This window comes from Haliotis cracherodii, unplaced genomic scaffold (genome assembly GCF_022045235.1).
Source record: "Haliotis cracherodii isolate W230 unplaced genomic scaffold, xgHalCrac1.p SCAF_3, whole genome shotgun sequence".
Classification (NCBI taxonomy): domain Eukaryota; kingdom Metazoa; phylum Mollusca; class Gastropoda; order Lepetellida; family Haliotidae; genus Haliotis; species Haliotis cracherodii.
Window position 1 is genome coordinate 54,867,882 of NW_027266286.1, and position 72,089 is coordinate 54,939,970.

At 39.4% G+C, this 72,089-nt stretch overlaps 2 protein-coding genes across 2 annotated transcripts in view; one reads left to right on the forward strand and one right to left on the reverse strand.

Annotated features, from left to right (window-relative positions):
* The first annotated feature begins 17,954 nt into the window (after positions 1-17,954).
* On the forward strand, positions 17,955-48,073 carry LOC139475532 (dentin sialophosphoprotein-like). The gene is made up of 2 exons (XM_071258722.1): positions 17,955-18,060; positions 44,091-48,073. Exons 1-2 carry the CDS (start codon positions 17,955-17,957, stop codon positions 48,071-48,073), a joined length of 4,089 nt encoding a protein of 1,362 aa, XP_071114823.1.
* Positions 48,074-57,837: 9,764 nt separating this feature from the next.
* The window catches only part of LOC139475533 (cysteine and histidine-rich domain-containing protein 1-like), a 16,119-nt gene continuing 1,867 nt past the window's right edge, over positions 57,838-72,089 (reverse strand). Inside the window, exons 2-9 of the mRNA XM_071258723.1 lie at positions 71,656-71,762; positions 66,895-66,972; positions 64,239-64,410; positions 63,049-63,101; positions 62,443-62,513; positions 60,597-60,699; positions 59,033-59,224; positions 57,838-58,317 (exon numbers count right to left, since the gene is read on the reverse strand). Of these exons, the coding sequence (XP_071114824.1) occupies positions 58,177-58,317; positions 59,033-59,224; positions 60,597-60,699; positions 62,443-62,513; positions 63,049-63,101; positions 64,239-64,410; positions 66,895-66,972; positions 71,656-71,762 (917 nt within the window). The 3' untranslated portion in view covers positions 57,838-58,176. The remainder of the gene's footprint in view (positions 58,318-59,032; positions 59,225-60,596; positions 60,700-62,442; positions 62,514-63,048; positions 63,102-64,238; positions 64,411-66,894; positions 66,973-71,655; positions 71,763-72,089) is intronic.

Sequence of the window (72,089 nt, forward strand, 5' to 3'; positions counted from 1 at the left end):
CGTAAAACCGTACTCACTCACTCAATTCTGTCCAAAACATTGTAACTGATAGCAGAAGAATAATTTAATTTAATTTTGTCACATCCAGCCCACTTCACAGAAAAATAGGTACTGATGGAAACGAATAAGAGTACAATGAAAAATGTTGGAATATAAACTTTCCAAACTTTGAAATAGTGCGCATACAAATTCAACACATGTCAGAATCAAATGTTGAGATGTGTTTGGTAGAGAAGCCTTGGAACCATGATACCATATCATTTTACTGTGTCTAAAACGAAGTGTCCCCTTATTCATAGACTAACATTTAGTCTCTAAAATCTTATACAGTAAACTACGGATATAACGAACTCAAAGGGACCACTAATTTTAGTTCGTTATAACCGTTGTTCGTTATAAGCATATATACAACATAACTACAGCAAATAGTCTGGGTAAAAAAGTTAGTTCGCTATATCCGTCAGTTCGTTATAAGCGTGTTCGTTATAAACGTAGTTTACAGTATTACAAAATATCCTTCTTGACTCAAAAAATAAAAAAAATTCGCTATGCTGATTGTGGAATAGAGCTAGCTTGAGCTGGCTAGACTTGCTTTTGTATGGATTTCTAGATTATTTTTTTTCATAAAATAAATATATTCCACGGTCATGGTGCAGGACTACCTTATTCATTTCCATCAGTGTATATAAGGATATATGATTGATGTGCTTCTGAATCCCAGTGTGACACATACGAACACATGCACAGTTACTTTTTACGCCAGCAAATAATGGCGTGCAATGATATATACTGATGTATGACGAAAGGTATGTGACATGACGATCCGTCAAATATGTCAGCTTCAGACACATGACACATGATTAATGTGTTATTAAGACATTCATGTATACACAAGAAACAAGACCATCTAAAAAAATAAAATGACTTCATGAAATAGTTGTACGAAAAGTCTTTGCATGAACACCTTACAAAAAAAGCAATTTGCCCAAAAAATCATAATTATAAAACAGACATCAATTTAACTTGACAAGGGGTTATGTGGGTCGGTGACGTTTACTCGGAGTCATTGGATCCGGAAACGGAAACAGAATTACAAGATGAAAGATTGAAGTTACCCAATCTAAAGCAATATATCAAATATATAACGGTAAAAAATAACATCTTGGGTGAGCTGTGTACCGCGTGGCTATTACAGTTATATAACGGTGAGCACAAAAGGGATCCACAAATTAGACTGCATCGATTATGGTTACAGACGTCCACGATAATTTTCCAACAAATCAAGGATTAAAAAGAAGACAGACCCGGAATTCGAACTCACGAGCAGCGGATAATAGCATCCAAGGGCCGCAACTCTGCAAACAGAGTTACAGCCCGTTAGATGACGGGGCCACCCGAAGTGATGTCGGATGTGTTTGTTTGTTTGTTTCTGTTGTTTAAACACCGCACTCAGCAATATTTCAGCTATATGACGGCGGTCTGGAAATAATCGAGTCTGGACCAGACAATACAGTGATTAATATCATGAGCATCGAGCGAGCCTGACCACCCGATCCCGTTAGTCGCCTCTTACGACAAGCAAAGTCGCATTTTACGGCAAGCATGTGTTACTGAAGACCTAATCTACCCCGGATCTTCACGGGCCCCACGCAAATGGGGAGCGACACTTACAGTATCCTTTACACTGTACTCGCATGGCCTATGTACTCGCATGGCCTATGTACTCGCATGGTCTATGTACTCGCATGGCCTATGTACTCGCATGGTCTATGTACTCGCATGGCCTATGTACTCGCATGGTCTATGTACTCGCATGGCCTATGTACTCGCATGGCCTATGTACTCGCATGGTCTATGTACTCGCATGGCCTATGTACTCGCATGGCCTATGTACTCGCATGGCCTATGTACTCGCATGGTCTATGTACTCGCATGGCCTATGTACTCGCATGGCCTATGTACTCGCATGGTCTATGTACTCGCATGGCCTATGTACTCGCATGGTCTATGTACTCGCATGGCCTATGTACTCGCATGGCCTATGTACTCGCATGGCCTATGTACTCGCATGGCCTATGTATACATAACGTGAGTTTTATACACTGTCTGCAACGGAAATCTACTCCGTAATGTTAAACAACCTTGGGACTTAATAAGCATGAATAAAAATATCCCATTATATCTTTGCCAGAAAACATGACATCCAAATTCATTCGGAAAAGATTATGAAAGATACATGTGCAAAGAGGAAGGAACCGGTAATAAAAGTGTTACAAACATCAAAGCGAGCATCTACTAATATCAAAATAAATACCACACAGTAAATGCTTGCGGGTTTTATATACACCTAATTCCTAATGCAATTCCAGCTTTCTGCCCAAATGAAAAGATCAGGTTTTGCCATGGAATACACCATTTTCATAAAACATACATCTCTCCTTCCAAAACACATCCCGTTATGTGGAACGTGCATGTCAATATTGCCAGCGATTCCACACAATTTGACTTGGGTGGTTCTGCAAATCATATTGTGATGTCCCAGAATTCATCATCATACAGCTGGTTACGCTACAATTCGCATTGCGTTACAAATGTAGGCTGTTTTTTTAACAAGGATCGTATTTGACACTGACAACTCCCATCTTGCTTCTCCAGATGAGGGCAGCGGACCGGACAAATGGCTGGGGAATTTACCGATGGGGGAGACGTTGAAAGGGGAGGGGATAGTGTTCTTATGTGACTGATCTGATATCAGTTTACTGTGATAGATAGTCGTGAATCCCGGGAATCTGGGTTGGATGCTTTTTTGCAATTCTTTCCAGACAACGATGAGTGCGTTGGATGAGACGCCGTCTCAAAGAGCGCGTTGGGAAGTTTACATCGACGTGTGGTCATTATCTTATATGTAAATACTGAATTTACAACCTTTGTGTATTTACTTCTGCATTTGCTCGTAAACTGTCGACCAAAAGAAAATATACAACCATTTTTAACGATGGAAAGAAAAAAGAAAATGTGAGAAGAGAACAAGACATGGTTATTCAATGGTGATGTATTTCATTTGGGTATCATATTAGTGTGTTGGGCCCGACATTTGCAGTGTTTCGGCGACTGTTTACGGCCAAGTAACGTCTGTAAATCTTATATCAAATGTATACAACCAGGTAACATTTTCAAATCGTTTGACATATTTTGGTCAAATCCAATTTTCATGTCTGTGCATTCTTTTGCCTGGTAGTTTATGTGGAGTCGTCTAATGGAATAAGACTGAGTGGGTCGAGTTTGTCGTTACTGTTGGCAGAACAACAACTGTATATCACGGCTTGACATGTCATAAGTGAGGACTGCCTGAAGTGACCAAAGATTATCCCTGCTGGAAAATCCAAAGGCACGACTATGATGCTGACAACATTTTATTATGTTTCACAACGTCTATGTACACATACATCATATCACAATACTGAATACCCAGATGTTCTCCAACCATCTTCACTCCTCTGGGCTGTAATAATGATAGGAGATTATCGTGATTATTTTTTTGTATATCCCCCCCCCCCCCCCCCCCCCCCGCCCCCCTCCCTGTAGCGTATAGTGTGGAAGGAACATTATCTGATGATGTGTTGTGATTTAAAACATTTTAGTTTAAATTATCTTAATTTTTGGGTGTGTGTGTTTCAACTGGACATTCGAGTTATTCCCGTTGATGACACAATACAGCTACTAAGGCGGGGTAGAATAGGTCTTCAGCAACCCATAATTGCCGTAAACGGCGGCTATGCTTGTCGTAAGAAGCAACTAACGGGATCGGGTGGTCAGGCTCGCTGACTTGGTTGATGCATGTCATCGTGTCCCAATTGCGTGGATCGATTCTCATGATATCAATCACTGGATTATCTGGTTCAGACTCAATTATTTACAGACCGCCGTCATATAGCTATAAATAGTGCAGCGTTAAACAACAAACCAAGCAACCAACCAACTGCATTACGTCCGTACCATTGCTGTTCGAGAGATTCAAGATGTCAGCGAAAAGAGTCTTCACGTTATTTGAAAGATTTGGCTGTTCATTGTCAATCTTGCTGAACAGAATCTGCTGTCATTTCTTTGACACCACGTTTTATCATGTGATGAACTCATACATAGGACCTTCCCTGCAAACAAACAAACAAACAAACAAACACGACATTTTGAAGGACCAAAGCTGCTAAAATATTGAATACACTGAAAAGTAAGGAAGAGAATTTATGGATCTCAACTTCTTTAATATGAGGAACACAACGTTTCGGAGCATAACTTCTAAATGCCTTTCAAAGACTTGACTCAAAAGTAAGATAATAAAAAACATGCTTTGATTCAAGTCTTAAAAGTATCGAGTTGTTAATATTCAACCGAATGAAATATAAAGCTCCCGTTTTAAACTAAATTAACATCATAGCCGGTTTATGTTCATGGTCGTGTTCACTTTACCATATGCGTTCAAACTTTGTGATCGCCTTTTTTAGCAGTTATCTCCTTCCTAATGCTCAGGTTGAATTAATCTTTCCACACTATTGCTGTCAACGGAGTCGGTGTCTAAGTTTTACAATGACAATTTACGTGCGCTCCCCGTGGTGGGAGCGGGACCGCAACGCTCAGGTACATGCTGGCTCAGTTGGAACCTTGTTCGCGTTATTCTCGGGAAGTCTCGCAAAGTCTCGCTTGGGCAACAGGAAGACGGGAGCTGATAGAGACTGCACGTGATAAAATCAGACGCTTGCTCATGCGTGAGACCCCGTGCTGGCTTTGACAAATTTATTTCGCTAATTTATAGGGAAACATGAAGAGAGGCTCCTGCGAAGGAGCACTTATTTCTCGCTGAAGAAGCCAACTTTCTTTGTTGCGATTTGTTGATTTCTTGCATATTGCGATAAATTGTTTCTCCCGTACCAAAACGAGGCTAGCAGGTTTATTGTTGGGTTTGTAGCCACCCATTAATGTCTTGTGCTTTTGATAAATTGTTGTCTTTTTTGTATATATGTTTAGAAAAAAACAAGTATCCATGAATCACAAAGAAGATATTCTTATATTAAAACACCATGTAACATTTGTAATGTCATTTCCATACAACAATACCGCTCTCTTCTTGCCAAGGGGCCGTACACCATACGCTTTGCTTCCGTTTTGTCAAAGGATATGGTCAATTGTAAACCTTTAAGTATATATATTTACAAATAGGACCACTGTGACAGCACTGATTGCACCAAATGTTTGAATCAAAAAGTATGTGATTACATACATCATAACAAATATTAGCTGGGAGACACGAATGCTTTAAAAGTGCATTTTGTGATGTGGAAGTTCGCATTCAGTAATTGTGTGATGTTGAAAATCCATAACCAAACATTTGGAGGTCATAGTACTGTTTTACGTTCACGTTGACTGTACCCGATCACCTACCTAATTGACTAATGTGTAAATGTTTGATACAGTAAACTACGGTTATAACGAACACGCTTATAACGAACTAAAGGATATAACGAACTAACTTTTTAATCCCGACTACTTGCTGTAGTTATACTGTATATATGCTTATAACAAATTACGATTATAACGAACTAAAATTAGTAGTCCCTTTGAGTTCGTTATAACCGTAGTTTACTGTATGTGTAAAAAAGGGATGATTGTGTGTGTGTGTGGGGGGGGGGGGGGGGGGGGGGGGGGTTGCGGTGTGTGTGAGGTGGGAGAGGGGTGCGAACTCTTGCAAACCCTTCTGTATCAATAACCGACGCATGAGTGACCAAAATTATGTCCAATGCAATTCCCTATTTAGACAACCATGTTTTGTACCGTATGTTCCCATGTTTGTTCAGGGAAACACTTGACTTGACATTTTTAGGCAGGATACACTCACCTCTTCACACCTGGTATAATCACTATTTGATAGTGATTCATAAACAAAAAAAAGTACAATGGATTCTACTTTTAGCAGAAATCTGCTTAAGATTTTGGAAAGGGTTTTTCGTTTTTATTGAGGCGTGATTAACTTAAGTCTCGTCATTCCGAAGTTCTGGGTTCGAGTCTGTAATTACATTGTACTACAAATACTATAATAACTCATACTAGCTACTAATTGTGGTACACTATGTAAGTGGGGGTGCGGGTGGCCCAGTCGTCTAAGGCGCCGCGATTAGCTGTGCGTCCCTTGGGCACGCCAGAAACCTATGATTGTGGGTTCAAATCCCGGTTATCCCCGATTATGTTTCTAGGTTTGTCAGCACCATACTCGTATTCGTGGGTTTCACCAAAGTGGTAAACGTCGGAGACCTGTATCACTTCGGGCTTTCCTCCCACATTAAGCTGACACGCCGCGATGTCACTAATGGTATTAAAAGCGGCGTTAAACCCAACTCACTCACTCTCTCACTCACACAACTTAAGTCTTATAAAAGGAAACGTACGGAGAGTAGATGACAAGAAGTGTTATGGATGTCAATTCTCCGTTGTCCATACACAACTTTTCAGGGCTATCTGATGAAGACGCAAGAAGTAGGGCCGAAAGGTGTGTATTAGTAAAGAGATTGTTATCCATAATAACATTGCCATGGTTACATCCGACTTCCTGAGTCCCATAGAGACTCTCGTACAGAGAAAAGCCCAACACACTCAGATTAGACCACTGCTAGTGATTCCTTAGCCTTGCTCCAAGACTGTAATGAAAGAAAGGTCCATGGGCGTGTAGTAATCTTCCAAATAGGCAAGTCTAGATATGTGGAGAGTACAAGGACTCCAGTCTCTGATAGGGACCACTTGTTCTTGTTATTTACATAATTAGGATTTATGATTTAAACTAATAATCATTGCCTTAGACTAGTGCAAGTCTAATGATTTCTTAAAGGGTGACTAAGCTTGGACTAACTGCCAGTCCTTGTACGTTTGATGCCAGTCATTCAAACACTAGTGTGTTTTTTCGGTTTATTATTAGCTTAATGGCTTCATTATTGACAATAAGCTAACAGTCATTGATTACCCAATCGCAAATCAATCAAAGACATGATTTACGCAGTTACAATCCCGAGACCAGTCAGGAAATGGGGAGCAAACCGAAAGCGTAGTCTCCCTTTAATAAAGGTCACGTGTAGCAGTGCCTTTTGTTCTCTTTGTACATTCCGAAAATGGATGTACTCAGCACACTTGTGAACAATCGTTTGTGGGAAGTGTCTGACACTATACTCTTGCCCCGAGCCAGAGAGATACGGTCATGATTCAAATTATGCTGAATATTGTCACTCATCTCCGTTTTATTGATCATACGGTACTTATCGTCATCTGGTGTGCTCTGATTGTCACAGCGTCGGTTATCGTTAGCCGACACACCACATAAAGATCCCACGTGCATCCTCCAAATACAAAAAAAACCCCAATGTTTACAGATCTTGGGTGTTGATAAGATCGGACATGAAGCAATGGCTCTCTTAAATAAAATATTTTGAAATATCATCGTCTCAAATCTTTTTACAAATATATTTCAGATTTTACAGACGTTTCAAATTTGGATGGCGTCCCATGTGTTGATGTTAAAGGCTGAGCTTGGAATCTGTAAATATATTGCCGCTTAGACCTCGCAGGCCAAATAAAGTGTGTCGCGTCCATGCCTGTTTGTGTAGTATAAGGGCTTGTTTAGTTAATTGTGAAGTAAAACCTAATCTCCGCTCATATTCGATTCAAAATAATCTTAAACGGTCAAATAAATACAATGGTGTGGGCAGTAAAGTCAACAGCTGAACCTTTCTAACATCAAAGTCACATGAGTTTCTTAAGTGTACAGATGAAGACTGTCTTTCTTTAAAAACAAATAACAACCGTATTGCATGAAGCCGGGCGATTTCTTACGTTACAATCTCGAAATAGAAATGTCTCTGATGAACAATAAAATATATAATGGGAATATGGCCATATATTATTAGACATTTCGTTACATTAGAAGTGAAATGAATTATTTGATGAATGTTAGAGTCGCATTTTGTTTGTTGTTGTTTCTTTGATGACAAAACTCAACATGAGCAATAAAACACAGATGATATATAATAACGTTAGCTGCAGTGAATGAAAGAGACATCACAGAGAGACCTGTCAGCATCTCGTTTCAACTGATGAAGACACAACTACTTAAATCAACCAGACAATATTCTTCTCGGTGTCTGGTTACAAGCAGACCTTGCATAAATCCCACATAAAGCTGACCACTTTTCAATTTTCAATGACCCGTTTAATGTTTCAATTTTCTCCTAAAACGGCGACCCTAACCCGTTATAACTTCCACCTGCTCCACGTAGGCTGTAAATGAAAGTTAACGACTGACCCTTCACCCTTCTAAGACAACATCCAGAAATATAACAGCTCACTTAGTTAGAGATCAGAGACAGAAGTGAAATACGTCTTTGACAGCACAGAGAAATAAATCGGAACATTTGCATCGCTTTTACAGCATCAGGCCGCGGCAGCAGTCGTAGAATTTGTACTTGGGACTTACCGCGGTGCGAGAATTCAAAATGGCCGCTCGGTCTGATTAGTAACCCGGCTGTTGGGTTTGCGCATGGTCAGTGTGGGTGCTCCGAGATCGAGTCGGGCTATCGTCATGCAGACGAAATATGTTGAAAATTCTTTTAAGGTACATTTGTGCGTTGTAAAAGTGTTACAATTCATTTGCGACATTATGTTAACGGTATTCATTGTAATCTCTTGCTCTCGTGAAGACAATGTGGAAAACGCGTTATCATATTTACTCTTTGTGGAAATATGCGATACATTTCAACTGGGTATTAAGGGTTAGAAAGGTATTTAAAGATCTAACTGTATATCGAGATATAGGGCTCTTTCAAAGAGATTTTAGGAAGTTTATTACGCTTAAAATTTTTCTAATGGCTCGAGTAGGCTAATTTCGAACGGAAACATTTAACCACAGCTAAACTTTGTGTGCATCTTTGGGGGGCTGAAAAGGTTGTTTATGTGATAAACATACTGTGTTTTCAATGTAGAGCTTGGTAACCTGTCGATTTAACCTCGCTAAATTGAATGTGGAACCTAACGCGCAGGTTTCAAATGTTACATTTAGAGCTGTCAAATCTGTAACATAGCTCTACATTTAAAACACAATATGTTTATATATTAAGTGAGGCCGCATTGGTAGAGTCTATTGTTTTGAGTGGGCTGTCGATCAGTATTTACGGGACCCGTGAAGATACGGGGTAGAATAGGTCTTCAGCAACCCATACTTGCCGTAAATGGCGACTATGTTTGTCGTAAAAGGCGAAGGATCGGGTGGTCGGACTCGCTGACTTGGTTGATACATGTTGTCGATGCTCATGATGTCAATCACTGGATTGTCTGGTCCAGACTCGATTGTTTTTACAAGACCGCTGTCATATAGCATGAATATTGCTGGGTGCGGCGTTAAACAACAGACAGAATTTACGGAATGACTTACAACAGCCTTAAAAACCACATGGCGCTCTATTTGCCAACATCATAAGCTAACATGAGGGTGGTACCCTTAACGAAAACTAAGCAAAGGGTTTCGTTCTACACCGAAAGTCACTTTTATAACGTCATATCTCTCATTCTCTTTTGTCGTAAGTCATATCGCGGCGTGTCAAATTTATTTGGGAGGAAACCCATAGTGATACAGTTCAAAGACATTTATCACTTTGGTGCAACCACGACCACGGGTATGGTTCTAACAATTCACGAAAAATATTTAGGAGGAATCGGGGATTCGAACCCACGTTCACAGCTTCCTGACACGTCTAAGGCAGGAGTCTATATAACAACTCTGTTGTTGTTTATATACGGTCTTACTTTGGTAACCTATCACAACGTCCACCTCACCAATAACCAATTTACGATCCTTTATTTACTGTACCTGCACGTACATGAAACAAATAAATTTATGGTATTCGATTTGTATTGATTCACAAGCATTTGAAACCAATGTATCAACTTCTCAGTTGTTTTTTTAATATTTCGATTACTTGCAAGAAGTTTGTCTAAATTTAACATTTGACATTTTTAATTCAAATTCAGTTAAAACCAAAAGTAGTTTTCACTACCTACTCATAACCATGTTCACATTCCCGCTTTAGCTTCTTCCGGTTTCACGGCCCTGAGACCGGAAGTGTATATCGTGTTGAACAGATGATGGAGTTACGACAGATGACGATGAGAAATCACTAAGTTATGGGGAGAAGGTCGTGTTTATTGCACCTGGGTCTCGTGACTCTACACTCGCAGCGCTACCCTTTCACCTCTATGGTTGGTTTGCGTGTATGATGGCCTCTCAGCAGGCAATATTATGTTTTTAGAAAGAAACATTTTGCAATATAACCATTTTTTCACTGCTCGTAAATTTCCCAATGGTCGTTAAGAGTTAATTTTATGTTTAAACATTTAGTTATTACCGCGGGACCTAAGTTCTTGAGGACTGCAAGTATCCATAAAGCTGCCACTTTGATCCCTACCAATATCTGTGGATATCAGTTATCAATATCTCTTCAGACAGAGCTAGATAAGAAATGTAGAGCGAGCTTAAAATTGACTGTTGGTTGGTTGGTTGGTTTGTTGTTGTTAAACGCCGCACTCAGCAATATTCCAGCTATATGACGGCGGTTTGTAAATAATCGAGTCTGGACCTAACAGTCCAGTGATTGATATCATGAGCATTGATCCACGCAATTGGGATCGATGACCTTGCATCAACCAAGTCAGCGAGCCTGACCACCAGATCCCGTTAGTCGCCTTTCACGACAAGCATAGTCGGCTTTTACGGCAAGCATGGTTTGCTTAAGACCTATTCTACCCCGGATCTTCACGGGTTTAAAATTGACTGTGAATACCGTATCATATGATTAACCTACTTTCAGAACTAGCATAATTAGTTTGGTCATAGCAGCATGCTGCTCCGAATCTCTTATTAAATTTATATATTTTCAGTTAATGTCACATTTCCGTCAGAAAGTGCTCTATTTTTAACTAAATAAATGTTTTGATAGCTACTCATGTCCTGATCTATGGTGAGGTTTAATCTGCACGTGAATATATATGCTCATGATATCGTCGGAATCGTATAATCGACTCTGTCATTAAGTACATTATACCTTCTATATGACATTGGACACTGGACAGTGTGTTTAAATTGTTCATGAGGTCCCAGGTCCGGGTTCGAATCCCCACATGACGGCAGTGTGTGAAACCCACCCATGGTGCCTATACCGGGTGTTCCATTAAAGGTGGGGGCACGGGTGGCCCAGTCGTCTAAGGCGCCGCGATTCGCTGTGCAGAGTTGCGTCCCTTAGGCACGCCAGAAACCTATGATTGTGGGTTCGAATCCCGGTTCGCCCCAATTATGTTTCTAGGTTTGTCAGCACCATACCCGTGCTCGTGGGTTTCACCGAAGTGGTAAACGTCTGAGACCTGCATCACTTCGGGCTTTCCTCCCACATTAAGCTGACACGCCGCGATATAACTGGAATACTGTTAAAAGCGGCGTTAAACCCAACTCACTCACTCACTCCATTAAAGGTGAGAGAGTGATTTTGGTTATATCACGGCATGTCAACTTGGTGTGGTAGAAATTCCAAAATGATGGTTGTGGCACGTGGTCCTGTGCACAGCGCACAGATCACAAATCAGGCGAAACGTCGGTCTCTGAGAGTAGTTGGATGGGTGACCACGTCCAGCAGCTTGACTCCTGTGAGATTCTAGGACTTCGGTCCTGTCCCACACTGAAGCACATGTACCACATGTGGTGTCTCCTTAGGCAAGTGACTTTGTTCGAAATGTGCCTCTGTTCACACAGCAGTGAGTGGGTACCCGGTAGGATGAGATGGTAATGTGGCTGTTAACCTTCTAGCGCCTCACAAGCAGCTTGGATTGTATACTCCCCAGGGAGCTGAAAATCGAGTGGTCACTGACCGGGGGAATAATAGTTTAGCGCTATGAGCATCCACTTGGTGAATGGAATCTGGCGCATTATAATTGCACTTCCTCATATTATTATGATTATGATTATTATTATTACTATTATAATGATGCAGGTCTTTGACGTTTATCACTTTGTTGAAACTCACAACGGGTAATAAGGTCATCCTGATCGATGTTTCAGGTTTTGCGAAAACTAGCGGAGTGCCCACTCCCTCTTATAAACTGCCAGGCAGAAGAAAATATACACCCATGTTTGATGCTGGCCAAAGATGAAACAAACAAGAAATAGTTATCCTGTGGCAGTGTATTTGATACGGGTACCATAGTGGTGTTTGTGGGACTGTATTTCAGCCTGGTGACGTTTTCAAAACGTTTGTAATGTTTTGGTCAAATCAATTTTTGCATACTTTTTTTAAACGGCTGTGTATATGCTCCCTAGTCTATGATATGTCTACATTAAACGACTAGGCTACCTTCAACTAACATACACAACTATGTAGCATCTACTAGCAATTACTACAGCAACATGGACTAGTATTATACCCAGCTTCGTAAACCCTACCAGTGAAAACTTAAATTACAGCTACTCTATAAAGCAATATACGCAGCTAGGTAATGACATACAGTCACTGAGTTGATATCAAACACTGCATCAGGATTATTTCAGTAACCTAGCGACCCACATCCAATAGTCACATACACAGCTTACATCCCCCTGTAATGACTATCATACACGTGATTGTTATTACTTCATTTACTATTAATAACAGCTTCAAGGTACTAATAACAAATACTGAGAAAAGTTGAGAATTTTAAATTCAAACATCATAAATAAAATTAATTACTGGTGTACAAAAGAAGACAATTAAAAAAATGATTACCATATATAATTTTTTTATCATCAACAATATAGTTGAAAAAAATTGAAACATATTTTCCCACGGACACCTTGGCTCAAGTCCCAGGTGCTACTGCTCCGGTTCTTGATTACAGTATAAAATATAATGGCTTGCTAATATTGAATATTTCACTCACAAAGATATGAATATTTCATAAAATAACCTGTTAAATTGCATTTTTCGAGACAAATGTCGGTTATCGGCTCAACTTGAATACGTGTTTTATTCGTCCGTGACTGAAAATCAAAGAAGGTCGTAAAAACACAACACGATATGATGAAAACCCTAACACGCGTTATGTGATAATGGACATAATATCTTAAAGATGATTAAGAACTATTAAAATCTAATTAAGCAGTTGTTGATGGCTATCCCAAATCTGAATTAAAACGGTCTTTATGTTTTCCTTACAATGATAAGATTGTGTTTAATTTTCTGATCGTTAGGAGCCCATTGCGCGACCGTCTCAGGTTCTATATGTACCAAGCAGTTGTCGGAGAGTATTATCTCGTGCACTGCGTGTCCCCACTCTCGCGAGAACACGGCGAGATTTAGAAAGATATAAGTCATAAAATACAAATCTCGCCGCCATTACTCCAGTTGAAGTGACAATTGATTGAACAGAAATATCACTAATAATAACGTACATATGATTATAATTTGTCAAAAAAATATAACTGGTATGTTAATTTATATCCAAGATTCCTCTGAACTCAAGTTCACTGCTGAAATTTGAATTAACACTTAGGATCGTTTTTTTATAAATTAACCATTCGAAGGAGTGTTTTGATAATGTTAATAACATCAACACTTTCACAGAGTTCACAGAGGTGGAACATGAAAAGTAACAGTAAAAGGCTGGATATATATTAAAAACATAAATTGGACTGTTTAGTAAAAAATGTACTTACATGTATACATAATTGATTCTACCATCATGGATAAGGGCATTCTACAGATGTATTAACGAATATTCAAAGTGTTTGGTCGTTTTTAACAGCGACAAAAACGTTCCATTATCAACAGACATCTCTGTTGAACATGGTCGATTGCACTTTTCCGACAATTTCATAAGCATGCATTAAATCCCCTTACCGTCGGTATTTAGCATGCAATGCTGCATCCCAGAATACTAAATTCCATTTGTTTTTTATAATTATTCTTTTTGTTTATTGGAACTACAGTACAACGTATATGTTAATGTTTCCTACAAAACGTTCACATTAACCAGTGTATGAATTGGTGTAACGTAAAGATTAGTTGATACAGATTACCGGGCAAAAGAAAATATACACTCATGTTTGATGGTGGCTAAAATGAAACAAATAGGCAATGGTTATTCGATGGTGATGTATTTGATACTGGCATCGACCTAAGGTTTTCGACTGTTTTCAGTCTAGTAACGTTTTGAAACGTTTGTATTTTTTGGTCAAACCCAATTTTCAAGTGTCGTTTTTTGTCCGTAGAATATAATGTCCGTAGGGTTAGAGATCCAGTACAAATATGCCCGACTACAAATGTTCTTTTGAGCGAAGCATCAGCATCTAAACTGATGCCAACAAGACGTTTTTTAAACAACTTATTTAAACAACATCCGCGCGATGCAACACAGCATGGTCTTATGTTTAAGGATATGCTCGACCACTCCACGTGACTGAAACACCTTTACTGTTCTTATTAAGGCCATGTAAGACAGGAAAATATCGTTGGAAAATACAAAATATCGATACCAGCAAATACTGGTCATAGTGAGACTTCCCACATTGGCAAACATGCAGTGATTATGCAGAAGGGTAATGCATACTTTTGTCTTTCGGCAACCTTCTTCAGCAATAGCGTACACAACCACACCAATCATGTGCACCTTATCTTTTGTCTTATACACTGTGTATACACTGACTGTGACCCGCATTCGTATCTCCTGGAATAAAATATTATGGAAAAAATTTAATATAAATTTATATTTCACACTTACAGTTGTCCTATCCACAAAGCCCCGCGCACCGAATGTCAAGATATTTCTTATCTAACGTTCTTATTTCCGACATTAGCGTGTGTCTAATGGATAAAAAAAACTACCCTTCATTCATTCCGAAACATATATATTTACAAAGCCACCGAAGTGGAATGGTCTATATTTCCTCAAATGCCTCTAAACCGAATAAATATGCCCTCGCCATCCCATACACAATAGAGATATCAGCCTCTGCAACCAGTCTCAAGTCTAATCGGGTAATCAGTATGCATTATACACAACGCTTAGTCGCACGGCGTCACGCGTCAAGGAGTTGTACCTAAACATCGCCAGCTTTTTCATCCTGGAGATTAAGTTGAAGGAGTTTTTTGCACAATAAAGATCCACATTGGGCAAATATTGTATTGCTAACGGTTGTGTTTGTTCCTTTACCTCTGGGAGGAAACAATAGCGGAGAGGGGAGCGTCATAAATCACGATGAGAACAGACGTTGGAGCGCGTGATGGCGCCGCTTAAGATTGAAGGGAGAAGAAAGGGATAATAAATGGTATTGAGGAACTCCAAGCTTTCCTTGAGGAATCTGGTTGCCGATTTCTCTAATTGTTCGGGTCAGGGGAGTGAGTGTTTCTGGGATGTTTCGGCGTTAAATGTTAGTCACGTGATATCTCGTGAACGCGAGATTAGGGAATGGGACGAAGAGGCGTTCTTTTCACATACCTGGAGGTCCAAACGAGGAATTATGGAGTTCCAAAAATGGCAAAATCTTTGTTTAAGTGAGAAACGACGCTTTTTACACCCGACAAATATATATGGGGGACATTGTGGTTCATGGGGAGTATTTATACCTTTGTGTTGGCTAGATTAGTTGCCGTCAAACATAGACGTAATGTTTTAACGAGCTGAAAATATTTCTTGATATGATCATGTTGGCGTGTTGAAGATTCATATTGCTACATGGCCCATTGGACACTAGTGTACGGGAGAGCACTGTTATGGACGATACAGTTTCAGTCATGTGAACAAATATGAATAATCTAATCTTTCATTTCAACTAAGGCATTTTTGGATTGCATGGTTAGGTTCCCGTCTTCCCAAAAGAGGTATTTGAAAACGTTTTTATCTTGATATATGGTAATTTGAAATTCGGTAATTTGTCACACGTCGGCGTGTGTTTTTCAAGTTACGTTAAATTGCTTTTGTGTTATTTTAGGTCAATCGTTTTAACGTTTTGTAATGAAACCAGTCTTTTCGGATTGAAAAGTTTAGAATCAGATGGAATTGTCAATTCGTGTCGTGGTCTTTGTGTCATTATTTCACTGAATGATTATACATGAACAGGTTGTTTGTTTGTTTGTTGTTTAACGCCACACACACACACGGGCTGTAAATAATCGGGTCTCGACCAGACAATCCAATGACTGATGTCATGAGTATCGATCTACTATGATATGAAACAATGGCGTGCATCAACCAAGACAGTGAGCCTGACCAACCGATCCTTAAAGTCGCACTGTACGACAAGCATGGGTTGCTGAAAACCAATTCTAACCAGGATCTTCACGGGCCCTGTGTAGTTAAAACTATAATGTTGTGACATAAATGTGACATTCAGTTATAGGTTTGAGTGGTAGGTTAAAATTCCTTTTGAGACATAGGTAAAAACATGTCCATACATCAGCTAGTTTTGTTTTATATATTCCGACACGATTTATTGGAACGCTATTATTTACAATATATGAAAAGGTGTTGATATTTTTAAGAAAGTGCTGATATTAATATTGCGTGCGAGTTTGCATATGAGGTTTTCTATATTATGTACATAAATGCAGATGATGCACATACAAGTATTGCACACAATGGCACTGTATAGTTGACATCTGAGACCAAGTTAAATACATGTATACCACCTTACATGTGTGTTTATGTGTGTGTGCGTGTGTATGTGTACGTGCGCCCGTGTGTATGCGTGTGAGTGTGTGTGTGTATGTGTATATGTGCGTGTGCGCGCGTGTGTGTATGTATGCGTGCGCGCGCGTGTATGTGTATGTGCGCCCGTGTGTATGTGTGAGTGTGTATGTATGTGTATGTGTGTATGTATGTGTATGTGTGAATATGTGCGTGTGCGCGCGTGTGTATGTGTGTGCGCGTATATGTGTATGTGCGTGTGTGAGTGTGTGTGTATATGGGCGTGTGCGCGCGTTTTTTTGTGTTTATTGTGTGTGTATGTATGTGTGTGTGCATGGTGTTTGTTTGTTGTTTAACGTAGCAATATTACAGCTATGTGACGGCGGTCTGCAAAAAATCGCGTCTGGACCAGACAATCCAGTGATTAACATCATGAGCATCTACCCCGTGCATGTGTGTATGTGTGTGCATGTGTGTGTTGTGTGTGTGTATGTGTGTGCACGCGCTCGTGCGTGTGTGTGAGTGTACTTGTGTATGTTAGTGTGTGCGTGTGTTAGTGTGTTAGTGTGTGTGTGTTTGTGCGTGGAGGTGGTGGTGATGGTGGTGCTGGGATTTTTTATGGAAACAGGATATTTTTTCTGCCACTTCTTGAAAACACACACATTTTGTAAAATGATGATCCGAGCAATTTAATTATTTCTTATCAATTATCAATAACATAGGTAAAACCTGAAATCACATAGTTTTCCAGGTTAATATGAATCGATTATTTCTTATTTTATTCAAATAATCAAAGAGTTCCCCTTTAATTAAAAAGCACCCCAGAATTACCAAATGGTCAGTTGATAAACGGCGTGTCCAATACCTACAAATAAGACCCAAAAAGCCACTTTATATGACACCAAATACACGTAATTGGTGCCAGCATTGGCGCTCCTGGTTGTACGGTGGAGGTGGAGCATGAGTGATGGTTGGAGAAAGTGGTTTGTGGGTGAGATACCGGAATGGCTGTAGAAACTGGAGCTCACAATTACCACACATAGAGCGCGACTATCACAATATTTACCTTGCCATATTCTAAACTAATAGACCTCATTGGCACAAAACCTCGCGTGCGAACTAACCCGAAGTATTTGTGCTTTTCTTTTTCTAGCTCATCAACAATTTAAAGCAGAATAGCAATGAACCCAGAGTGACGTTTCTTTATGATTAATGTCATCATGGCTGATGCTTTGGACCTCCGCGAGCGGGCATCCTTCGAGAGGGATGAGGATGAGGATGAGGATATTTGTGAAGTTTCGTCCCCTTCCACCACTTGCGTGAGATGTTTGTCAGTAAAATGCTCAAATGACACAAACAAAAAGCGTTCCTTTAAGCTCGTGTTGAAACAACACGCTCAAACAGAGTACATGTGGAACGGGTAACGCTTCTGCTACTTATTTAAACGAGAGCGTTGAAATATGTTAACTACTTGTAGAAAGAGGACAGGCCTTGGGTCTCATTAAATCACATTCCCCTACTTCTGGTCGGCTTTCCTTCCAAACATGATGACGGACATGGAAGCCGAAAACTACAATGAGATGTCTCGTTTACACTTAAACATCATTATCATCAAAAACCTTTAGGCGCTAAACTTCTTAAATATTGTGACGTGTTTACGTTCTTTATGGTGTGATTATTGCGCGCTGTGTTATGCATTATACTCAAATAAACGAATAAAGATCAAAAAGATATTTTCTTATTTACAGCAGCTAACCGGGAATACAGGAAGTGATACTTCTTTATGCAGGTGATGGGACTCCTGGCTGGGAGATGAATTATACCCCAGTGAACATGACCGAAATATGAAAAACGTTTCAAGGGATTATGACACGCGCGTGAAGAAAAATATAACTTAGTGCTACTCAAGTTTCCTTCCTTTTTCAAAGTAGTATTATTCTGAATTATTTTTTTACGAAAAGGATGGATTTGAACTTGCACAATAGTGGCTACCAAACTTATGATATATGAATTAAAACATTTTATGAATTCGACAATAAGAACAACAGATTGTAAATAAAAACGTGAAAAAACCCACATAATTGGATTTTATGGATTTACCAACTCTTTTCAAACGCACTATAAACATGTTTCAATAGTTTAAATGGGTAAGTGTTTTTGCGTGATGTACTCTTTTTCGAGAATAAATATTTAAAAACATTTAACGTTAAGGGTGAACGTTCACTTAGGGGTTATACTGCAGTTGAAAAAAGGCATGTTACTTTTGTAACGTAAATATAAGACAGGCAAGAACAGGCTAGAAAATCATATTATATTGTAGTTTAAAACATATTCCCATCGTTGTAATTTAATATATGTTTGTAAAAGGGTTTCATCTCACGTGTGGTGGAAATATTTCTTTTATGAAATGCCATTATCTAAAAAAACATGTTTTCTCCCCAAAATGACCGAGTTAAATAACACAAAGCAATATCACTACAGACTCAAATGGACAAACTAAACATCTTTGTTGAAAGACATTATTATCTAATAGATGTGAGTGATTGCTTGTGCCAAAGAAAAAACTTAAACGTGTCGATTATGATTTTATTCCACATATTTCTTTAGTAAATACAATTATGATATCGGAGATGGTCTTAGATAGGAGAATGATGGACTATTTTTCTCCCAATATCTGTCATAAGTATGGTTTATATGCGCGGAGAAAAAAAAATGTACTCTCAAACAGAAGATGGGAATTATTAATGCATTGACTTGGACGTGCCAGTAACGCCAGCATGTGACACGGGAGGACCCAGTGCACTCATTGGCTCTGCCCGCGCGGGACAACGTGTGCACATTAATCATACAATTTCCGTTTTGTGATGCCATGCTGTATATTTGTGTTATTCCGCCTGAAAAAAGTCCACACGACAATAGTGTACCGCTGACTGGGTTCCTATGAAGCAGAGTGTATAAATTCATCATGCAAATGCGGCCGCGCCTTTCATCAGGAAGACACGTTTAGATTTGGCGTACCGATACTATTTACACGTTTTTCAGGTTTTACGACATATGACGTATGCGATATCATCGGTATATTTACGACACTCCATGTTCGGGATAACATCTGTACTTTATTACATGTCTAGTTTTTACCTGTAGTCGCGTTCTACATGAAGAACTATTTGGCAGCACACGAATGTATTTTTTAATTCCCTCGCGACTCTCTTGACGAAACACGATCACGTTAACTTGAAATTATCTGCTAAAATGAAGCTTCAACTTATTTCTTGTTGTTTTCGGAGTGATAATAAAATAAAAAGACCAGTCAATCAAGCATTTGCTGAAAATGTTATCATTGATCTTATTTAGCCTTTTTTGTAATTTCTTTTTCGTATGTTTACTTTCGTAGACAAGACAAAGCAACAGTTTATGTCGTATTAAAGGCGTGGCAACCAAAGGTTCCCAAAGTTATGTTAAAATTGAAAATTTGACTAATATTTTCAGGATGCTATTATCAATGAATATAAGCCATAAAAAACCTTTCATAATAATCAGAACTTTTGCAAAAAGTCCGATTGTACGATTGAAGAACATGTATTTATGAATCACTATCAAATAGTGATGACGCCAGATGAGCACGAAATCTGAACGTATCTTGCCCACTGGTGGCATCCGTCACGAACACATGCAAAGGCAAGTCAATTGTCTACCTGATAACGTAGGGAAATACATGGTCAAAAACGATAATTGCATCGCACATTATTTTGTTTAGGATGCGACAAATTTGGAAATGCACTCAACATGTCCATTATAATACTGTTTGGAAACTTTTATGAAGGCATTGGTTGATGTAACCTTGATCAAACGAAGTTTGAGCAGGAGTGGTATGACGCTCTTTGAAATCGTCGTAGAAAGAGCATGCTCGATTGTGCTTCAAACATCGTGAAACGTAGACACCGAAGACTGGAGCTTCCGGAATATTGCTCGACATAAAAGGAAAGCTGACTTTTGGAAAGTCATCCCACTTGTCATACACTTGTGTGGATAATTGTTTTGTCACTCTCAATCTTAATGTATGGATCTAAATATGATGATGGAAAAATAGTTGAACACTTAGTTTTAGACACAGTAAAATGATATGCTATCATGTGTTCCCAGCCTTGTCTACCACATACGCATTGGAAACATTGCACACAAACACATCCCAACATTTGATTCTGACATGTGTTGAATTTATATGAGCGCTATTTCAAATGTACTGACAGTAAAGTTTATATTCCAACATTTTTCATTGTCCCTTTATTCGTTTCCATCAGTACCTTTTTTTTCTTGAAGTGGGTTGGATATAAAATATTCTCCTGCTGTCAGTTCCAATGTTTTGTACAAAGGCAAATATCACATTGTTGGGCATTGTTATTTCCCGCTAACCATATGCTATATTTCCATATTTCGGAAGAAAGAAAGCTTCTTGAGACACGTGTCTGTGATATATAGAGGGAATCGTACAGGGACTCTGCGTCTCTTATATTACCAGTTTAGATGAGTCCGTTATCGTCAAGCAACGACTGTAATACCAGTATTCACAGTTTTACAAAAGGTTACGTCTATATTGTCAATTAAACGATTTATATCTACACTTACAAAGACAAATAATTGCTTAACAAAATGAATGTGAACTAATACGTTCAAAAACTTACCTGGAGGTCTTCTGGGGCGACAAGAATGTTGAATTATTTATTTAGACACGAAGTAAATACATCCATGTCAATAACATCTTTTTTTACGCCGCTTTTAGCAATTTTCTAGCTTCATCACTACATCATGAATGGGCTTCATACATTTTACCCATGTGGCGAATCGAACCCTTGTTGCAGGCGTGACGAGCAAACACTTAACCCACTAGGCTATCCTACCGCCCCGTTAACGATTAAGCCATCTCACACATCATATGGATCTGGGATTAAAAAAATACACACAGATATGGCAGCCTCACAGATAGACATTTTCTTTTATTACATTGTATTTGGAATGATATATGGTCTCTACTTATTTTTGTATTGATATCACAATAATATTAACAGGACATCAACAATGTTAAAAAAGTTTGTTGATGCTGTTATCCGACACAGCATATGTAAAATGCATCTTTGAAGTTTCTCCTAATAGTTAAAGTTATTTCTATAAAAAATTGTTTTTATTGTAGTTTGTGTTAAAAAATACAAAACATAAAATTACAATGTAAACCATAAACACATAATACTAATTCCATTTTTTATGAAAGATATTCTTCTTGCCGACACGACAATGTACACTATATATACTTGTTGATTTGTTTTCCCCAAACACAATGATGTTTTTCAAGCATTTATTGCTCATAATCATCATACATGTCTCAATCTCGCATGCGTAAAAGAACCAAAAAGAATTGCCATTGATTTATCTAGAATGTCTTGTACATCCAAAAACAATAGCCTGTCACATAAAATACTTTACAATAAACAACAAAAAATGATAACGAATATTTTTTCACCAGTTACTAATATGCAACGATTGCTCTGTTCCGTAACAAAACAGTTGCGCACCAAAGGGTCATTTCAGGTCTAGTAGAATGCACCCAGTATCCCCACACTGTCCTTAATGCGTTGGGGGCGATCTGATACACCCGTCTTGTTTCCAACAGGGCTTGAAGCGGGGAATGCCGATTGTATGTCAAGATGAAGCACTATATAAATATGCAGAGAGAGAGAGAGAGAGAGAGAGAGAGAGAGAGAGAGAGAGAGAGAGAGAGAGAGAGAGAGAGAGAGAGAGAGAGAGAGAGAGAGAGAGAGAGAGAGAGAGAGAGAGAGAGAGAGAGAGAGAGAGAGGTCATAAGCATTGCACTGTGTCGTTATGGCCTGCGTGGTCGGCAAATTACAAAATAGATACAACATCATGTCATTTATTGATTACCAGATTTTAGTATTAAACTATGAAAAGTGTCTCTTTCCTTGGCGAATATATTTTTCTTCTGGAAATTGTTGGAAATGGTAAAATCGTAAATGTACCCCCATCGCGGTATACTACACTTGCTGACAGTTTTCTAAATGAACAGAATAATAACTTGGTGGACACAGCAATAGTTATAGATTCTCAGGCTGCCTGTGATGCGAATGTGCATCTATTGAAACATCCTTTCACCGTTTTTTTCCTTTGCGCTTGTGCAGGAATATTAGAGCGCACAAAATATATTAGAATGCAGTATATAGGTTGTCACAAACGGAAAGGTCCTGTAGTTCCGGGTCTGTGTTTTCATTTTCATCAATGTCTTGGTCTTCCCTTTGACATTTAATGTCATGTAGTATTAGTTCTGACGGGTATCAGGTTATTTAATGTCATGAAGTATTAGTTCTGACGGGTATCAGGTTATTTAATGTCATGTAGTATTTGTTCTGACGGGTGTCAGGTTATTTAATGTCATGTAGTATTAGTTCTGACGGGTATCATGTTATTTAATGTCATGTAGTATTAGTTCTGACGGGTATCATGTTATTTAATGTCATGTAGTATTTGTTCTGACGGGTATCATGTTATTTAATGTCATGTAGTATTAGTTCTGACGGGTATCATGTTATTTAATGTCAAGTAGTATTAGTTCTGACGGGTATCATGTTATTTAATGTCATGTAGTATTTGTTCTGACGGGTATCATGTTATTTAATGTCATGTAGTATTTGTTCTGACGGGTATCAGGTTATCTAATGTCATGTAGTATTTGTTCTGACGGGTATCAGGTTATTTAATGTCATGTAGTATTAGTTCTGACGGGTATCAGGTAATTTAATGTCATGTAGTATTTGTTCTGACTGGTATCAGGTTATCTAATGTCATGTAGTATTAGTTCTGACGGGTATCAGGTAATAAAATGTCATGTAGTATTAGTTCTGACGGGTATCAGGTAATTCAATGTCATGTAGTACTAGTTCTTACGGGTAGCAGGTATTTTGAGGTAGGAAGTTACTTCCGCCAGACGTGAATCACCTGTTTCACTCTCTGAAACAATGGAGTGTGTTCATCTTCAGTAAATATACTGTAGATACTGATGTCTATCTGAAGACTTGTAAAACATAGCCATCTTAATTTATAACCAACTTTGATAACACCCACATCACAAAATACAGTTTCTTGCTCTTCCGTGTCCACGGTGTAATGTATTGCAGGGTGTAGTAAATTTAGAATTTCTTTGAACTCCTTATCTTTTTGAAACTGGAAAGCCAAATGATAAAACAGTCATCACGATAGACTATAGTCTATAAAAATATTTTATTACACAACACATTTCTCTCCTAATATTATTCTGAATAGAGCTGGCTAGACTGGCTTTTTAATAATCTAGATTAGTATTGTTTTCATAACATACATATATCGCATGGTGCAGGACTCTCATCAAGACAGCATCTTATCTCGACCATATGTCAAATGAACTGTCAAAGGTATGTTGCGGTCTAGAACACATTGTTTCTTCCAGGTGACCCATAACGAGGATGGCGCATGTTGGAACCATCTTTGTGCTCATGGCTGGGCCTTTTATTTGATGATAGAATACTATGTTTTCAGTGTTACGGCGACTATTTTCAACCTTGTAGCATGTTGAGGATGTTAGTCGTAATGAAAACTAGTAATTCTCTTTTGGTTGGATATGTGAAGCCTTTCTTGATGATTTGACATTTTAGATGAATTTAGATTCGCGACATTTTCGCTTCATATCTGCGCCGGACTGACCTACATTATGTTGACAAATACTCCCATAACCGGCTGTTCGATTACAAAATAATAAGAACAGATATCCTTACAACGCTTGTTTTGTACATATAAACAGTGTTTGGTTGTGTACGATTTATCATCTATCTGTAAAGTCTATGGCCTATAAAGCCTTATTTTTAATTTTATTATCTATTTTCAATTATCAATATGTATATGATCACAATATATTTTCTTTTGAGTACATGTATATGTAATTAGGATGTATAATATGTCAGTGAATATATTTACAATGGATCGACTGCAGTGACACCAAGTAGCAGTGTACAGTCATATGAAATCATTCTTACAGACAAGTGACATTGCGATTTGCAGCACGCAAATAGTACCACTTGAAGAATATACGAATAAATTTATTTTCTTTTGTCAAACGAAAATATCAGTTTCTTCTGAAACTTGTATCTGTATAACTGGAAGTGAAATCGCGTTGAAACTACCTATTTCAAAGAGTACAATGAAAAGGAATAATTGATGACTGTTTTAAGAAGTTTTGGATATTTCCTGTTTCTTACAGTCGACCTGAACGCAATGAATATTGATACAGAAGTTCTGATGTCATTTAAACTTTCAAAGAAGAAACGGAAATATTTCTTTTATAATACCATGACTTTTATTAACCATTGATGGAAATTCTCAGATCGTTTACGTTTTTAGAAAAGACAAAAGACAAAGAATGTATTTTGTCATTGAAATATTTTAGCAACGGCAATAGCTAATTGTCACAATACACACGTAGAAAAATATAACTGGCATCGTGCTCCGATATACAATATTCATGATATTGCGAATTCAAAACTCTTATAGTTTTCGTTAAAGGTGAACTGGTGTGTATTTGGACTAAAGCTCGACCCACGTGCATATTATCGATTAAGAAAATTAAACTAAAATTTAGAAAATTCAAATTTAGCCAAGCAGTTTGTGTTGTAACTCAAGCAATGGTAGCTTTCAGCTACCTTGATCTGTATTGACAGATAACTACACAATTAGAAGTTGATCAATGAACACAGTTACTATACCATTATAACAAATCAAAAACTTACAAATGTCTGTTGATGGGGGTTGAATTTGTTGAACGGACATTATAGTATTGTGTACGTGGAATGTACATACCTTGGAACGACAAATCAAGCTAAATAAGAATATAAACCAGTTTTCAAGAGTTTATCACAGGTTATTTGAAATGTTATTTAAAAACCGATAAAATTATCTCCATTTAGGGCCGTTATTTCGGAAACTTTAGACAAACGTACATCATCATCTACTTACAGAGTACAAAGTGAGCGTTTCCTTCCGAGAAATTCTCATACACTTTACACCAAGCTCGATAGCTAGATATTGTGCGAAATTCACCCACTGAAAATAAACTGGCGCAACTATTTGTATATTCTGCACTTAAACATCTAAAGCTAAATGAAAATACTTTTCATTTTAAAATGTGTCAGTTCTGTTTAAAGTAACGGGTCTTTCAAAGTTCATCTTTCAGGTCAGTTCGTTAGTCTAACACAAGAGAATGCAAATTCTTGTAATGAGAAGAAAGAAGGAATATTTATGACAACGCACTGAAACACATCGCAGCCATATTTCATTTGCGTTGTTTCTATCATTCTGTGCCAAATCTACGTTTACTGTCGGCGACATAAAAGGCTCTCTAAGATGAGCATGTATATTAATTAAGACACAAACGTTTAGAAGAGAGAACAAACGCTGGAAGCCATTCAACACTAAACAGGCACGGCTGTATTACAAGATGGCTCTGGTGTGATAAGATGGCAGGTGCACGCGGGATGGGGGAGGATGTAGACGGGAGGATGGGGGGTGGGATATGGTTTATTCCTATACATCTGAGACACGTTGCATTGCTTTTACGTATACAAACATGTAATTAAACTGCTGAGTTGATATGCGAGATAGAGTATCGCCGTGGTTCATACATCTGTCTTGGCGAATAAACATTTTTAACATGTTTGAACTTACGAAATGCCAATGGGTGGGCTCAGTAACACTGATGAAGGTATTGTATTGTTTCTGAACACTAAAATATAAACAGAGCGGAGATATCATAATTAATGCTAATATTTTACTGCTTCGTCACGAAGTCCGAAACACTACTGGGTCCTATTAAGGCTGAAGATTTTGATTCCGAAAATTATATTTCTGTCTTAAAAGATAAAAATCAGAGTGGATATCTAACAAGTATGGTAAATATTTAATTGCTCCGTCGCCAATTGAACATGAGTCTCGGTATACTCGGAGTCAGTATACTGTGTCTGAGCGGGGTATTCATGTTAAACTATGGCTCGGTATCTCAGTAGGCTAGCACTATAAATCGGCATCAGTCCGGACTAGTAAACACACACACACAGACACACACACACACACACACACAGACACACACAGACACACACAGACACACAGACACACACACACACACACACACACATTCAAATACTGTGGTTCAGGACACAGAAGTTGGATGTAGCCAATTGTATTAATACATACATATAATGGTTGAACAAATGTCAATGTTTAATTCGTTTCATTTGCAGACCACTACACAAAGACCAAGTACAAAATCTTCAGTTATGAATCATTGAAAATTAAACGAAACGAGTGAGCATGGACCACCGTAAGCACGTGTACTCGCTTGTACGAAAACCGAAATCACTATGGAGGCGTAGAAAGTAATTCGATACGACTAACGAGATATGACGAATAAGAACTATGATAATTACGTTCAATCGTTCATACGTGTACCTGTAGTTTCTGGTGCTGAAGGAACACCCATTGGACGTAAACAAGCTCCTGGGCTCATTAATATCTCCTTGTCATGTTAAAATGCTGGTTTGTACCATATATTCTAACAAAGTAGATGTAGGTATGTCGTCACCGTGTATCCCCTGCCAGAGTCTTGTCTTGCACCAGCCCTTTCTGTGACGGGAAACAACACCAGCGCTCGTATATTTTCACCTCAATCGTTTGTGGGCGTCAAAAATGTTAAAAAAACATTTTTACATATTTATTTGCGATTAACAATTATAGATAAGTTCAGACATATTTTTCAAAGTCGGATATTAGTACGTATAGCGAGAAGGTATGTCTGTTCATATATACATTGGGCTTATTGTACATATACCCTCCCCGCCGTGATATTGCTGGAATATTGCTAAAAGCGGCGTAAAACCATACTCACTCACTCACTCACTCACTCACATATACCCTCGCTTATAATGAATGAGGACCGGTGAGGTAGCTCAGTGGTTAAAGCGTTGGCTCGTCACATTTAAGACCTTGGTTCGATTCCCCACATGGGTACAATGTGTGAAGTATAATTTTGATGTCACGATGTCATATCTCAGGAATATCGCTCAAAGTGGCGTAAAACATTACTCATTCAATTACGCGTTATGTCATTTAATGACAGGCCACAGAAGGGATAATATTTTTGCATCTCACCTAGGTGATGAGAATACCCTCTGGTGCTGTGATTGTTGATCACGCTTTGAGTACGCCACTCCGTAGGTCCTGTGTTTTATTATCGGCATTATATTACTTTTGACAATGAACTTTGTCAATAATATCTGACATTCCGCCATAACGATAATTTCATTCTCAATACTGAAGAACATCCGTTAACACTTGATCTCAGGTATAGTGCTGACAAACCAATGATTATATTCGGGTAAATCTTGGATAATTAGAATCTCGAGATCAGCGGATCCAGGCTTCTAAGGTTCACATTATATACATGAAAAATATATATAATGAATATAACCTGTGTTTGAAGCTAAACCTGTTTCTGACAGTTCGTTCCACGATACAATTATGATGTTATATTGGACTCACGAACTATAAGGCTTATTGATTATGCTAAAAAGACGTTTCTCATAAACCTTTCAATATTTCTTCATGAACACATGAAGCATGAGCTGGACTCGTCCATATTGCGATGTGTTTTTTAACATTATATATTTTTTCGTTTCAATTGAAACAAGTTGAACGAAAGTTCAAATGATAGAAGGGTTCGTTTCCGAGCATAACTCATAAACCATAAATCAATATTTCTTCATAAAACCTTTTACACATCTGAGTTAAGTGCTGAACTGGTACCTTCATCTTTCAAGAATTTGACAAATTTTCTCGTTTCCAAATTTCAAGGCAACAAGTTGGACTTAGGTTTATATGAATGCATGGTTCGTTTCCGTAGTATAAACCGTTTAATACGTCTTGATGAAAATTTGCACTTACATCATGATCGTATGAAATAGGGGCGGTCGGGTAGCCTAGTGGTTAAAACGTTCGCTCGTCACGCCGAAGACCAGGGTTCGATTCCCGACATGGGTACAATGTGTGAAGCGCATTCCTGGTGTCCCCCGCAGTGATATTGCTGGAATATTGCTAAAAGCGGCGTAAAACCATACTCACTCACTCATATGAAATACATCCGTGTTCTAGCAGTAGAGCGTCCGCCCGGAGAGAGGAAGGTCGGGGGTTCGATCCACGGACGCGTCATACCGAAACGACGTTAAACTGCGGCATGGTACCTCAGTGGGCTAGAACTATAAAATCGGCATCAGTCTGGAGCGCATGCACGCATGCACGAACGCACACACACACGCACACACGCACACACACATGCACACACGCACAAACACACACACGCGCACACATAAGTGGACTCAGAGGCCATGTTAGGTAACTTGGTGTGACATTGTTTCTTGACGGCGTGGGACGATCACTGGATTGTCTGGTCCAGCGTTCATTACTTTCAGACCGCCGTCATATTGCTTACTGCGGTGTTAATTAACAAAACAAAACTAATATACAAGGGCGGGGAAATGAAATCATATTGACACAATATATGCTGGATCGTGTAAATCGATAACGTATAAACGCCGCGATATAACTGGAATACTACTCAAAGCGGCGTTAAATCCAACTCACTCCAAATCATACCATATATCTGTGTTGGCCTTGATAGTCATGCCACGATTATTTCTCATTTCGTTTCTGTGACATCAGCAAGAAACGTAATTCATAAAACTATCCAAGTGTATCCATAACGTACACATGTTATGAAAAAGATAAAAATCCAGTAAATATATATTCTGGCTTACAAAAAGTCGATACATACGTAACTAGTACAAATAGCGCAACGGCCCTATAGTTCACTTGATATGTAAGCAGTTTAACATGTCAACAACGACAGCCACAACAGCATAGATATTCAGCTATTTGCTACATAATGGACCAAACATTTGATATTTGGGGGGATGGGATTTAATGCGATTAAAGTAAATTGTCCCCCCAAATTCATGAAAAAAATATGCTTCTTACAATCACAAAAATTACATTGTTGCAATGTGTATTTTAAGAGAAGTAATATTTTCGCTCATTGTTTTAATTACAAACATATCTGTTTTTGCAGCTCTACCTGAAAAATATTGTGGTCTCATTAAAATATATCCCTCAAAGCTAATATTAAATTTTTGATACCATAAGGAAAGTAACGCAAGTCTGATAAATATCACAATTACTTCAAAAGCCAGTTGTCTGTTTATCTATTTGTAACGTAAATGTGATAAATATCATAACTACTTCAAACGGCGGTTGTCTGTTTTTCAAATTTTACATACGTGTGAGATACGTTATAAGTACTTTTGCTTCGTAGGATAAGACAGGTGTCATCTATCAACAGGTGTCTATTTCATCAAGGATATAGGGGCATATAATTCTTGTGGTGCACAAATCTCTCACACCTTCTTGTTTTAACTGAAACAAATATCACCCGTATTTTACATATTGCTAATCATCAAATCTCAAAATTGACATTGAAACGTAAATCGGGTAGTGTCAAGCATAAACAATGACACAAATTAATGAGTTCGGGAACACTTTGACACAAAGTTAAAATTCCTTTAAAATCTTGAACTCATTACTGACCACTGCCAAACCATACAATTTGGACAATGCTGAAGTTTACGACCATCATGTCAACTAAAAACCATATTTCACTTGACCGGAAGTGGACAGAAGCCGCCAGCGAGTAGACTAAGTGGCAGTTCCGTCTGAGTGACACCCCTCTTTAATTCTGCTTTCAACATGCCTATTAAAAGGCGCGATGTCATGTAACCGAATCCGCTCCTTTAGCCATCAGAACAAATTGCCGGTGAATTCCCAGCATTCCTCTTGGTTTCGCCAGACATTGGGCGCCTTCGGTTTTCGGCTGATGCTCTGAATGGATGGATATTTGCCGTCGCCGTTGAGGGCATGGTATTTAAGTCAATGTTTTGGCCTGAAATAGTCTGACTTTAAAATTTAAAGAAAATAAACCGAGCAGAGTGATTAATGCGTGCGGCGCTTTCGACATTCATCTCCATGGTGTTCAACACTGTGACATAACATAGCACAGCGGTCAACAAGACGGATGAATCTTCCTATTAGTGTTAATTTGCAGTTTATTTGCAGTTTTCGTGTGAACTCTTCGTACTTATGATATACGATCTATGGTATGAACGCCCTTGCTCTGTCTTGCTCACAGCAATCTTTACGTAACTCAGATCGTAAATAAACCGCCCCTTTTATCGCATATAAATCTCTTACAGGTTTTTAGGTACCCGGAGTGTTTTGTGATTCGTTTCGGTATTTATAAAAAAGGAAAACTTTTCTGTGTGGCTCAAACCTGATAAACAGTGACGGATATGCTTAAACGTGTTGTCTTTATGCAAAGGATTTATGTAGTGTTCAATCTTGTTCAAAAGTGACGGTATGAGTTTATTTGTGGCTTTTTTGCAAAGCTTTTATGTATGGCTAAAAGTTTTATCACGTCGTGATTTTTGCTATGAGTGAGGATGGTTTTGGCTTGTATGTTCGTCAATAATGCGGACAGGAGTCCAAAGATAGGTCTCACATGCTATACCAAATATTGGAGTAGAACATGGGTCTCCGTTGTTACGAGCGAATCCGGTAACAACTTCGCTATACCACTGCATATTCATTCATGTTGTAAACGCAGCCACATTAGTCTGCTTTACACGCCTCAGAGTACATGCTTGATAAACTTTCATCCCCACTCCTAGACTAACATCTAGTCTCTAAAATGAATTATGTTTTAAAAACACAGCTCTTAAATTATAGTTATAAAATATAATAAAGAGGAGTCTTGAGACTTTCTTCATTTTCAGATATTCCTAATACTTCAGTCATCTAGACTTGCCAAATACTAACGACTTGCATGGGCTGTATTGGAAATATTTGTTTCAGGGTCTGTATGCCACTTATCCCCTCTTCAGCTCTGAAAATACGAGGTTTGAGGCTTGATGGTATCTTTGATGGGTCAGTTTGGGGATTTATTTTCATTTTACTTTTCATAACGTTATGTCGTTATACTAGTATAAATGTCTTTTCACCACATCAGAAATTTGCAAACTTGGCATAATGTAAAAATAAACTGCCGGGCAAATAAAAATATACACTCATGTTTGATGGTGGCTAAGAATGAAACAAACAAGAAATGTGTTTTCGATGATCATGTATTCGATAGGGTATCATTATTGTGTTTGGAAACTCAACGTTTTTAATTGTCTTGTAATTGTTTTAATTTTTCAAGTGTATACTTTCGTTTGCTCGGCAGTTTATGTTGAATGATTAGGAAAATGTGATAAACTATGACAAGAATTTCGGTGCAAGATCAGAGGAAAGATAAAAACTTGCAACATCAGTAAACAGTTAGAAGAATGAAGAGAAGTGTAGATGCTATGATATTTCAATACTGATATTTCAACTGGATGGGGCATGCTTTTTTATATATACAGATACATATTAACCATGTCACTTGTTTCACGTGTACCGACACGTAGCATTGACATAATAAAAAAGAAGTTGACATCAATAAGCCAACCCTGTGTTGTATATTTAATAAACTTGTTCAAAAACACATAAAAGACCATAAGACATATTTTGAACGCTATTAAAACCTTGACGAATCAGTGGGATGTCCACTTCATCGCGTGGTGAACCCGATCATTGTGTGATCTGGTTCTCGAGTCACATCAGCATTGATCCTTGCTCAAGAAGCCACTAATTTTCTTGGTCAAGAACCCTTTCTACAGGTTGCTGTGCTATTGCCGTATTATCGCTGACTACAGCCTGTTGGCGTGACGAACCACATACAACCTCAACAATAGACGGACGAGGCGCAGTAAGTCCTGTCAAGTCTGTCTACTAAATAAGTCTAGCTGTCCAAACCTCATCCAAGATACTAACATTTATTGCCATATTGTAATTTGAAAAGAAAGACTGACATATTGGCCAGTCGTCTTAATTGGCTAAGGATGCCGAAATGTACTGTTGGTATGAAAAAAATAGGATTTTCGTGTTTCTCGCGTTTAGTAGTAGTAGTAGTAGTAGTAGTATCATTACTACTGCTACTACTACTACTACTACTACTACTACTACTACTACTACTACTAAAATAAAAATGAAAATAAAGTATACCGAGTTTGTTTTTGTACATAATTGAAAATTTAAAGGACTGTTGTTAAATTTTAATGTGCCAATTTCACTCATGATCACTCATTCCTTCAACAGTTTGAAAAAAAGGCAATATGTAACTGGTTAATTCTGTAAAAAAACAACATTGGTTCAATGAAAGACTTGGGTAAGAACTGAATTTGCAGCCACAAGACCCCTAACATGTTTGAAATGTAAACTTGTGCTGAATAAAATGGATTGATTGTCAAAGATATGATATCTAGGAAACCCATTTATTTGCAGTTGTGTGTTATGTGATTTTGTTTTTAACTTTTAAAATCAAATTATACTGAAATGAATAAATCCAAGTAAAAATATTCTTTGAGTGCTGACAAAGCACCAGTACAGTTAATTTGTTTTGAATAATTTCGCTGACTTAGGATATTTTTAATTGAAAATCAAACATATGATAAAATCAACTGTGGGGTATATCTCCTTTTTCCAACGGTTTAAACTGTTCCCAGCTCTTTTAAAACAGAATAAATACCGTGATATAATCGAAATACCGTTCAAATTATCTTTATAAACTCACTCACGCTATCTCTATCTCTCCCCACTAACCTGCCCCTCTATCTCTCGCTCCTCTCTTCAACTTTTCACATTGTTCACGCCAACAGTGACCTTCCCCCCTCCCCGCAATATCTCCCTTACACACAAAGAACAGAAAACATCACATGCACTTTTTGTCTTGGAAGATCTATCCTTGAATATATCAGTACGTCTCCTTTACGTCGTAAATATGTCCATTAGTTTAATGTGAGGAGTAGATCAACTTCTAAGCCAATATCTGCTTGAAACCAAGGCATCACTATAACCTAATACATTCTTTGATAGCTAGATTGTTAGAACGGGCCCAAATAATCTTTAAATATATGGTTCTTTGGTTAAGTGGGCAATGCGCTCCCCGACATTAAACAAGTTTTGTTTTGAACAAATTTCACTGAGGTTCCAGAGAGTAAAATCAAAGGAAATGACAGATAATTAGCGTGATATTATCTAAAAGTGTTCTCGTTACAAAATCAAACCCATGTGTTGATTATACGAAACGGTCACCATCAAGGACGCCCTTAATTAAAGATGGCTTAAACTTGAGTGTCTGCCAGAGTGCGCACGCAGTTTCGTGCTGCCCTCATTGACAAACGCGAGAAAAGGGACTTATTTCACACATTTGCGTAAGAACCCCATTTACTTCTGAAAAGAAAAAAAATCTAGAAAGAAATCCTCTCGACCATAGCTAAACGCGTTGAAATGTTTTGCCCTCCAACAAACAGATTCTAGGTTACGAAACGTATGACACAAGAGCCTGTTAATTAACTTTCGAAGATTAAGGAACCATATTGTTTCGAATAAAACGTCAGCGTGAAAATATTAAATTCTCAAAGTTTCAACACCGATGACATTGTTTTAAAGTGAGCGAGTGAGTGAGTTGGGTTTAAAGCCGCTTTTAACAGTATACCAGTTATACGAGGGCTGGCTGAAAAGTTCTAAGCCTAACTGTGAAAGACCCGTACCAAGTCGATGGTTTTCATTTATTTCTCCACATAGTCCCCTTCCAGCTTTACACACTTTTGCCAGCGATGCTGCAAGACCTGGATGCCGGTCAAGAAGAAAATTTCCTCAGCCACCCTAAAAAAGTCATTCACAGCGGAAATGACGTCATCATTACAAGGAAAATGGCCACCGGCTAGTTCCTTTTACATCTTTGGAAAGAGGTTGAAGTCTGACGGGGCCAAATCGGGTGAAAAAGGGGGATGATCAATAGGTTCGCAGCCACAATCATGGATCGCTGACATGGCAACCACCGATTTGTGAACAGGAGCATTATCTTGGTGGAACAGGACTCCTTTAGTGAGCATTTCCCGTCGCTTAGCTTTGATAGCTTCACGCAACTGTCTCAGTAGGTCAGCATAATATCTTTCTTTGATAGTCTGGCCTTTTTCAAGATAGTGAATCAGCAGAATACCCTTGGAATCCCAAAAGACTGAAGCCATCACCTTTCCAGCAGAAGGAACCGACTTGGCTTTGGGGGGGGGGGGGGGGGGGGGGGGGGTTGATTCCGGATGCTTCCATTGTTTAGACTGAATTTTGGTTTCTGGTTGAAAGTGATGAATCCAGGTCTCATCCAGTGTTACAAATCGGGCCAAAAAATCATCGGGATCTGCTTAAAAACGGCATAAATTATCACGGGACGTCAGGAATCTGACACGTTTCTGATCCGCTGTCAAGAGCTTTGGCATCCATCTTGCAGAAACTTTTGTCATTCCCAATTCGTTGGTGATAATGTGCTCAACCCTCTCATGAGATGCCACAACACTGGCAATATGTCGAGTGGTCAATCGTCGATCAGCCATCACCATGTCATGCACCCGGGTAATGTTTTCCGGAATGGTTGCAGTTGAAGGCCTTCCTGGAAGCGGGTCATCGCCAAGGCTCTCTCTGCCACGCTTGAATTCCGCAGCCCTCTTCTTCACAGTGGAAAAGGAAGGGGTATCATCCCCTAAAGTGGAGACCATGTCAGCATGTATCTGTGTTGGAGTTAGCCCTTTCAGTTGCAGGTACTTGATGACTGCCCTATAGCCAGTTTTGTCCATTTCTTGTGATTTCAATGGGTAGGTTAACAAGATGGTCTGGTACAAAGACAATAATTACACTACAGTTGCAGTTCATATGTCTGTGATTCATTAAATGATTGTACTTGTTGGTGGCGAAAGTTTGTTTCAATCCGATTGAGATATCCCACTTAGGCTTAGAACTTTTCAGCCAGCCCTCGTATCACGGCGTCTCAGCTTAAAGTGGAAGCAAAGCCAGATGTGATGCAGGTCTCAGACGTTTACCACTTCGGTGAAACCCACGAGCGTGGGAATGGTGCTGATAAACCTAGAAACAAAATCCGGGCGAACAATCAGAGGTTTCTGGCGTTCCCAAGGGACGCAACTCTTGCATAATGAATCGCAGCGCCTTAGATGACTGGGCCACCCGCGCCCCATGTTTAAAAGCGTATCGAATGAGTGAGTTGGGCATAACGCGGCTTTGAACTGTTTCAACGTGATGTGAAAGGAAAGGTCTGAGACATTTGCCACGCTGGAGATCTCAACGACGTGGCTACTGTGTTGACAAACTATGGGTTACATTCGGGATGAATCTCGATATTCAAAACCACCAGAGGATCCTGTCGCGGCTAAGGGACGCAACTGTAAATAACGAATTGCACTGCATTAGATTTCTGGCGCACCTCTCGAGATTATTCCGTGTCAGAATACGTCGCAAAAATATTTGTCGTGCGAGTCCACTACACAGGTCGGGTCGGGTCGGTGACTTGATTGATTACATGTCGTCGTCCCGCGACGTCGTGGGACGTTGTTCTCCATAGCAATCACTGGTGTGTGTTGTCCCGACTCTAATTGTTAAAGTCCGCCGTCAGAAAGTATGGTGCGGAGATAAAACAAACAAATACAAACATTCCGCACTCACCCTATAACGCAATATGTAGTTTCCTTGTAGTTGAACTTCAGGGAAATAAAACACATGGTTACAAACATTGAAATAGTTAAGGTTACTGTTATTGATAATAAATGAGGCCAATATGCTGAGGATTCAAATATTTGTCGATAACGTAGGAAAATTTAAAAAAAATTCTTTTGAAACTTTAACATTATTTTATAAGACAAGGGCTATCTGGACTAGATCCATGACATGCATTTCTTTAACACGATTTGTTATTTTTAGAATTACATTTAACAGTCAAGATATAAATGAGGCCAATATGCTGAGGATTCAAATATTTGTCGATAACGTAGGAAAAAAATAAAAAAAATATTTTGAAACTTTAACATTATTTTATAAGACAAGGGCTATCTGGACTAGATCCATGACATGCATTTCTTTAACACGATTTGTTATTTTTAGAATTACATTTAACAGTCAAGATATAAATGAGGCCAATATGCTGAGGATTCAAATATTTGTCGATAACGTAGGAAAAAAATAAAAAAAATATTTTGAAACTTTAACATTATTTTATAAGACAAGGGCTATCTGGACTAGATCCATGACATGCATTTCTTTAACACGATTTGTTATTTTTAGAATTACATTTAACAGTCAAGATATAAATGAGGCCAATATGCTGAGGATTCAAATATTTGTCGATAACGTAGGAAAAAAATTAAAAAAATATTTTGAAACTTTAACATTATTTTATAAGACAAGGGCTATCTGGACTAGATCCATGACATGCATTTCTTTAACACGATTTGTTATTTTTAGAATTACATTTAACAGTCAAGCGATCTTTGGTTAATAAATACTTGAAAAAGATTAGAACATATTAAGAGAACATTAGGAAAGTGGAAAAGGAGATCGTTAAGCATCACTGGAAACATTACAGTTATCAAACCCTCATGTCTTTTCCTCTTCGCCCAAACCTCCGAGTAATTTTATCAAAGACCTGAACAAGATCGTCTTTAGATATATTTAGAATGATAAACCAGACAAACTTAAGAGTGTAACTTCAATGTTAATATGTCATACAGTACATGAAACAAATATTTCTGATACGGCCCGTGCAAGTCTAGAATATTTGGTAAGTCTATCTAAAAATGAAGTCTCCTGGCTCCTTTCTATTACATTTTATAATCATAATTTAGCAATTGTTTTCCTGTAAAATATTTTAGTTCGTTAGATGTTAGTCTACCTTAATGAATACTCTCTTCCAAAACAGAAGCGCACGGGTAGATTTTTAGTAAATACATCGTACCTAATAAAGTCGATATATTTAATTTAATATCATAGATACAAATATGAAATTTTTGAGCTCGAAAGTCACATGTTGTCGTTGTACAAAGGCATTGAAAACTGTTCATTGTCATGTTACATGAGGCCATAAGGTTGCGCTGAACTCGTGAGACCGCCCCGGGCAGCAATCACGGCTCTGCATCTCCTCGGCACTGACTGGATAAGCGTACGAATTCTGTCCTGCGGAATTCTGCGCCATTCTACTTGTGACGCTTGTTCGCCAGTTTTGGGAGTGTCTGCGGTGTGTTCTGACGTTGACGTGCACTCAATCGAGTTCATCCCAGAGGTACCCGATCGGGTTGAGATCTGGAGATCTCGACGGCCAGGGCAAGAGGTTGATGATGGCATTATGCAGGTAGTCTACCGTGACACGAGCTGTGTGCGGTGGAGCGTTGTCCTGTTGAAACAACTCCCTCTGACGGTCAATGATTGGAAGAAGGTGAGGTTGAAGAATTTGATTCATATAGCGATTTGCTGTCGATGGATCTATTGCAAAACAGGGACGATAACTGGTCTTCTGGGTCGGATTCCAGCCTCGCGAAGATGGTTCCTGACAGTCTGGTCCGATATCCTCCTCAATCCAGGGATGCGTCCTGCTGTCTCCGTAGCTGTGTCATTGCGGTGATGTAGGTGGAACAGTCGAATGTAGCGATCCTGTGCAGGGGTGGTTACTCTTGGTCGGACGGTCTGCAGTGGAATTGAACTGTGTGTATCGGTCACAAAGGCGGTAAATGGTGCTGTGGTGGACGTTGAAGTGATCTGGAACAGAAGACTACGATTTCCCTCTTTGGGTACGTTCTATGGCGACGTTCCGATCGGCAGCCCTGAGTTTCGGTATTTTCGAACTTGAAAATGTTGACAATTGAACGACAAATTATTGGCTTATGCTTGCCTTTTTATAGCCACTACAACGAGTTACGAGTGCCATAACTTGCACGTGCATTTTGCTTTACTGTTTTCCTCCATGACCTTTTTGCACAAGTGTGAAAAAATACATGCCGTTTAAGACATTGCAAATCGACAATGGCTGCTTTTTGACGCACCGTTTGTCAATTTATCAGGCCACAAACATTTTTCCAACATATATCCAATTTATATACCGGATTTTGTGTAGTCAGGTTCAATAAACTACATACAACCTTTGCGTTTCATTTTTGAAGAGTGTACTTCTGAGGATGTGGACTAAGAATGATTTATATTAAATCATATAGATTCTATTAAAATACCAACGTTTTGTTGACAATCGTTTTGTGGTTTGCGTTTCACTTCATTATTTCAACTGGGTTGTGACATGAAAAACTATATGTTGATATTCCATTCCTTTGTGCTGATATTCCATTTTTGGAAAGAGGTGAGGTGAAATGGGGTTTAACGTCGCGTCCAATATTACTGGGCTTATATAGCAACGTGCATGCAGGTTACCAAGATACCTAACATGGCCTCTGATTCCACTTCCTCTGTGTGTGTGTGTGTGTGTGTGTGTGTGTGTGTGTGTGTGTGTGTGTGTGTGTGTGTGTGTGTGTGTGTGTGTGTGTGTGTGTGTGTGTGTGTGTGTGTGTGTGCTTTTACTAGTCCGGACAGTAGCCAATTTATAGTGCTAGCCTACTAAGATACAATGCCGCAGTTTAACATGAATACCCCACTCAGACACAGTATACTGTTTCCGAGCTGACCAGTCCTTGTTTTATCCCGTTAATGCAGAGCGCCAGACAGGGTAACAAAACCCATCTTTAAACGTATTTGGGCATGGCGCGGCCGGGAATCCTGGACCGTCCTCTCCCCGGGCGGACGCTCTACCACTAGACCACGGAGGCGGTCTCATTTTGGAAGGATGTTCCGGAAGCCTAACTATACCACGGTAAACATTATTGATGAATTGTAACTCCAAGATGTCAAACCATTACTTTGCTAATCCCAATTTTAATACTTCAAAGCAGAATAAAAATGGAATTCACTTATTTTAAGACATTTGTACGAAGCATGCTTCATTCCATTTGATATTCTAAGAATAAGTATGCGATGAGGGGAACAATATTAGATAATAACCAACTGTTGCTTTGCAACTTGGTTTCATACACAACGTCTACGCCATAGCATTATCTACCCAAACAGACGCCAGTGGGCGTAAGGCAAACTAGTAGTGGAGATGATAGGAATGGATCACTGAAAATCAGTGATGACACCAGGTGTTCGCGGAAGGGGTAAACATGTCCTGCCCTACCGGTAGTACCCTCCATTGACACAATTTGCCCCCCAAAGGTTTTGGTTTGTAGCCTACCGCCGCACAGCAGTACTCCTGCCATGCCACGGCGTCCGGTAAACAATCGAGTCTGAACCACACAACATCACACTGTCAGGAACTCTTCATGCAGTAACCCCTTTAAGGTATACGTAATACTTGTGTGGGTTTCTGTCCTCTACTCGGAAAACGGGTCTAAGAATATATATATATATATATATATATATATATATATATATATATATATATATATATATATATATATATATATATATATATATATATATATATATATAATTATGAATTAGAACGTCTGTATAATAAATTAGAACTTCTATATCATAACTTCTGGATGATCAACCATGTTGAGTTACAAATCGTAAAGAGAATCTACGCTAGTACATCACATCCTGTGGTGTATACGAGAAACATCGATCAGTTGTGCCATTGTCCAGCACGGAAAATCATTACGTGGCATTATGGGTTGTGTATCGCTCATCAGTTACCCCCTGGATACCGTGTCGGTGATCACATCCACATGTCCCGTATCCAGGTTACAGCGCCATTGTCTCTGTGTCTGTCTGCGTTTGTCCATTACCATACATAATATCATGTTCACATCTTTACTCTTAGTCAGTCTGGCTATGTAGTTTATCTTAGCCGCGAGTAGGATACACCTGCACGCTGGTCGTGGTTTGTAGTAGAGTTAGCTTTGGAATCACCACTCGACTTCTTTCAGTTCGTAATTGTATTAATGATTCACAGTGCCTTTTTAGAAAGTGATCAAATGTAACACATTTTATAAAGTGTTATCCCAAATATAATATGTGTCACTTTCTTAGTAAAGTACAAATTCACGTTTTGGTTAGTCCCCATCCGGGATTCGAACACACAATCTCAGAGTGAGGCACCTATTCGCCAGCACACAGAGTCGGCGATCTAACCCACTCAGCCATCGAGGCATCCACGTAATTGTATTGTTTAGTATACACCCGACTTTGGATTCTTATTCATCGTCATCAATTTGAGTTAATTTCCCCGTCAACATACAAGTGGACATATGCGATAATTGTAATTTTTAAACAAAATGTAATATCATGAGTCTATTATTTCAACATTAACAGGTATCCATGGATACGTTATAATTCCAAACTAAACTCCAAATGTCAGCTATGTATTAAGCTGGTGAAGTAATTATTGGGATTATCGATAATTATTCCTAAAATTGCCAACTTACCGTTTCTTCGATGAGTTATAGATTATGCTAATCTGTGATCGATATCAACATTAATCAGCCCGGTTCCACAATCGCTCCTTCATCTTCACATCATTCACGCCTTCATTCTTTTATCGATTTTATATTAATGCCCGTGCATTGCAGCTACGCCTGTTCATATGACGTCATGTCAGCGTATTTCGATGTTTCGAAAAATAAACACTGAAAAATATAACGTGTTGATGTTTGTCGTAAATATGTGCTGCATACTACTCATATATTGCATGTGAAATGGTTGATAGTGACAAGACCCAGTGTTGAGTACTGAAGTATGCACTTACTAAATTTATTTGGTCCAAAACATTAAAGGGGGACTCCGACCGGGTAAATTGGCAGACCGAGTTGATTCAAGTCGTTACAACAATACGTTGTGCGTCGGCTAACATAAGCTGTATGAAGTACTAGTATATCACTCTTTAAGTTAATGGTTACCCCAATTAACACAGGTACAATTTACACAGGTACACGAAATTGGGGGCGATGGGAGTGGGGGAGTGTCCCTTCAAGAAATAATGTTTCTCGACCATGCTGAAAGTCTCCGCCTTCTGCAGTAAACCACTATTACCACTCGCCTTCACATATGGTTTTACTGGTTTTCACGAGAGATATATTGTCTGCTTTTCCGTTGGTCACATGTTCGCGAACCTGACGTTCATAAGCGTACGAACGACACATTTTGAGGTTCATACGTTTTTAACGAAACTGTTTTCTTGAAATGACGTAAACACTGACGGACTACTTCTAGATTCCCTGGATAAACCGTGGTATTCCCCCAACACTATGTTAATACAGATGCGTTGTTTCGGATCATTTGGACACTGAAATTGTGTTGGGGGATTAACGCCGCTCTGTGCCGTAACTATGGTGATCACGACGTGTCAGATTGATGTCGGAGAAAACACCAATACAGGGGTGACATGACTGGTAAACTGCTGACAGGTCAAGACGGTGACCAAAGTTTCAAACCCAAGATCGATTTTCCATAGGGTGACTGAGTGAGTGAGTGAGTATGTTTTTACGCCGCTTTTTAGTAATTGTCAAGCAATATCACGGCGGGGGATACCAGAAATGGGCTTCACACACTGTACCCATGTTGGGAATCGGACCCGGGTCTTCGGCGTATCCATAGGGTGACATTAATTGAAGATTTCAAAGTTTTAGGTTTTTTAAAAATATTTCTTGAACGTGAAACGGATCCAGCCATTTGTCATGTTCTCACAATATTTTGTTCAAAGTAAATAAATGTAAATAAGTTTGTCCGAGAGGAAGCAACTGTTTCACAACTGTTGTTATATTAGATCTAACATGTTTGAATCTGCTTTTTGATAGCCCCAGAGTTGGAACATTGAGAAAAGCATCTAGGTTTTGTAAAATCATCAAGAATAAGTTTAATCCTGGAAAGAATGTTTCATAAATGTTTGTACAAATTTCCACATGATAATATTAGTTTAGGTTCATACATTTTTGTACTGTCAGTCCTATGAATTGTACCTCTAGTTGTACCTCGAGTGCAAATAATGTTCAGTTCAGTTCAGTTGGATGAAAATGTTTGTGTTACAAATTTTGGATTATTCACACCAATTTGATGATGATGATGATGATGATGATGATACAAGCAGTAATTGTATTTATTCATATGACGTCACTTAACACCAATCAATACATGCATATTTCCAGCCGACTGGTTGCAGCTCCATTGCCATCATTATCCTGAAATCAGTATGGGTATTTATCAATCAGATTGATCGGTATCGATAGTACAGAACCCGCTGCTGTAGCCGTTCCTTACAACGGAGAATAATTAAACCAAGCTCACATTAGACACGTGAAAAGACCGGTAGCCAGGGACTGACTTATGAGCGTGGGTATATGGGCTGCGTTTCAGCGACGAGGAACATTTAGTTATAGATCGGTACTGTTTTCAATCCTTGCGTCAGTACTGCACCAATTCAGTTTATGATTTGCTGAAAATATTTAGACTCTTAAACATGTTTATTAGAATTAAACGTTAAAGACGAGGATTGGTAATGTGTATTCGGGTATCGTGATGGTATACAAAACATGTCCAGCAGTTGAGCATTGTTCCAGAACGCAACCCAAACAGTCATTAGAAACTCGTTGATCGGTTCCACGTTAGATCAATGACCCATATTGGTTATTGAATAAAATCAGTGGCCGAAACACAACACCAGCGGCTAATAATTGCCTTTATTTATACGTGTGTGGCAACCGGTCTCCATGTCTAACAAGAGTTGCTGAAATTACCCACCCAGAACATCTCGTGGGATTCCAATTTCTTATTTGTTCGAAGACGTTGACCAAACGGATACCAATCATCAGTTACGCAGTTCAAGTGGACATTGGTGGTCAGCAGCGGTCATTGGCACGTGATCTCGTTGACAAACAGGTACATTTCTGTGGCGTCGACCACATACTGTAGTCCAAAGAGCTACTGGTATTCCCACACAAACGCACAGTGACTTAAACAACAACCCATTGGAGTGGTTGGTGTACAACGTAATGATTGATTGTATTCGTTTCAGACTGTGTTATGTGTCCACTGAAGTGTGACAAAGCTGATGTTAAAATGTGTTTCCGAGTAGATCTGATTATTGGACAATATACCATAAGGTGAAATGACGTTTACATGTTGAACATTTGAAATGTGACTCTCTGTTGTTGTGTGGAAGTCAATTCAAATATTCATTGAAGGCAAGGAGTCTCACAGATGAACAGTCTGGATTTCTACGAAAATGACATCACAAACTGCGGACGTGTATCAAAAGCTACGTGTGGCCACACCCTTGTCCTCCAGGACAGGTCAGCCGGTCAGTATAGTCTTCAATGGCATCAATGCAAACTCCTGGCTAAGTCCAATAGGAATCAGTAGTCGGAAGGATGACGACAAGGATCAGCGTCATGTACCACAGCGACCGTTTAGTACAGGTAGCATAGCCATCGTGAGGCATCACCCCAAACCACCAGGTTTGAAGAGGAATGAGATCATTACAGGTCAAAGTCTTTCTGTGAAATATGACGAAGACGACGCAGAAGTAAATGAGCAACGTGCGAAAGGTCAACTATTCAAACGTCCAGTTCCCTTTGAAGTAGATTACTATAACAATGGTTCAAGCATCTCCAACCAAAGATTCACCGGAAGAGGGTACAAGGGAGGCGGGTTTTGTGATGGCTCTATTAAAAGACACAGATACTGTATCAACAAACGACAAAGAAAACAAAACTGTAGAGAAGACCAAATCAGTCTGGAACTTAATGTAAAATCATTAGAAATGGGTAAAGACAAAACAAGTACGAGAGGAGGTGACAGACAAGAGTCAACAGAAGAACCTGGAGCAAAGATGCAAAACCAGCTACTGAACGTTAACGCTTATACAGACCTGAGTAAGTCCTGTGTGAGAAGGGCCAAGTCGGCTCCCCCTGGTGCAAGAGTCTCGGGAGATAACAAACCACCTCCTCTATACTGGAGAGCAAAGTCGGCCTATCATAGGAAACTGATGACACCAAACCCAGAACCTGAATTGGACCCAGGTGAAAGTAGCCAGATTCTGAGAGGCTCCATGCTTCGTCCTTTGCTGTACAGTGCCACGAGTGACCTTCAACACAGTGCCGGTTGTCCTTATCAATGTAAAGGGTGCTTCAAGGCTTGTCTTGTATCTAAGGATTACATGGAGAAGTCTCGGAAAGGACATTTGCCGGTGAGGACAAGGAAAGGGAGTCATGTCAGGAATAGGTCCATGATGAAGAAAGATCCAAGATATATTCTTCATCAGGCCTTGGCTAGGAATCAGCCTATATACAAGCTGGTTCATGGTTATTGTGATGTACAGGCAGTGAGGGAGGCCTGGCATGATGGAGGTACTGTCAGAGATAAAGATCAAATCAGCCTCATGGGAGTGGATAATGCAGATGGCAAACATCAAGAATTCAACTCGGAATATTCAAATGGAGTAAACAACGTTCAACCAGAGCCCATGGACGATGCCACAGAGGTGGATGCATCACATCCATCACAGCCATTGTCGACAATCTCCTCCTTCTTGGAAAAAGCTAAGCCTCCAGCTGTTAATACGCTATATTCGAAAAAGAGGGTGAAGTCAGCTGAACTCCAACGTCCCAGCAAGGTGAAGCTTCAGACAAGGCCAGCGAGCTGTTCTGGAATCAACATAAAATCTTTGGAAAGAAATAGCATTAATACACTATCATCACATTGTCGTGATGTAGGTAAGGGATTGCCTCATATACACAACACAGACGATACAAAGGACCATAGTGTCCACGGAGATTCTGCATCATCCTCAGTAAAGTGGGCGCTGAGGAGGGGGGATGCTGTGGGGGCTCAAAGTCCATTTCCAATGGAACAGAAGGACATAGAAGTTGATTATTCTGATGATGGTGACTGGAAGCCTGATGGGGAGTCTAGTACAGCAACTGAACAATGTTCTGATGATAAATGCAGTACTATGGGAAGGCGTTCAAGTATCGACAATAGCAACCCTTCGGATTCATCTGTTTCTGTGAGTGATGATTGTGGAGACAGTGATGTGACAATTACTGGTAAACGGACACAATCAAAGGTATCAAAACAAATACGAAAGATGACTACATCTAACACCGAGTGTGACAATGGGAAGAACGAAAGCACTGCATCTGATGATGCTGAGTCTGATGGCAGTGACCGGAATGAAACCAGCGACAACGAATGCGAGAACAGGGAGACAGGATCATCTCTATCATCAGATGGAACAAGCAGTGACACCATGACAGTCAGTGACAATGAGAAGTCAGGTAACGAGTCAGATGACACCAGAACAAACAGTGTAAAAGATTTGTGTAAAAATGATTTAACTGTAAATAAGACAAAATCTAAACAAAAGAGTCTTCGACGTGTTAAAATGAGATCTGAAATGTCAAAGGTTTCACGTTCACAGGGCAGTGAAAGTGATGTGCAGAACACGTATCTGAATAGTGATTCCAATGAAGGCATCGTATCCAGATGTCTTTCAAAGAGCGATTCAGTGAAGACCAGTGAAAGTGGTGCTGTACATAGTATGGTGCATTCCGAAACTGAGAGCGAGCTTCAGTTTGACACAAATAATAGTGATGTGTTTGATAAGAGCAGCCGTAGCAGCAGCAGTGATGAAGATGGCTCAGGGGAGGAGGAGAAGGAGGAGAGTGATGAGGAAAACAGTGATGAATCTTCGGAGACTATGACAAGCCATCATAACAGAATTAAGCCCCACCAAACGAAAAAGGATGCAAGTGAAAGGAAAAGAGCTGACGTTATTAAAGATGATGAGGGAGAAGGTGATGAAGAATCAGAAGAAGAGGACAGTGCTAGTGGGGATAGTGATGACTCAGGAAATACCACTAGCAGCCAACGTAGGAAAATTAAACGCGATAGAACGAAAGTGAAACAACGTAAAAGTGTGTGTGCTGAAGATGATAAGGAAGATGACGATAACGACGACGATGAAGAAGACAAAAGCGAGGAAGGAAAGATGTGTGAAACAAAGGATACGATAAGACAAAGAAAACGAGTCCACACAAAGAAAGTAAGAAATCATTCAAGGAAACCAAATAGTGATGACGATGGTGAAGAAGGAGATGGTGGTAGCGGATCGGAAGAAACAGAGGACACAAACTCAAAGCAATACACACGCGGAAATAAACGGAAGAATAAGAAAGCTGATGAGACACAACACCCTGAGGGTGAAAACAGTGATACAACAACCACCACAGAAGATGAAGAGGGTGATGACAAAGAGGAAAACGATGAAGAACATGACGAGGATGACGACGATGACAACGATGACGACGACGATGATGATGATGACGACGACGATGATGATGATGACAACGACGAAAGCGATGATGATGAGGAAGATGATGAGGAAGATGACGAAATTAAATATAACAAAAGCACAAACGTAAGAACGAAATTAAAAAGAGACAAAATAGGTGCAGGTTTAAAGAAAAAGAAAGGCACCAAGCTGAAGAAGTCTCTTCAAAATAAAGAGAATGAACGGAGAAATTCTAAAATTAAGAAAATGGACAAAGTTGGGAGCAGGTTAAAGGTAGGGTCAAAGCCAAATCTAACACATAATGGCAATGATGAAGCAAAAGAACCAAATAAAGAAGACAATATTGAGGAGGAAGAGAAATCCATCATCAGTGAGGACGAACAGAACAACCGGCTTATCAACAAACAGGCCAAATGTAACAACGGTGTTGAGAAGAAATCGAAACAAAAAAACAAATCAAAGCAAACGGCTAAGAAAAAGAAAAAGACAAACGTTAAGATAGATCCAGATAGTGATACGGGTAATGGGGCAACAGAAGATGAAAACAGTGAAAATGATGAGGATTCGGAAGATGAAAGTTCAAATGAAGAAGGAGGGAGTTCTAATGCTGAGGAAGTTGGTAGTCATTCAGAAGATGACAAGAGTTCATCGAAATATCAAAAGAGTAGATTGAGAAACGGTGAACAATCCGAACAGGAAGATTCAAGACAAGAAACTGTAGGCAATGATTCAGAAGATGACTCAAAGGCTCAAGACAAAGGTTTTGCATCTGAAGATGACAAAACGTCAGTAAGTAATGACGATGATGATGAGTCGAGTGAAGAAAGTGATTCGGAGGAAGAGGAAGAAGAGGAAGAATCTGAGGACGAGAGTGAGGAGGACTCAGATGATGACTGATTAAGTCACACGAGGGCTTGCCATGTGAACACCTACAATATTATGTATTATTATGTTCCTTAGTCTTGTGTTGTATACTTCCCATGGAGCAGAGCATGCCTACTGATCTGATGAAAGACTCTCAATGTGACATATGCTCTGACCACGCTACTGTGTGAAATATCGTGTGACATCAGTGCGCAGTTATTTTACAATAATATTTTATCAGCATTCTTTTCCAAAGGAAGAAGCAAGGAATTATATTCAAAGGAATGTTCGTATCGACAGGTGGTATACAGTTCTCAGATTCACGCCATCACAGTTCTATTTAAGTCAGTGTCGTTTTGGCGTCACGCCCGCCTACTATGTGTATTCATCTACCCACAGGAATACTGGGGCGACATCAGGCTTGGGGGTGGGGTATTTTACATTCATACTTGAGCCTGCGGAAGGCGCCGCTCATAGCCTGCACAACGTAGTGCCAGACTTCGAAAATAGGAATGTAGGAAATATAAACTAGAAAGATCATATTTGGACAACAGAATATCGTACAATTATGACAACAGACCTGAACATTTTCCCGTGGAAACGAGGAGCCTGTCTTGTTTCCAACCTGAACAACGTTTCCAGGCAAGTGTGAGTTCAATACAGTCACAATATACTGTGTTTGCTGTTGATTGGATAAAGTAGAACTAAACGTAAATTTTAAGGAATTTTCTTAGTTTTTTTAAAGTTTAAGTGTTCAAATATAGTATATTATCATAGTAAAGTATATAACATGATACCCATCAATAGCGTATATTTGTTTCTGATCATCTGATTTGTTCCAACCCGACTGAACAGTATGTATCAGGTTGATGCATGTCATTGTATTCCAGTTGCGTAGATCGAAACGCATGATGTCAATCACTGGATTGTCTGGTCCAGACTCGATTATATACAGACCGCCGTCATATAGCTGGAATATTGCGGAGTGTGGCGTTAAACAACAAACAAACAAAAAGTGATGGATTTTGTGCAGAGAATCCTTATTAGTCTGGAATGTGTTATTCCATAGACCTATTGAATCCGGACTCATACCAATTTCTTTATCACATGATAAGGTCGACTTCTTTAGATTTTTTTTTAGTTAAAACCAAATATTCAGATTGATGATGTTTTATATCACTTGGTTCATGGATAAAGAAAATTGTTTTGTCGTAGCAAGTTGGTTCTCTAACATGTGTCTATTTATAATTAAATCTGTGTACCTTTCTTGAAAATATCACGTGAATGTCTCATGTACTTTAGGCTGTGCAGGGCAGCAGCGTCGGTAGTGATTAATGAAGCATGATAAAACTGTTATTAAAGTATATTTTGGTCTGTAAATTATGCACCAAATCAGCAGACAAATTAATAGGTTTTGAATTCAACACTGATTCTATGACATTAGGGAAATCAATTATTGATGTAGTTTGCCGATACAATTGTATGAATATTACATATCGATGCGAACACGCGATTTATGAGATTGAACATTAAGCAAGCTGACAGAATCCGAAACAAATTCTGTTTACTGACAACAGGAATTCAATATATGGACTTCTCTGTGTTAAAGAATCAACGCGACTTAGCTGTTTACAGGGATATTGATCTCTGATCGATCAGAAGCCTTCTGTGCGGTTGCTGTGAGATTTAATCGCCAACCCAGGCTGAAGCAGTAATTAGATCAACTGAGTGGGTAACTGTTATGCCATTTCCAAGCTTTGTTTTCGTAACATGTCTTAATTCTTTCAGTGTTTTTTTATGTCGCAATTTATAATAAATGAATTTTCGTAAGATATTTCAGAAACACATTAATAGCTTCTCATTTGCCCTTTAAGTAATTAGTATCACATCCGGGTAGCAACAGCCAGTGATATCTGCATCATAACAGTGTATTACAGGATAGATGTAGGCCAGCAGTCCCCGGTACACAATTCACAGAAGCCGCCTTAGTCGTTCATGTATAGTGTTCTGACAATATATTTGTCATAAGTTTAACCACTAGGCTACCCGACCGCCCCTCACAGCCTCATGAACATACATTGCTAGCTTTCTTACCACATCAACATCATCAATGTACATCAGTAAATTAAAAGTATGTAAGTAGAACATTTTGAGGATTTGCTTGGCATGTAGAGGTCACGTAATTCATCATAAGTCTTACAAATAAATAGAAAATGGTACTCATCTTCTACATAGCCAAATTTTATATACATTACAATGATTGTTTTGTCTAGGAATATTTGTAAATTTACAACCTTAATTCCTAGTTGATGCGGGCTACATCTACTCCAAGCTAAAGCTACACGGAAATTATTGATAGAAACAAGTTTGATAAAATGCTCTATCATTAATGTATATTTATGTGCAGGAACAGTTTTGTAAATAGTATTGTATTGTTGATCTTTGTATTCATGCTTGATTCGATAAATTCAATATTCCAGAGTGCGGCGTAAAACAACAAACAAATTGTATTGAATTATTTACACGCTGTATAAAGGTGCTTCCCCAAGGTGTGCAAGAGACATATACTCGTGGGTTCGAATCCCATGTTGGCCCTGATATGTCTCTAGGTTTGTCAGCATCATAGCCCTACCCTTGGATGCACCAAACCTGCAGGCTTTCTTCCCGACCTGTGAAGATCCGCCTTCAGCAACCCATGCATGCCGTAAAAGGCGACTATGCTTGTCGTAAGAGGCGACTAACGGGATCGGGTGGTCAGGCTCGCTGACTTGGCTGATGCACGCCGTCGTAGATCGATGCTCATGATGTCAGTCACTGGATTGTCGGGGCCAGACTCGATTATTTACAGACCGCCGTCATATAGCTGGAATATAAACTAACAAACAAGCAAACAAGCTTTCCTCCCACATCAAGATGACACGCCGTGATATTACTGATGACAAAATGTACAAGGTAGCGTAATTCGCAAATTACTCCAGTGTATTTATACACTTATTTACAAATAAAATTATTAAAGCCCTTTTCAGTTTGGCGGATTAAATTAAATGAGCGAACAATCATAAATTGAGTGTTTACTATTGTTTGTTGTTTAACGCCGCACTCTGCAATCAATACGTCATGCCGATGGCAGTGTTTACTATATTGAATGTACTGTTAACAATCATTAATGTACATCGTACAATTTACTCTACTTTTAGAAGAGATTTCCTTATGATTATGGAAACGGTTTTGTTATGGTCTATCAAATGTACAAGTATCAACTGCAAACAAACTGATGCTATGTGCATGTTATGGCTATGAATGTTATTCTGTATATATTATTGCAGCGTAGCATATATATGGTGATATCTTATGAATGTGTATATAGTTCATTTTGTATTTTAAGGCTTCCGTGTTTGGTACATATGGTAGCAATTTGTCAAGAATATAATTTTTGAAACATTTGCAGGAACATTAACATATTGTAAACTGCCGTGCAACCGAAAGTGTACACTTGACGGAAAAAGTACAAACGCTATCATGACTGAACTCGACACAAGAATGCAGAGGCGGACCCGAAAAAGGGAGTAGGGGAGGGCGGGGGGGGGGGGGGGGGGGGGGGGGGGGGGGTAGTGTATGCATAAATACCCAAGTCAGTGACTTGGCAGAGGGCGGAGTTAACATGGAAGGTGTCTCTAAAAGGTGGGGTCCAGATCCGCCATTGGAACGGGCTATAACAGAATCATAATCTCAACTGTGATCTGTTGGTTGTGTGTCGTTGTATTCGTTTAACATTGTGATGTAGATGCAATATTTATAACGATGGCGAATGACACTTCGCTGGAATCCTTAAGGAAATGATCTCAAATCGGTTTTCCGTTTGAGTCGAACAACGGATAATTCGATATACATTTGATAAACAGGTCTTCGAGTTAAAGAGGTTACATGTCACTGTATCGCAGCACCAGGTGTTCGTGTATTGTCGATGATGTATAGGCATCAAATGAGATTTTTATATACCATCTGTGATGAAGAGAAATAAAATCAGTGAATCAGTCCATTTCATATCTGTCTTGAAGTTATGCTATACATCGCAGATTGGTGACATTGATACATGTCAGGCTCGCATTTTATTCATCTTTTTTGTTTTCAACTAATGTCGCTGAATCCATGAACTATAAGACAAGGCAACATCGACCTTATCATCAACTGGAACCCAGCATTCAATCATTACGCCAGAATGTAATTCGATTTTGCTAAATCAACCAACATTGTTTTATTGTACATTACTTTGTTGGAGATGAATTTTGTTCGTATAAAGTAAATGTTGTACAAATTGTATGCTGAATGGTGTGGAGTGCGGTGTCTGGACGTGTTTTGAAAAGCATAATTTGTTTCAGCAAAAACAAAACTGACAAAATTAGTTTGTCCACGTTTCACAAAAAAGAATAAACTGTCCTCCAGGAAGAAATGCGTTTTGAGGTGAGTTGAGGTGAAATTGGGTTTAACGTCGCGTCCAAGATTATTGCACTTATGTAGCGACGTGCATGTACGTGTGTGTGTGTGTGTGTGTGTGTGTGTGTGACTGCTTGTACTAGTCCGGACTCATGCCGATTTATAGTGCTAGCTCACTGAGATACCATGCCGCAGTTTAACATGAATACCCCACTCAGACACAGTATACTGACTCCGAGCCTTGATGCCGAGCGCAAGACAGGGTAACAAGTACCATATTTTAAAGTCTTTTGGCATGACGCAGCCGGGGACCGAACCCCGAACCTTCCGCTCTCCGGGCGGACGCTCTACCACTAGACCACGGAGGCGGTCTAAATGCGTTTTGAAACGGTTGGTGCGTAAGCCATGGCTGTAGACATAAGAACGTTGCTGCTGGACGTTCCAGCAATATCACGGTGGATTGTAAAAGGGTCCATCACAAGAGACCAGTTGTAACTTCATGTACACTGCATCGGGTACGATGACACGCGGACAAGCCACAGTTTGTTTGTTTGTTTGTTTGTTTGTTTGTTTAAAACCGCACTCAGCAAGTCCAGCTATATGACGGTGGTCCGTAAATAATCGAATCTGGATCAGACGATCCAGTGATTGACATCATTTGCATCGATCCACGCAATTGGGATACGATGACATGCATCAACCAAGTCAGCGAGTCTGACCACCGGATCCCGTCAGTCGCCCTTACGACAAGCACGGGTTGCTGAAGACCTATTTTCTATCCGGATCTACCGGGTCATACGAGTCACAGAGTTAAGTCTCTTAGTCCCCGTGTCAGTCGGCTCTACGACCAGCAGGAGGAACTGGGCTCCTCCTATTCTGGTCAGGAATACCGCCATCGTGTGACACTATTGGACCGGGCGATTCCATCAACTGAGTGCAAATGCGGTACTTTGGCTACGATTTTACTAGCTCTTCACCGGTTTTTACAACCCGTTCATGTGCCATATCACTCGCATGCTACACTTCATACTTCCCGTTGGTAAGGATTATCATGAGTGAGATTGGTTTAATGCTACTTGGAGCAGTATTTCAGTTATATATCGACGTCTGAGCTTGATGACGGGGGAAAGCACGAAGTGACACAGTTCACTGATCATTGCAATGTAAAACACAAAAGCACAGGAATATTAATGACAGACAAATTAAATGATGCCAATATTTAATAATAGCTGGAGTCATGTTCACGCGGGGGAATGTCCTTTTATGGGCAAGTGGACGAATGTTATTGAATGTCCTTTGATGGGCAAGTGGAGGAATGTTATTATATGTCCTTTGATGGGCAATGGACGAACGTTATTGAATTTTCTTTGATGGGCAATGGACGAATGTTATTGAATGTCCTTTGATGGGCAAGTGGACGAATGTTATTGAATGTCCTTTGATGGGCAAGTGGACGAATGTTATTAAATGTCCTTTGATGGGCAATGGACGAACGTTATTGAATGTCCTTTTATGGGCATCTTCCCGGGGCAAGGGAGTTAACTAACTGGACTTTTAAAGTCAGTTAACTCACTTGCCTCGGGAAGATGTTTTATGTTAAAGTGGAGGAATGAAATTGAATGTCCTTTGATGGGCAAGTGGAGGAATGTTATTATATGTCCTTTGATGGGCAAGTGGGGGAGTTTTATTAAATGTCCTTTGATGGGCAAGTGGAGGAGTGTTATTAAATGTTCTTTAATGGGCAATGGACGAATGTTATTGAATGTTCTTTGATGGGCAAGTGGATGGATGTTATTGAATGTTCTTTGATGGGCAAGTGGAGGGATGTTATTAAATGTCCTTTGATGGACAAGTGGAGGAGTGTTATTAAATGTCCTTTGATGGGCAATGGACGATCGTTATTGAATGTTCTTTGAGTGAGTGAGTGAGTGAGTGAGTGAGTGAGTTGGGTTTAACACCGCTTTTAACAGTATTTCAGTTATATCGCGGCGTCACCTTAATGTGGGAGGAAAGCCCGAAGTGATGCAGGTCTCAGACGTTTACCACTTCGGTGAAACCCAGGAGCACGGGTATGGTGCTGACAAACCTAGAAACATAATCGGGGCGAACCGGGATTCGAACCCACAATCATAGGTTTCTGGCGTGCCCAAGGGATGCAACTATGCACAGCGAATCGCGACGCCTTAGACGACTGGGCCATCCGTGCCCCCGAATGTTCTTTGATGGGCAATTGACGAATGTTATTGAATGTTCTTTTATGGGCTAGTGGAGGAGGGTCATTGAATGTCCTTTGATGGGCAATAGACAAATGTAATTGAATGTCCTTCAATGGGCAAATGGACGAACGTTTTTGAATGTCCTTTGATGGGCAAGCGGAGGAATTGTACTGAATGTTCTTTGATGGGCAAGTGAACAAATGTTACTGAATGTCCTCAGATTGGCAAGTGAAGGAATGTTATGGAACGTCCTTCGAAGGGCAATTAAACTGGACAGACTCGAATCCATACTCAATCAATTCACTGAATCCTCCAACATGACAAACAAAGGTTTTGCAAGTGAATTTTTGGATTATTTTGTATGAACCCATGACTGACATGGATTTAATCCATAATTATTCTGAATATGAAAAGACAAACATTGCTTATTCAAAATAAACATCCAAACCATGTCAATACTGTTTTCACTGAGACTTCAACTTAAGAGAATTTGTAAAATCAAAAACAAACAGAAATACTGTCATCCTCATCTGATTTATTTACAAAGTGTGCACCCACACACAGTAAGTACTATATTACAAGACAGAAACTGATCAACAAACATGTTAAATGGAAACTGTGGTTGAATGTTCCCAGCAGTCTGCTGTGATGAAGTCATGTCCTTCTGCTAGGGGTGCATGTACTTGTCCTACCAGGCTCCTCATAGACTTTCATGCTACACACAATCATGGAATAAATATTGGGGAAAACATAACAGTCCACATGCATATATGTTTCCTATCCATCCTATCAGGGACTGGTGACTTACCATAGGGGTGGGTCAGTGAGAGTAAGGGAGAGGTGGCTTGTCATGAAAACATGACACAGCGAAAGGGGTCGCCAAAAGTTATCACAACTCTAACATTGGGAAAACATGAAAAATATATCTTAAAGTTCTTTTTAGACAAATAAAAAAATCTATTTTGAACAATATGTAGAAACTGGACAATTATTTCGGGGGAGTGAGTGAGTGAGTTGAGTTTAACACCGCATTTAACAGTATTCCAGTTATATCGCGGCGTGTCAGCTTAATGTGGGAGGAAAGCCCGAAGTGATGCAGGTCTCAGACGTTTACAGACGTGAAACCCACGAGCACGGATATGGTGCTGACAAACCTAGAAACATAATCGGGGCGAACCGGTATTTGAACACACAATCATAGGTTTCTGGTGTGCCCAAGGGACGCAACTCTGCACAGCGAATCGGGGCCCCTTAGACGACTGGGCCACCCGCGCCCCCTATTTCGGGGGAGGGTGGCATAAAAAAGTATTGGGGGGAGAGGGAGGAGAACATGAAAAATGTTACATAAATGGGAGGATCAGCATAATAAGGTAGTACTAAGACCACCCCACCCCCATTAAATGACCAGTCCCGAATCTGTGATGTATAGTCATCATTGTACCATTCAAACTTTAGCACTTGGTTTTAAACTATCACACCAACTTGACATTCTTTTTAAACCTTAACAGGACAGGCATAAACATTTACAAAGTGGTATGTTATTATTGAGTTTAAAGGAAAAAGAAGATAATCTCTTACGAGATCTCTTCAGTAACAAATCATCTTAAATGTAGGGTATACTTATGAGCAAACTGATAGTTCTGCAATGAAACAGGACCTTTGTAAACTTCACACACAAACACATTCCTGAAAGATTGTAGTAAAATGAATTGCACTTCATCTTGTGACAAGTAAGGAGCGTGTCAAGAAAATGAAATAAATAAATAAGACACTTGTTTCAGTACAGATGCCACAAACAAGATGCTGTAATTTGTTCTGTGGCGAAACATGGTTGTGAAACCTTACCGATATTTAAATTTTGTTCAAACAACTGATCAATAAAGAAATAGTTTTACTTCAAATAATAAATATTTTACTGTGTCATTTCCATTTTTGAAAAATAAAATATTTATGGAATTTAATTATCTGACAATTTTATTTGCTAAAACTGATTCTCCAAAATATGTTAATTTTAAATACAACCTTACAAACATCTTTATGAAGGCCATTAATATGATGGAAAATGTGTTGATACCTGTTTCCAGTATAAAATAATACAGATCATTAAACATGATATTGAATGAAACTGATATTTATTTCTTCAAAATATCTTCAATTTACAACTAATTATCTCATCAATGACCCACACAGCTAAAAGAGCCACCATGCTATAATTTTCTTCATACAACATATTGCTCCAGTCAATACATTTGGCACTGAAGGGAGACAATAATACGTCCAATGTGCAATGAGACACTAGTCTTTTGTCAAAGTTCTCGGAGACAAAAAAACCAAGATGACACAGTGAAGCTATGATTTGATTAGACCTCAACTGTCTCCTAACCCGAGTTTCTTGCAATCAACCTACTACCTCTGCCTCAACCCAGCCAGATGTGAGGACCTGCTACATTGTCTGTTGAACAGGTGAACACACACATCGCTAATACAGAAATGTAATGGTCTTGAATGTCTTGTCGTGTGTACGTGCTCAGAGACAGTATACTCCTTGTTTTCTCTCTTAATGCCGTGTGACAGGCAGGGTTACAAGAACCATCTTTTAACATCAATTCAAATTACGCAGTTGGGGATCAAATCATAAGCTTCCACTCTCTGAGCAGTCACATCCACCACACCATGGAGGCAGTCATCTATTCACTTCATTCTTGAAAATTTGATATGCATGATAAATATATGTCACGAAATGATTACTATCCATGAGACAATGTCACAACAGAAACAAACTATTTCCACCTGCACATGCATCTGCTCTTTTAAACTGTTCATTTCGTACCATGTGGTGACATTAATCTGTGGGCTTGCAAATGGCTCCTTTCAGGGCTGCCTGTAAATAATCTGACAGTCCAGTGACTTATATTTGTTACCCATGCCGTTGGCATACATAACACACAAACAACCAAGTCACTGACTCCGACCACCTTATTCGACTTGTCACCTCTGACCAGCACAGGTGGCAGGGGACCTATTCTTACCTGGAATTCACACTGTGTTTAATCTGTATGGATATATTAATTATTATACTCCCCCTGGGATAGGTATTGAGTGAGTGAGTTAATATTTAACGTCAATAGATCTTGAGCATCGTATTCACAAGATTTAAAGAACACCATTAACTAAATTCAGAAATGTTTTGTCATGTTATATGCAAATTAAATAATAACAGTGGAGTAATACTTAGGAACTGCTAGGCCAGAGAGTGAGAACTTGTGTTGGCAGTTCCTGAGTTTCAAATGAAGTGTTTTGAGACATCTTTTTCAGATAAGATTTGGGGAAGGTTACACATTCACTGCAACAGCCAATACAAGGCGATCAGAAACTCAGACTTGGTCAGTTCAAACTCTCCCGAGATTGCAATTGTAGAGGTAAGTTGTCCATGGTCCGTCCTCCTGAACCAAACTGTCTTGTTGAAATAACCCTGACCTACGTGTGTCAGTTGGACCCATTGTTGGCAGATGCTGTGTCTGTCTTGGGCATCTCCAGCGATGGCCAGCTGAAGTTCTCGGCCTTCCTCAAATTGATCTCCACCTTGGTGCCCAACATCTTCACGCTGCTCCTGGCTGGGTCTATCACCTGCAAGCAAACAGCGGGTTTTGTTAGTTTGTTCTTTAACAGTTGTTTCGCACCGCACTCATCAAGATTCCTATATGACAGCTACCTCCAAATAATCTAGTCTCTTACGACAAGCACAGGTTGCGAGGGACCTTTTCTAACCCAGAATGGCCTCAGGGTCAGGGGAGGAGAGAGTTAATGTGTGACTGTTGCATGTCTAACATGACTCAACTCTACATAGCAGTAATTATATAACCAAAGATTAGCCAGGACATGCAGGATACAAATACACAGAATTAATTAAAACAACTGAGCGCACATTGAATCAGCAGTCAGACATGGATAACAGACTCTCCTTCATATGACATGAAAAAATTGAAAAATATTTTGGAATAAGTAAATGAGTGAGTATGGTTTTACGCCGCTTTTAGCAATATTCCAGCAATATCACGGCGGGGGACACCAGAAATGGGCTTCACACATTGTACCCATTTTGGAATAACAATGACTGAAATGGACAGGCATCACCATGATTAGGGCATGGCAGTTTAATGCAGAAGATGCAGGTCCTATATCCTTTCCTGAAACCCATGGAAACGGTTATGGTACTGATACCATTGTTGTCATCAGGGTAACAACAATCAAAGAATCCTGGCTTGCTGAAGGGACTTATATCAACCGGACCCTTTGTGCCCCCTCATATTACAATAAAGGGTGTAGATGTTGTTTTACTTACGTCTCGAAGAACAAATTCCTTTTCAAATATACTCTTCCCACTGTCAAACACTATGTGAACTTTGAGGAAGACTTTGTTGGCTTCTATGAGAGAAAAGTCAGGATTGGCCACCTTGGCGAACACAGACAGACACACATTGGGCCCTGTTTGATGCCAGTCAAACCTGCACGCCTTCATCTCCCCTCCTGCTGCCTACAACATCAGACATAATCAGACAGGGTCAAACATCAGACAGTGTCAAACATCATCAAGCAGTGTCAAACACCATTCTGACAGTGTCAAACACCATTCTGACAGTGTCAAACACCATTCTAACAGTGTCAAACATCATTCTGACAGTGTCAAACACCATTCAGAGAGTGTCAAACACCATTCTGACAGTGTCAAACACCACTCTGACAGTGTCAAACACCACTCTGACAGTGTCAAACACCACTCTGACAGTGTCAAACACCATTCTGACAGTGTCAAACACACAATAATTTAGCAATATTTTTGCCTCAGATGGCCCCATGCACCACATCGTCAGGGACGTCAGACGGTGGCACCACATGTGCCTGTAGCATGGACGTATCATCACTGGCAAGAGTAGGTTAATACTGACATACAAACGTGACCTCATACACCGGAAGAACATGCTGAGGGGATTCTCATTTGGAATTTATGTTGATGTTCAGTATGCATGTTGGAAAATTCTATAACTTTAGTACGATTTTTCACAGAAATTCAAAACACTACGATAAATCAAACAGAGATATCCTCATTAATCAGTCATCTCTTCGGTTGACAAGGGTAGACACTTCTTATAACTTCGTGTTGAGGACACCTTGGTATTTACAGTTTTCTCTCAAGTGACAGCCAAATACTGATTTCCCCAACTTCAATGCATTTTAAAACAAAAAGTAGCTGCTATATATCAGGGTTTTACCTTGACCTACAAAACTAGAGGTCCAGAGGACCCCCAATAATTTATTTCAATGGTCCTTACAGGGAAATCAAGGTCATTAAAGCAATGAAATGGTGTAGTAAACAGTAATGTAATATTTAATTACATGACCTTATATTTACAAGAATTTGGAACAATGAATATCACTTTGAGTCAACTGGGATGCAATAGATATTTTTTTTCCGCTTCCATTCTAGACACCTGTACATACTGGACGCACATTTCTGTATTGTGTAAAGCCCTGATACATCATGACAACTCCGGGACTATATCACATACAGCTCAGTTCTCACACCAAATCCCCTTGGATTGGGGTACTAGGTTGGTTGGTTTGTTGTTTAACGCCGCACTCAGCAATATTCCAGCTATATGACGGCGGTCTGTAAATAACCGAGTCTTGACCAGATAATCCAGTGATTGACATCATGAGCATCGATCCACGCAATTGGGACCGATGACATGCATCAACCAAGTCAGCGAGCCTGACCACCCGATCCCGTTAGTCGCCTTTTACGACAAGCATAGTCGCCTTTCACGGCAAGCATGGGTTGCTGAAGACCTATTCTACCCCAGATCTTCACGGGTCTGGGGTGCTAGGAGAGTGGTATGCCAACCTACCTGTGGCTTGATCCAGCGGTGCTTCCCTGTCTCACACCCCACCTGATTCAGGAAGCTGTCAAAGTCGGACGTCTTCCTCATACAACAGGACCAGTACTTCATTCTAGGACAAACAACGTGTGATATCAACCACAGGAGTCAGACGATTAATTTACTAATGTTGTCAAATTCATTGTAGTCAATTACTTTGGACAACTATCATATCTATCAGGAACAGGAAAACAAGCATCTTGTTATGAGGCACTACATTAGCTATGAACTTGTGAAGATCCGGGGTAGAATAGGTCTTCAGTAGTCCATGCTTGCCATAATAGGCGACTATGCTTGTCGTAAGAGGCGACAATGCTTGCTGTAAAAGGTGACCATGCTTGTCCTAGAGGCGACTATGCTTGTCATAAACGGACAGGATCGGGTGGTCAGGCTTGCCGACTTGGTTCATGCATGTCAACAAATCACAATTGCGTAGATTGACGCTCATGATGTCAATCATTGGATTGTCCGGTCAAGACTCAATTACTAGTGTTAAAGAGACTGCCTTCATATAGCTTGAATATTGCTGAGTGCGGCGCCTGTTTGTGATCAAGCAATGTCATGATCAATATCTAGTATATTGGTATGAGGTTCAAAATTGATCTATTAACTTCTTTCAAGCAAAGTAACAAAAAACTGAAATATTTGACTAATTGGAATTGGACTTATTAAGCTCACAAATAAACATGATAAACTTAATACATGTTGTTTATACATACTGTTCATAATGAATCAAGTTTTGAAAATTCTTCAGGACATATTGGAGAAGTAAGTATACATTTAAACTAAACACAGATCTTTCTCAACCTCCAACACCCAGTCTCAAAGGAATCCAATGTTATGGTAGCTTAACAAACTCTAAGAATAATTCCGAACATTTCCTAATTCATTGCATGCACACACCGAGAAGTGGAGGATTGGCTGGCACTGCTCTCTCCTGCTACCATTCACTCTGCTGCTCTCTCCTGCTACCATTCGCTCTACCCAGGATTGGCTGGCACTGCTCTCTCCTGCTACCATTCACTCTGCTGCTCTCTCCTGCTACCATTCGCTCTACCCAGGAATGGCTGGCACTGCTCTCGCCTGCTACCATTCACTCTGCTGCTCTCTCCTGCTACCATTCGCTCTACCCAGGATTGGCTGGCACTGCTCTCTCCTGCTACCATTCGCTCTACCCAGGATTGGCTGGCACTGCTCTCTCCTGCTACCATTCGGTCTACCCAGGATTGGCTGGCACTGCTCTCTCCTGCTACCATTCACTCTGCTGCTCTCTCCTGCTACCATTCGCTCTACCCAGGATTGGCTGGCACTGCTCTCTCCTGCTACCATTCACTCTGCTGCTCTCTCCTGCTACCATTCACTCTACCCAGGATTGGCTGGCACTGCTTTCTCCTGCTACCAATCGCTCTACCCAGGATTGGCTGGCACTGCTCTCTCCTACTACCATTCACTCTACCCAGGTTTGGCTGGCACTGCTCTCTCCTACTACCATTCTCTCTACCCGTGAAGATCCATGAAGAATAGGTCTTCAGCAACATATGCTTGTCGTAGGAGGCAACCAACAGGATGGGGTGGTCAAGCTTGCTGACTGGGTTGATGAATGTCATCGTATCCCAATTGCGTAAATCGATGCTCATGATGTCGATCACTGAATTGTCTGGCCCAGACAAGATTATTTACAGACTGCCGCCATATAGCTGGAATAGCATTAAACAAACAAACAAACAAACAAAACATTCTCTCAGTTTACACACAGCTTTGCCCTGTTCTTAAAACAGTTTTCACATGTCAATCTCGTTCCTATTTGATGACGCACCCTTCATGGAAGATGGGCACCCCGGGGTGAAATGTGCAGGTCTCACTGTCGCTGGCCTCACCCTCGTAGGTCTGGAACACAGAGGATACACGACTATACAGGGGAAATACAGCATGTCCCTTTCACTGGCCGCACACCAGGAAGTGAGTGAAGCACCCTATAAAATCCCTTAAGCTCATAAGAAGTTGGGCATTTTCTTTGCAACTTGTACATGTTGTAACAAAATATCCACATAGATCATGATAATGTTGTGAGGTTTAAAGTATTTTGCATCTGAAAACCAGGAATTACAGCACAATTTTCTTGAAATAAAGGACCAACATACGCCACTCATTGTGAGACGTATATGAGACAAAATCACCCTTGAGTGAGTGAGTATGGTTTTATGCCGTTTTTAGCAATATTCCAGCAATATTACGGCTGGGGACACCAGAAATGGGCTTCACACATTGTACCCATGTCAGGAATCGAACCCTGGTCTTTGGCGTGATGAGCGAATGCTTTAACCACTAGGCTACCCGACCGCCCCAAAATCACCTTAAATATCATGTTTACAGTTATGAGAAAAAAACATGCATAAGTAATCCGTAGCTTATGACAACTTACACCTTTACAGGAATTGTTTGTGCAGCTTGTTCCGATCTTCACTGTGCCATCAGCTGTCTCTGAAACACACAAGCAACGCAGACGTAGTAAACAGTCTAGTCCAATGGAACAGGGATAACAATGAAATACTCATATCCCCTGCCAATGTGACATGTTTGGTTGCTATGGAAAAGCAAAAAATAAATTGGTAAAAAATTCCAAACTATCAAAAGCTACCAGTTTACCACTAGACCTATCTATGTGCCAAGTTTGGTGAATAAATATTGTACGGTTTTCAAGATCTGCTTGGGAAAGGAGCACGACCACCATTTGCAGTCAAAGTCAAAGTCGTTGCCATGGAAACTCGAAAAAAAAAAATATTAAAAAAATCCCAAACTATCAAAAAGCACCAGTTCACACTTAGACTTATCTACGTACCTGGTTTGGCTAAAATATCTCCCATGATTTTTTTAGTTCTACTCCAGAAACAAAGCGTGATGGAAAGACAGACGGAAGGACGGATGGACCGACAGCACCCATTCCTATATCCCCTTCCACTTTGTGGTGGGTGATAATAATAGTTATTTAATTGCTTTGTGATTATTTTTCTCAGTACATGCTCCCATGAATCAACCAAACCTGAGGTTACTGGAGTTGACAGACATATTTAGCCGGAAATTGTGATTGACAGCACAAGCAACAGTTCACGTCATCGGGGCATGACCACACATATCCAACCAAGTCATCGAACCTAAGGTGAGGTGAAATGGGGTTTAATGTCGCGTTTAAGACTGTTGCACTTATATAGCGACGTACATGTACATGTGTGTCTGTGGTTGCTTGTACTAGTCCGGACTGATGCCGATTTATAGTGCTAGCTCACTGAGATACCATGCTGCAGTTTAACATGAATACCCCACTCAGACACAGTATACTGACTCTGAGCCGACCAGTCCTTGTTTTAACCCCTTTATGCTGAGCGCCAGACAGGGTAACAACAAGTACCATTTTTAACGTCTTTTGGTATGACGCTGCCGGGGATCGAACCCCGGACCTTCACCCCTCTTCTGGCATCCTATTCTTCCCTGGAACACCAACCGGGTCATATGATGGCTATATATAGACAATGTATACAGACAAAATAATATTTTTAATAACAAATCTACAATTTCCCAAATGAATGTTAATCATGCTCATCATTTTCCACATACCCCCTGCAGTATCTTTGTCCTCGTCTTCTTCCAGGGTGAGCCGCTCCAGGGCCGACTTCAAGGATGCTCCCACTGTCAGCTTCAGCTTCATCATGGGCTCATCAACGGACGGTCGACTGTTGGCTGTACGTGGCTTGATCGGATCTCTCTGTCTGGGGGCTTCTACCACCACCTGACCCACAGAAGGACAAACACACATTATCCAAATTATCTGTGAGGTTGGTGTTGGACTGACCATACAATCATTTCAATAACAATGTTACCTCTTCTGTTTTCTTTCTACTGATAGAAAAGAAAAATATGTATAAAATGTATACCATATACACCAAAAATACAGTGCTCACAAACTTTAAATTTAATGTTGTATCGAGCAGTGGTAGAAACTAACATTTTTAGCCCACTAGTCCTTATAATGAAAACATATAGCAAAACCCTTAAAAATAGCAAATTTTTACTAGTCCTTATGATGCCTTAACTAGTGGGCAGTTTGGCAAGGGCTATAGGACAAGTGCCAATTTCTAACACTGTTGAGGAACTTGGTGTTGAAAACAGAATCAAAGGAATCAAGGAATCCAAACTAAAACTGCCCCTGGTCGACAAAGTGGGAAACAAATCATCATTGTGCTCAATATTCGGATTTTCTAAACAATAATCAGAAACTAAGCATTAAAGCGTCTTCCTTCTTATGTTGTTTTAGCCATGTTGTGAGTTAAGTACACACTCTACCATCTTCCCGAGGCAAGAGAGTTAACTGACTGTATAAGTCCAGTTTCCACCCTTGCCGATCTAGGCTGGTATCATGGAGTTACATTTTGGCTGGACTAAAGAGTCTATGGATAGTCCAATCAAAATCGCGCACCAAAATCGAAATCCAGGTTCGTAAAGTGTCATGCAGATTTCGGTCGACTGCAGGATTTGCAAAGCATGTGCACTGCTAGCTCGTTGTCAACAGATATTTTCTATATCTTTTCATGTTTTTAATCAAGGTGCTCACGTGATTTGATGCACTTCGCGATGTAAGACTCGTTTGATCATAATATAGATCTTGATTATAGATCAGATCGTCTTGCCTGGGCGCCACCGTTTTGTTTGAAGCAAACGCAAGTGATACGAAAGGTTGAATCTGATTGGTCAATAAGAGAGGCATAGAAAGGACATTACTCCTAATAGCCACTGGTGGCGCTACGATCGAGCCCAGGAATTCCAGCCTTGTTCGGCAAGGGTGGAAACTGGACTTTTAAAGTCATTAAACTCTCTTGCCTCGTGAAGATGACTCTCTACAAGGTGGCAACATTAGTGATAACTAGATTAACATGAACAGGAAAGATAGCTTGTGGAATGGGATCTAGTTGTGATCAAAAGGCAATACAAAGGGTCAGAGCTGAATATAAAAATATCGACAATAAATCAACATTACCCAAATAATTTTAAAAACTGTAATGTCCCATTTATCCTTTTTAACTACTGAATCTGCATTTCTTTACAGATTTTTATTGTCTCATCGAATGCAGGCATCACACATGTATATGAGTTCAAGTCTACTGCAGTGAAAATCACATAAAAAAGGCACTACATCTTCAGGTCTCAAATTATATTTTTTCCCATGGAGCCATTGGCTCCTAACAAGTGTTTTCATGGAGCCGATGTGAAATTCAAGAAACCAGGTGAAAAATTAAGGAGCCAGGCTTCAATGTGAGTAATGTATAATAGTGTTAAAGCATATCTAATCTGCCAGACTGCAGCAATACTGATTCCTACATTTTGTGTAACAACCTCTGTAAATACTTGACAAGGTTATTGATTATTTTTTAACTTACAATTCCCATGATGATTAGTAGAATTTTTAGAATGAAATTTTAGTTCAGCCGATCAGTATAAACGTTAGAAACTAACATTTTTAGTCCACTAGTCCTTATAATGATAACATATAGCAAAATCCTTAAAAATGGCTAATTTCTAATAGTCCTGAAAACCTTAACTCTAGGGCAGTTTGGCAAGGACTATAGGACTAATGCCAGTTTCTAATGCTGAGTATGTATTAATGTATTGTAATAATGTACTATTTAGTAAGTAATGACAGCTCGTCGGCTTGATTTTTGGAAGTCGCCAAGTGGAATTTTCAATCGCCATGGTGACCAACTTAGTTGCAACTTTGAGACATCATCTTGCCTGTCAACAAGATAATCAATACCCACTGTGACTGACAACATATGAGTTAATACTTAATGCTCCAAAAAATAGCTGCAGCAAGGTCGGTACCAGGGCTGGCTATCGATATAGATTATAGAGATGGATAATCGCTAACTAAATATCGATCAATTATCCCTAAATATCAGAGTACTTTTAACAAATGTTTAAGCGAACATCCAAGAAAGTCCCGAAAGAAACCAACATATTTCACGCCACTGGTGAGCAATGACACATTTATGCATAGATTACTTTGTGGACATTTGAGATATAACAAAAAGTCTGTCTTTGACAATTGAAATTATTGACATTAACAAGTCTCTTTTGGTAAATCTAAACTTTATTTCATCACAATAGTTTATGTAAGTTATTATCGATGACAATTTCATATCGATAATCTGTAATATTTCTTCCCGTTGATGATAATTCCGATTATCAATCTTTTTAGCCAGCCCTAGACGGTACTCACCACATCCCCGGGATTCCCTGTCTTTGGTTTCTCGGGCTCCACTGGTTTAACATTACTGTGTGCACCCTTTGTGCAGCCCTGTTTGATAGAACAAAACATGAAACAAACAGTGCCCAGAACATCGATACTGTACAGAACATGCTGTTTATAACATTCTCTACAAGTGTGTCCCAATATTAAAAATCAAACAGGCATTTCATCATGTTCACGGAGGATGTGAAATAATAACAAAGTTTTAAGTTTTCCAGAAGAGCCATTTCCGCTCATGGCCTTTTTCAGCATTGTTCAGGGAATAAATATGAACGTCCAAGGAGGAAGGGACATATTTACAGTGCAAAAACCTCAAGATTATGACCAGTGATATATATATAACACTGTTAACATGGTTAAAACATCACTAATTCCTAGGATTCACATAGATCATAACCAAAGCCTCATGTACATATAGAAATGTATCATACTTCGATTTCTAAGTTATTCTTCTAATAATACCGTATTCGATGTAATAAGCGCCCCGCTCCAATAAGCGCCCACGGCAATATTTGCTAATATATTGCTAGTGAACAATCCCAATTAGCACCCCTTCCGATTGATCAATGTACACAAGACTTATTTATTCGCGTATAATACGCACTCGTGTGCTATATGCACCCTTAATTATGGGCAATTAAATTCTGGGAATATATATCTGTCGTATATAAACATTTCAGGCTGTCAGCATAAACAACAAAATTTATCTTTCAACTCTGTTTTTTTTTCACCAAAATAATATTCTAATAAGGATGATAAGAGCCCCCATATTTCTAATTTTGAGAGTGTCCTGGGCACTTATTATGTCGAATACAGTATCAGATTTCCAGTTAATTTTTTCCATGAAACCAAGTGGCAACAGCTTAAAAAATATGGGTTGCCAATGGGAGGCCTGATACCCATGGTGGAAACAGTGTTGCTGGGTGCTTTCCTTTCCTCACTTGAAAATCCAACAGATACTGAACAGACTCACCCTTAATGTGAGAACACTTACACATATACAAGTAACCATGGTAACCGACAGTTTCCAGGTTTTGTATTCAATTGAAACCTGAGGACAATGGATAAGAAAAGACAAAGAAACATAGCATTATCAGTGACTAAATATATGCCATAAACAATGTCATTTGACTTATATCTTTTTCACAACTCTCTGATGTTTGCATGACGGCCTTCATTGTCTTAGTAGACTTTAGAAAACATTGTAAAGTTCAGGGTGTCGTTGTACAAAACAATGTTAGCGCTACGACTGTCGTAAGTCTATGTTAAGGAATGGGAGTTACGATCACCTTAGCGCTAAGATCGCCTTGTACAACGGCACCCTGGGCTCCAGATACGTGTTTGAGCCGGTAAACATTTATTTACTCACAAGTTATCACTCACATTGGCTATTCATTGTTTTCTTTGATATTCAATACATTTTTACACCCCTGGGTTCAGTCTATTGGGTAGCTGCTTTACACCACAATGAGCAGACATTTTAAAAAATAATTTAGCTCAAAATGCTGCTTCAGGTGACTTTAACTTTCCACCTGTTCATGTTTTTTCCAAACCATTTAGTTCATTTTTGTGAGTGTAAAATACAGGGCCTCTCATGGCTATTATCACCATGATCATGATTACATGTGTACTTTGTCTATGTTCGAGTAAGGATGCTAAGACAGCTGCAGAGGGTGCATTCAACGCCGTGGAATGGGATCCATCGCTCAGAGGATGCATTAACAAGACACAGGGCTTAAAGGGGCACTGATCTAACGCAATTCCCCGGGACTGGTTGTTGCCTTTGTTATTGTTTTTCCCCAGTGAGTACCCGGATGTATAGCAGAAATCTAGACTAGTTCGCGACCTCTGCTGCGCCATTCGTAAGCGCATTAGTCACTTTTATTGTTAGTAATAAGGGCGTATGGTCAAATTGATCAACAAAATGAAATAGCATCGGTAATGGTGACGAAGTCACTTGCTTGGTAATTTTGCGAATTTCGTTTACACTTTTGACTTGCAACACAAAGTAAATATTTCACCCGAGCATTGCTTTTTTTATAGTGTGTATATTTTTTTTACTGTCAAATGTGTAACACATTTATTAAACGTCTAAATATTCAGTTATTTTACAAAGTGACTGAAAAACATTTCTATCTGTATTATCATGATAACAAATTCCAAACATTTTGATGTTTAATGTCATCACCAAGAGACTGAAAATGTTACGTTGAAAAGCTGCTAATCCTACATAATAATCTGTTGTGATGTTTGTAGGCCTTTTTGATCGTCTTAATCAATCTGGATAGATTTTTTAGTCGAAATGACTGAAATATTTACACATTTTATAAATTGCCTGAGAGAATCACATTTTACAAATTGACAGTAATATATACACGCTTACAAAGGAAAAGACCTGTGAAAATAACGTCTATCGCGCATTGAAGAATTTCCCAACCAAGACGTAGAGAAACAAGAACGAATCGGTTCAAAAGAAGGAAAACAAAATGCAAATATCATAATTACAACCTACCAAATTTATGTGTATAAATTTTAGGCAGCTTCCTTGTTCGAGGAATGTATCCATGAATATCCACACAAAGGAACAATATCCCACTCGTCTGCAGCTTTACAAAGAAACTTATTCGATGTCACGTGTCTCACTAACAATCAAATATTTTAAAAGATATATATCGTTTCGGGATATTATAACCCGTGTTCGTTTCTCAACTGATCACTTGGATTGTTTCAGGTGTTTTACATAGGTGTCACGTCTCAATGGTCGGCTGAGAAAGCCCACGTGACAACTATTTTCATAACGTCCACGGTTCCTAAAAAATCCATTGAGTGATAGATAACAATGATCAATCAATCAACGTATTATCAGTTAACCATTTGAACAAAGTATGTTGTTTTTACAGCGGCACTTCACGCCAATATATGAGTGTATTCCCTTTGTATTAGAAAACCTAGACATGTAAACACTCACTCTTGACATATCCACTGTGCAAGATAACAGTGATAAATCAATCAACGTATTTTCTGTTAATCCTTTGATGACTAGGAACGATCCGTTGATTTACAAAACAAAGTAAATCAACTGATCATTCATCTCTTGCTGGGCTGCCACGTGCATATTACATAACACACATTTCACCTCACTTCAAACCTGGATTTAGATTGAATAATTACCCCAGACACAATAAATGCCAAATGGGAACCTTTGTCAGGTAATGTAAGTGGTGCTACCACTAATTGCACCTGTAATAAATTCATTAACTGAGCATCAAGTGAATGACGACAAATACACAAGTGTAGGGTTATACGAGAAAACGTGGATGACAACAAGGGAGTAGTAATCGTATTATCGACGCAAGCCGAAATCTGAAAATCCTTTCACTGCATGGATACTCTTTTTAGTATTAAACTATAACCATCTGGGGTATTTCCAAATGACATCCGATGAGCTCCGCTGTTCTTTTTGTCTGTTTGTTTAGGCTGAAGAAATTAATTAACATGTGTCCTTTGTCAAAATCTTTATAGATCACAGTTAACCAATCAGTGTTTATGCAAAAATGCGTAAAACAAATATTTCCTCCAGCCTCCAAGTTTATTTAGCTGTCCTTGCAGACGGTAGCCCAGTCTCTGGTCACGCTCAGTTGCGTTGCGTATCATCCGGGTACTCACGGGGGAAAAAACAATAACAAAGGCAACAACCAGTCTGGGGAATGGCGTTAGATTAGTGCCCCTTTAAGACTATCAACTACAGTACAGTCAAGTCCCGTTAATCTGACATGGTTGGTTGCATATGATTATGTCGGATTAACCAGTATGTTGCAGAGCTCCAGATAACTTTTTGGGCAATTGAGTTTTTACTCTAGGGTTTCTATTTTAAATGGGTTATTACATTTTTCATTGGGTAACCAATATTTTTTCACTCATCTATTCATCACTCTATTGGGTTTTTCCCAAAATTAGTGAACATTTAAAGATTTTGAAAAAATGAAATAATGCTGCAGATGTATATATAACTGTTCTTAATATATAGGCTTGACTCGGAAAGTAAATTATCTTGTAATTGTGTTCCGGAAATTAGCTCCTTTGTATGCATGCTAAAAAAGCTACATTGGGTAATTTATGCAAGCTGTTTTTATACATTTGGGGTTTTTCATTTAATGCATGTGTTTCTGTAAGCAAGTTAATTGAAAAGTAATTGGGTTTTGAATATTTTGGGGGTATTTTATGCAAATATGCTGCTTATTTGTAGCTCCGATGTCGGATAAACAAAATTAAGTAGTATCAACGTTTGTGATCGAAAATTGGACAACTACATGATATATAACAATACAAACACGTACAAAAAAATAACGAAATATTCATACTGTTCTGTTACATTGTTAGTGGCAATGGCAAGTGCAATGAAAAAATGGTTCTTGTCTTAACTATAACATTTAAACAATTGAGGATACTTATATTGATAAGAGACTCTCTGGCATTTGATTGGTTCACCAAGTAAATTATGTTTCCAAAACCCCTCCCCTCTCCAAATTAAACCACGCCCACTAACCATGCTAACAGACTATTGTTAGCTGACTGATGATAACAGAAAGGACATGGCTTACGGTGCATTAATGCGATGTCATCGATTTAACACTGTTGTCTAAAACTTTTTGTGCATCAATGATTAAATAGGCAGTCAGTCAAGTTATTACTATATGTATTTATAATATAACAGTAACCATGGTTACACACCGGGTAGTTGAGGAACATGGTGAAATCTGTGCTCCTCTTGTCACAGCAGGACCAGCCTTTCAGGGCGTCATGGAACACTGGCTCTCCTGGGTGAAATGTACATGCATCTGCAAGAGATAGAGGCCTACGTGAACTGAAGGCTTCAGCGTCCTGTAATATGAGAGAGTGTTGGGGGTTCTCTCAGTATTTCACTGAATACCATTGCATGTAAGCAGTGTGGGAGGAAAGCGACGGCTAGGACGGGTAACTCAGGTACTCGGGTCGGATAGGTAGGGGTACACACAGGACTACCCGGACCCATGGTTGGTCAAGTGATATATTGTTTAATGAGAAAAATTAACTCATATAACCAATGACTCCATGGTTACGGACAAGTCGCTTATGTTCGCATATATTTCTGACTGTAAGCGCATTCCTTCTGACTTTTATATGTC

Excerpts from the sequence above, each read along its gene's own strand:
- LOC139475532 (XM_071258722.1), top strand. The coding sequence starts at position 17,955 with ATGGCTGATGCTTTGGACCTCCGCGAGCGGGCATCCTTCGAGAGGGAT. Across the intron at positions 18,061-44,090 it reads TTCCACCACTTGCGTGAGAT|TCTGGATTTCTACGAAAATG; the intron begins GTTTGTCAGTAA and ends ACAGATGAACAG.